Consider the following 72,089-nt stretch of genomic DNA (forward strand, 5'->3'; position numbering starts at 1 on the left):
GGCTAACAAATATTTGTGGTATACCTTGTAAAGGTTGTCCAGATGGAATTTCCATCATTTGTATACCACACTGACTGGTTTGTACATGGTGGTATGCTCTGGATAGGTTGGCTAACTCATACCTATGGTATAGTTTGACCAAGTGGGTTAGGTCAGGTTTGTAAAATACCCTGGACAGGATGGGAAGATGAGATTTAATAAATCCCATGTATTGGTTTACTAGTTTGTATTTGAGATACAACCTAAACATGTTGACTTGTTTGAAGTGTGACTTGGATAGGTTGGTTGATAGGATGTTGAGGTATATACTGGATGATTTGACAAGTAGGAACCTGAGGCATAGCCTGGATAGGTTGACAGGTTGGAACTTGAGTTAAGACCTGACTAGGTTGACTAGACACAGGAAGGGTAAGATTCTAAGGAGTGGCAACCATTCTTGGAAATGAAGCACCTGTAGGAAGAGGACTTGTGATAGGAAAAAAACCAACTTGTAACATATGATTAATAGGTAGGAACATTCCAACAACAGGTTTCCCCCCAACAAGAGGATAAGGAGTGAAAGGATACCACTGCCCCCCAGTGGGAGGGTATCCGGTATAAGATGAAGTGGGTCGTTGTGGGCGTCCCAATCCACCAAGAAACAATCCACATTACTGATCCAAAGTATTTTGGGGTGCAATAGGTGGGATATGTTGTGGGGTGTTTGATAAAGATAAACCATATAATATTCCAGATGATGAAGGTAAATGAGAAGTCCAAGGGCTAGTCGACACACCAGAAAAGGTTCCTGACAACAATTGCTATCTAGGTGGCACTGATGGACCACCGTGTAGGTGAGTTTCCTTGTGAAGTGATGAAAATAGAGGTTTCCACAACTTCAGCTGATTCACTCATACTGACATATACAAATTTTGTGATTGTTGCTAATTCTTTCATGGTTAGTCTTCTCAAATGAGTGCGTGGATGAGTTTATCGAGGGGAATTCATGAGTGAATTGTATCAAGGAGTTGGACGTAAAGGAGCTTCTAGTTGAGTATCAGGGGTAATCGAAGGAAAATATTGATAGAGAGGAGTTCTTATAAATTGAACAAGATTTTGAGGTCGAGAAGGCTCTTCCTCCGTAATTTCCTCTATACTCAATAAACCATGTGGAAAGAGTTCTTCTTTAGCACCCAAAGTCAACGATTATGGATGAGACAAAGGAAGAGAAGTGTAAGAATAGTTTCTTGAAGTAATTATTTCAGTAACTTGTGGTTCCATAGTTTTAATCACCTCAGGTTGTAAGATTTACGAGTCTACAATTTTAGCTTCTAATGTCTCAAAAACTTTTGGTTGAGAAGTTTCAACTATTTCAAACTCACCAGTTTCCAAAGATGTAACTTCAGATTTGGTAGGAAGTGATTATTCTGGTTGATTAATTTAAGATGTAGTTCCAGATGGGGTAACTTCTGATGTACTAGGTTCTGTAGTTTGCATTTTCTTATGAATGCCATCCATATGTTTTCTTTGGAGGTAGGGGAGGCAATCTTTGCATTCTATGCAAATGACGAGGGTGTTCTTCCACGATTAATTACTTGATTTTGAAAAGTAAAAAAACAAGTAAATAAAAATGGGAAACTAGGCATAAAAAGGATTACCAAGCCACTTTGAACTGTAACATATGGTTAAGTACATGTAGGAAATATCCCTGAATGTTGTGTTTTGTCTATCATAGTTAACAAGGCAACCAACTCCGTTACATACGGTAGGTTTTCAACCTAGTGGGGACTTCCAAAATAGACTTGAAGGTATGCAGAAGCACAATCCCTAGCAGTACTGTCTAATGCATAACCATATGATGGGGGCATTCTGATATGCTCATTGTACGTGGACCACCGTCATAGATACCAAAAGGTACGTGAAAGAATGTTCCGATATACTCCAATGTACATGGAAAGCCAACCATCCTTCAAATGTCACTGACAAGTAATGAAAACTCCTACGTTTAGAGACACTAGAACATGTCTTCCAACCTAGATCACTAAATGTGTCTTTAATGTTTCAAATGCTCCTTAGGTTCATTGATAAATATTAATGTTGAGCTTGATTAAGGTTTCAATTTCAAGGATCAAAATAAATTCACATGAACTCCTAAAATGCAATTAGCATGAGAAAATAAACTCTTGTCCATTAATGAAGATCTAACTAATGAAGGGAAATAAGTTTCAAATAATAATGAAAAAAATAAGAACTTCCAAACAAGATCTTCAGATTTACTATTATGATAGAAAAATTCAAAGCCCTAATGCATGAGAAAATAATTTTTTCTTTCCTTTCCTTTCTATTTTCAAAGCAAATAAAAAATGAAAATATGACAAGATTATTGAATCAAAAGGAATTCAATCATATTAAAATTACAATATGAAAATCCTTTAACAAATCAATAACCAAGTCAAATGATTAAAACCCTAATTGACAAGAACAAACAAAAAGAAGCAAACTCTCATAAAAAAGGCAATCACAGTCAATTTCAAACAATTTTTTGAATTTATAGAGACCTTGCACAGACCAAAGACTCAAGAAGACACTACAAACAAAACATAATTCAAAGCAAGGCAGGGGAAATGCAATTTTTTTGTACTTACAATATCATCACAACTAGTATATGAAAACCAGTTGGAATCATCACACTTACTGAATTGGACAAATGTGCTGGGTGACTATGTCTCAAAAGAAAAAGTGCGATGGGACAAATTCGCTTAAGATACATAAGATAAACTCTAACCAAGCTCGAAATTAAGTTTTCCTAAGTCCAATAATAGTATATGTAACACCCTCCTCCCACATCCACCCAAGTAACCATGTCAACCAGGATAAACATGAGACGAGAGGCTACTATGATCAAATTCAACCTCCTAGGTAACCTTAAGGAATTGGAATCAACGAAACATCACACAAAATCATCCAACAACATCAACATAACCCTCGACAAGTCATCCACTAAGACAACCTGTCCCTGGGTCCCACTGCTATTCTGGACCTTTGAGGCCATAATTGCTCTCATGCTATGGGCAAGGGAGTGACCAGAGACCTAAAGTGACTTTGATAGGCCTACATGTGAGTGACTATGGACCAAAATCGTTAGTTCTGTAACAGAACCCCAAGATTTAAGCCACTTTTTAGGCCTACAGCCCAGGCCACTACCCATAATGGAATGAAAGATTGAAATCAATAAAAGTACATGCACACAATGATGCAAAATAATTAAGCTCAACAAGACCTTAACCAGACCCCTACTAGCCATGACAAGCATTTTGTCAAACATATCATCCACATGTAACCTACATGTGTAAACAACATAATTAAGTGTAGAGATCTCATACTTATATGAGAATCGATATGAACCATTTTTCCCTCATGCCATTTTGCTGAATTATCATCTATTAGGTCCTAGACACATTATCCATTCATGTACAAGTAAAAACATGCTGAGAACCATATATAGATGTTGTCACAAAATGTACATATAACCAACATAATAGGAACATAGATACAATAGACATATCGACCATCAAAATCCACATATACATCAATACATTTGCACATGGAAATAAAGGGAATTAATTTCTCATTAATGAATGCAATAAACCAATTGGAGATGGGACTACCACGTTCCACCTAACCATAGAATGGATGAGCCAAATCTCTCTTCATCCATTCACCCTATGCCATATTCCAATCATGAATGTGGGACTCAAACCAAAATAAATCAACTAGGGCATACTGAGGCTAAACCACCTCACCCTCATCAATAGAAACTAGGCTTTACCATAATCCATCTTGTATCACTAGGAAAACACAATGAACACATCGTAACAAACTTTACCGTGATCTCCACCTGATCACTAGGCCAAACAAGCATGGATGCCACTAGATTTCTCCACCTACACCGTGAGGAATTTTCCTGTATCTTAGTCTCTTGGATTTACCACTATCCTAACCCAGATCACTAGGCCCTAAATCGTGAACCACTCTCCAGGCTTTATAGTATATCCCAAACTTGAGATTACTAGGCCTAATGGAGAGCAAACCACCTCTAGGCTTTACTGTATATCCTGCCATTCATTGACAAGGATTCCTAAGCCATCCGAGGCAACAAAAAATCTGGCTTTACCGCAACTGATAGTCCACTTTAGGGGTTACTAGGCCATTTGTTCTACCATTTCGAATATCCACCTCACTCAGCTTTGAATCCATCCAACAATCTAGATCAACCAAAACATGAGAACCACATCGTAACCATGGCTATCCAAAAATGGAAAGGCTAGGATGAAAACACTATTACACCTGACAAAACCCATGCGATGATAGAAGAGAACCACATGCAATACCATGGATGCCAAATCTAGCAAGGAAAATACACATGCAAGTTGATAATTGCAGTGAAGCTTGTTGTAGTTTCTTGATCCTGCATTTCCTTGCTTGATCATTGCTTCCTCTTTCCTTCTTTTCCTTTCTTTCTCCAATGCCAAAGTGCTCCAAGAAACAAACTCTAAGTATCCAAGAGTATGAGAGAGAGAGAATAATGAGAGTGCTCCAAAACTGAACTGACAAAAGGTTACTAACTGATTCTCAGAAGCCTGTTTATGAATGAGGCCTCTATTTTCTTCATTTTCCATTATTTTCATTCATTTCCTCCTCACATGCAACCTATGACCTTTCACCTTCATTTTCTCCTAATTTCCATTATTTTCATAAATAATTGTGCCAAAAATTCCATTTTTCCTTTCCAAAGCCTTAGCTATTACCTTTGCCAATTTCCTTAGTCATAAACAACCAAATGAACACCCCCTAGGATGTCTTACCCAACATTTAGCTTGGAATAAGAATCCAATTCATTTATGGTTATTGTTTTTAACTTTTATTACATGGAATTTTCACCAGGGCTGTTCCTAAACCCTCCCCCTTTGGGGACATTGTTCTTAGTGTTCAATCAATCATATACCTCAGCAACCGCTGAAATAAGACATATTGCTCGTGGAGCTTTATAACACAACTCGATGCAGTATTTACAATGAAAGATCTGCTCAAGAGAAGAACATCATGACAACATGACAACATACAACATAGTGGAGCTTCATATCATAGCTCATTATGGTATTTACAATGATCATCCTGCTGAGTGCCAATCGACATGATGTCATAACATCATGATATCATAAGAAAATGATAGCATAATAACATGATAACATAACGATAATGACATGACACCCGTACTGCATAGTGGAGCTTTATAACATAGCTTGTTATGGTATTTACATCCATTCACATGGGTACATATAGCAACATCACCATAAATATAGATACCCAAACATATGCCAAATCATATACCAAAACATATATCAAACATATACTAGTCATCATATCTAAGCACATATAAAAACATCATATAGAATATATCAAACCATCATCAAGCATATATTGAACCAACATAAGAAAATACCAAACCACCATAAGAAAATACCAAACGACCATAAGCAAATATCAAACCACCATGCCAAGGTGCTTGCCTCAACCATAAAACAAGGAAGGATACATGGCCTGCATCTGATCCGCCATCTCCCATGTAGCTTCATCGGGCCCAAAGTGCTTCCATTGCACTTTAACTTTCTCGATTGCTTGGTTCTGGAGCATGAGCACCTTTTTTTGCAATAAACATCGAGGCTTCGGTTGGAATTCTCCATCTGGTTCCACCTACAATGAAAATCAATCAATTACATGATCAACATCCTTAACATAATTCTTAATCAAAGATACATGGAAAACATCATGGACTTTCACTTTCGGAGGTAGTGCAAGTCAATAGGCTATTGGCCCAATCCTCTCAATGATACTAAAGGGTCCACAAAACCGAGGTGCCAGCTTGGCACACGATCCAATCCAAAAGGATCTCTTCTTCGGTTTGATGCGCAAGTACACCTAATTCCCAATGTGGAACTCCTTGAACAACCTATTCCTGCCTGCATAACTCTTCTGCCTATCCTGTGCTGCCTTGAGATTCTTCTTGATCACCTGCATCTAATGTTTCATGTCTGCCAACATATATGGTCCAATCAATACTTTGCTAACCAGATCATTCCAACTGATGGGAGTGTTACAACTATGAACATATAATGCCTCAAAAGGACTCATCCTCAGTGACTCCTGATAATTGTTGTTGTATGCGAACTCTACCAAAGGAAGATACTCTTCCCACTTCCTCTACTGATGCATAACATATATCCTCAAAATATCCTCTAATATATTGTTGACCCTCTCTGTCTATCCATATGCCTACGGATGATAAGCTGTGCTGAAGGCCAACTCTGTGCCCAAACCTGCAAATAATTCCTTCCAAAACTTGGAAGTGAACTTCAAATCCCTATCTGACACAATATTCGTTGCACACCATGTAGTCTAACCACATTTATGAGGAACACCTATGCCACATCACTAGCTGAGTATGTAGAATTCACCAAAATGAAGTGTGCAACCTTTGTCAACCTGTCCACAATGACCATGATGGAATCATGATGCTTCACTATCCTTAGCAATCCTGTGATAAAATCCATGGAAATGACCTCCCATTTCCACTCGAGAATCACAATCGGCTGTAGCAGTCCACCTGGATGTTTACACTTTTCTTTCACTTGCTGACAATCAAAACATCTAGCCACAAAATCTGCTACATCCCTCTTCAAATTCTGGAAATAGTAATATTTCTTCACCACTGTTAGTGTCTTGTTATAACCTAGGTGAATTGAATATGGTTTTGCATGAAACTCCCTCAATATCGCCTTCTTGAGGTCACTGCTATCTGCTACATATATCCTGTCTCAGAATCTGACAAATCCATCTACTATAAGATGATAGTCCATGCCCTGTGCACCTTCACCTATACCTGTTCCTATACCTGTACCCATACTACCTTCACCACAAAGCCTTCAGGTTGCTGCATGTAGATCTCTTCTTCTAGATCCGTGTGAAGAAATGTTGTCTTCACATCCATCTGTTCCACCTCAAAACCAAAAGCAGTAGCAATAAATAAAAGTAATATAATAAAATCTACCTTGGCAACAAGAGAAAAAATATCACCAAAATCAATTCCCAGCACTTGGGAATAACCTTTTGCTACCAACTGAGCTTCGTATTTCTCCATCTTGCCTTATACATTCATCTTCTTCTTAAACACCCATTTTCTTTCAATGGGTTTCCTTCCAGCCAACAACTCCACCAGATCCCAAGCCTCATTTTTGTCCAAAGATGCCATTTCATCAACCATGGCCTATTTCCAGATTTTTCCATCCTCTGAATCTACTACCTCCCTAATAGTTCTGGGATCATCATTAATAATAAATAAAGAAAAATTTTAATAGAAAGCAGATGGACTATACTTTTCTGGCTGCCTTCTTTCTCGAACCAATATTCTCACAACTAGAGTTTGTGGTTCTTCGTCTTCTAATTCCTCTTCTACTATAGAGTTTGATTCTTCATCCTTTAGCTTAAACTCTATCTTCTTAGGTTCCTTTGGTAGGAATCCATTCTTAATAATATCTTTCACCCCTCTAAACAACACATCTCGGTTGTACACAACCTTCCTTGTTTTTGGGTTCCAAATCTTATAACCTTTTAAACCATCCTTATACCCAATAAAGATGCACCTTTCAGATTTACTGTCCAACTTGGTTCTTTTCTCCTTTGGAACATGTACATATGCATCATAGCCAAATACCCTCAGATGTGTAAGATAGGGTTTCTTACCTGTCCATACCTCATGTGGAGACTTATCCTCCAATGCTGATGAAGGTGATCTATTAACCAGGTAACATACAGTCTCCACCACCTCTGCCTAGTATTCATGTCCTAACCCAACACCACTGAGCATGCTTCTTTCCTTTTCCATTAGTGTCTTATTCATTCTTTCTACAACTCCATTTTTCTGAGGTTTTTATGGAGCATACTTCTGTGGTTATATACCAAACTTCTTATAGAACTCTTCAAATTCCTTCTTGCAGAACTCTCCACCATTATTTGTCCTCAACACCTTTATCTTCTTCTTTGTTTGGTTTTCCACGAGAGCCTTAAATTCTTTTAAACCTTGAAAAAACTTCATATTTATTCCTAAGGAAATATATCAATGTATTCCTTGAGAAGTCATCTATAAATGATACATAGTACATAGACTTACCCAGTGATGGAACTGACACAGGTCCAAACATATCACTATGCACAAGCTCTAATATTTGTTTCACCCTCTTAGCACCAGAGAGGAAACTCACCTGATTCTTCTTCCCATATACATAATGTTTAAAAAAATAGAAATCCAGAGAGAAATTAGACATATACCATACCATTATCATGAAGTATTCAAAGGCCCTTCTCTCCAATATGTCTAAGCCTTTGATGCCATAACATGGTCTTTTCTCTAGAGACCACAAGGTTTTTTTCTCCACTTTCAGGAACCACAAAACTATTGCACCCATCAATAATAATGCTACCCATAAGCTTGTATGGAGTTCTGATCCGAACTCCCTACATCAATATTAGTGCTCCCCAAACCATCTTGCAAGTATCTTTCTCGAACACTATTTTTACACCTGCATCATCCATCTTTCTTGCAAAATTTAGATTTTTGGCCAATGCAGGAATATGCAGAACACCTGGAAGTGTTCTAATCCTTCCACCTTGAAACTTTAGCTTGAATTTTCCATGTCCGATGATTCTAGCCTTCCTATTATCCCTTAAGAAGACATCACCAGCATCATATTTCTCGTACTCGTATAACCACTCCCTATGGGAAGTGAAGTGAAAGGATGCGCCTAAGTCAATCAACCATGCCTCATGATATACATGTGTACTTTAAGAAGAAGCCAAGTACACATCCCCACCTTCATCTGAGGTGGTTTTTGCCTCTGCAGAAGGAGAATCATCAAATCCCTTTCCTTTCTCAGGGGCTTTATCTGCAGTCCTTTTTGAAGTGTCCTTCCTTTTTGCATTTCCAACACCCCTTTACAAGTTTTCCTGGATATTTAGATCTCCCTCTAGATTTAAATATCCCACTCGAGGAATTATTTTTATTTTTGTTTTGTTACCATCCTTGTACACAGAAGGCATCAACATTTTGGACCTCCATATTTTTCTGTATCATCTCCTCCAAGAACAAGGATGAGACTATTTCATCAAACTGCAAGGTATTTGTATTGTTACCTATTGCAATAACTAGATTATCCCACAAATCTGGTAGAGAACAAGACAAACTGATGCACTTATCTTCATTTGAAATTTTAATATCAACAAATAAAAACCATCTTATCACAGTATTAAAGCCATTCATATGCTCTTTCACCAAGTCTCCATCCTTCATCCTCAGGCTATACAATTTTTTTCGTAGGAAAAGTTTATTCACCAAAGACTTATGATGGTACAAAGTCCCTAACTTTTCCCACAAAGACTTCACTAAAACTTCTCGTGATACATTCAACAATATTGAATCTGAGAGACACTACCGTATTGTGCTCTTTTCTTTCTGATCCAACTTCTTCTAGTATTCATTGCAAATTACTATTGGTTTAGTACCCAGATCTACAATGATCCACTGATTCCTATCCACCAACAAATCCTCCATGTTGAGTTTCCATAACTCAAAACTCTGACCATTAAATTTATCAATCTCTATCTTTCCACTGCTCACCATCTTCTTTCACTACAAGAATCAATCCCATAGATCTCCCAATGAATAGGGTCTACCACAGGCCTGAGCAAAAAAACCCTCAGTAGCAAAGGCATCTCCTTGAAGCCGAAACAACTTTGATACCACTTGTTGGGAATCATTATTGTTGTTAGACCAAAATCCCCAGGTGTTATTCAACAATCGCATCGCCAGAGATAAGGATACATGAGAGGTGTTTATTCCATGTCACGAAACACATGGAGAGCATTAGTTTATCCAATGTCCAACAATATGTTCCTTAGAGGTAGTGCGGTACCACATGTAAAGCCTCCTAGCATAATGTTATCGAATTAAGTTGAGCTTGTCTAGTTAGGCCTTAAAGACAATATTGGTTATAATGTCGATTCTTACTATTAGCTTATCAATCCAACTCTTCTTATGAGAACTCTTCAATTTGAGACTAATGTTGTAATGGTTGTACAATTATGAATACATCCCTAGTTAAGAGGGAGTCTTGGAAATGTAACTAGTTTCGATCTTCATAATTGTTATTGTACTCATTTGAATATGTATATCTTATGTAACAAACAAAAGAAGAAATAAAAGTTATTATTTTTAAGGTATGCATTTCATGTTTCTTATTGATTGTCTTCTAGGTTAAAACATGTTCTTCATGTTTCTAGGGTTTGTTAGATCATAGGATTTATTTTCATGAGTTAAGAGAGCCAACCTCATGATTATAAGACCCTTTCGGGAAAGATGTATCTTGTAAAAGAATTTATTTTGAGTCTAGAAGGTCTTGGAAACCTTTAAATAAAAAGCAGGCCCAAGAAATGATAAGTCAACCTAAAATAAGGAACTTGAACTCCTAATATGTGTATAAATAGAAGTGACATCAACCTCATTTGAACACCAATTCGATCTCTTTCATCATCAAGTTTGATGTGAAGCTAGAAACATCAAGGAACCAAATGAGAAGCTATAGAAAGAAAGAAAAAGTCAAGGAAAAGAAAAAATATATGTTTTGGGATATTTTCCTCTCATATTTGTGAAGAGACTAGGGTTTTTGCAGTTTCTATAGAGCCGAATTTGCAGGTCGAAGTTGGAGTCGAAGTTGAAGCTGGATGCTGGTTGGAGTAGAGTTGATCTTTGTTGTTTTCACTTATCTATGACCTAATTGGAAGGGATTATTGGAGGGTTGACTTAGTTCTTGGAGGAGGAGTTGCTCTAGGGTTTTGGTCTTGGTTTTCTCATTTGAAGCAGATTCTATACGAAGAGAAGAGAATTTCCAGGTTTCCCCCTTGGAGAGGTTTTTCCTTGGCTTGGAGCCTAATTTCTCATCCCATTTTCTTTACTGTTTCTATTCTTAATAATTGTTTGGTGAGAATATCTAAAAAAGAAACATAAGAAGATGAATAAAGCTCACAAGCAATTATTAAGGTTAACGAATATATGAATTAATAGTTTCCATATTGCATTTTCCAGCAATATAATGTTATGCAATGAAATTAATAATAATAAATGGTTGATACTATTATTAAACTACATTTTAGCTATATTTTTATATTATTGCAACGTTTTTATTATTATCTAGATTGACTCATTATAGTAATTCTAGGAGATTGCACCATTTTAGAGTGTCCAATCTATAAAATTATTAAATGGCATAACACCAATTTTTGTGATAGTTATAATTTACAACAATTTCAATTATTTTATAGTAACTTATTTTGTTTTTGTTGAGATTTAAGGTAGTACACCATAATATCATATCATCTTCATTGAAGCATATGTTCCCCCATTTAAAGCATGACATTGATATCTTATGTATAAGAAGAGGTTAAATAACATGGAAGAAAATAGGATTCCTAAAATTTCTTGTAACTCTAGACAAAACCAACATCAACTCAAGTGGGGATGGAATATGGAAGAGAAAACTTGGCTAGAGCATTGGGAGATAAAGAAGGAGATCATTTTGCAGAATGCAGATATTAATATTAAAGATATTATTACATTAAAAATATAATTATTATGAAATAGTGAAGTGATAAAGAGTTAAATGGTAAAAGGAAACTAAGATATTATATTAAAGAGGTGATCAACTAAAATCTTTAAAACTAGAAGCATCTATATTTTTTTTTTCAAGTAGTGTAAAGAAGAAAATAAACATTTTTAAGAAATAACAAACTCTCATTATCTCCATAATGAAACTAGGCATAATTGGTAAATTCCAAAAATACCATGGGAGGAAAGTGTCTATCACCTTTTTAAAATTGAGAGAGTTGTATATTGATGCAGGAGCATCCCACTTCCAAGTAAAAGTGTATTTTTGACTAGGATAGGGGTTTTTCATTTACCAAGGGAGTTGGTTCCCTAAATGTGTGAAATTAGGTGATTTAATGTTTTTTCCTATGTTTCTTAGAATAATTGTATATAATTGATTAAAAGTGAGGATTGATGTAATCATTTCTTCTCTAAATGAGAGATCTTGAGAGTATTTGGGATAGTTAGAGAGATTAGGAGTTAGTTAGATCTTTTGAGAATTTATTGTATCTAGAAAACCTAGATTTGGGGATTTGGTGATAAGATTGTGGATCTGAACTAGAATTAGTTCAGAATCCCATTTTATAATTATGTAAAAAGATTCATGTAAATAATATTTAGACAGATAAAGGTGTGATAGAGAGGATTTGAGAGGAATTTGGGACCAATCAGGCCATAAGGCCGAGAGGGCCATTAGATGTAAATATGATAAGAGGAGGCCCTTTAGAATTGTATGTATGTATGCTTGTTTACAATAGCAATAATGGTTTGTCGAATGTATGAATTAGAGTCTTTGTCTATTTTTTGGAAGTACTGTTATAATGTGTAATTGTAACAGAAACCGAAGAGAGATTAAATTGGATGATTGCAGGATAGGAGAAAAAAACTATAGCCTAAGTATTGCAGGATGACATGGTTAAGCTCAAGAGAGAACGTGCATAGTGACTTGTGGAAAATTAACAGAGATAGTGAGGGATATTTTAAAGCTCAAAAGGGGAAGTGTTGAGAACATATGCTGAAATTAATATAGAAGAGGCCAAGACCCTTTTGAAATAGGGACAAACCATTTATTTCTACAGTCGAGACGATTAAGATTGTAATCATTGATCAACAATGTGATCAATGATCTAGAGGCAGATTGGAAAGGAGCATAGGCCTACTATAGAGAGAGATTGTAGAGGTAATAACTTGTGATAAAACTAGTTGTAGAATTCATCAGAGTGGTGTAATCGAAGCATGGAGAGGATCTAGATCATGCCTAGAATTGTATAAATTCCCATAACTAGAGGCAAAGAAAATGAGTTTGCATAAGTAAAAGGCTTATAAGAGCGACATAAGAGTGTCGAGAACATATACATAGTCAAATCTAAAGTACAGAGGAAAAGTTGAGCACAGAGGAGTGAAATACTTATTTTTTTTTTAAGTCCTGATGGAATTCCATCGCTTGATAGTGCCGAGAGGCAGAACTTGAGTTCTATTAAAGAAAAAATATTTACTTGATAGTGCTAGGCCAGAGGATTTAACTTGGAAGGACAAGAGGAGAACTTAATGGAAATAGGTGGGATGTCTGGGATCAGGATGACGTGCGAGCCCATCTAATATAAAGGAGGTTGGGATTGCGTGGAACTGTGGGTCCCACCCGAAGACTTTATACCCTGACGATTTTGTGAAGTTTATTTATGCATTGGGTCATGCTACAATGAACGAGCTCACATGGATTCAACATGACATACAATCTAAGTGGGTCACACTTGAATGTTTTTCTACCATGGTGGCCTTTATTAATCCCTTATTCCAGTGAGTTAGGTTTTTGAGAGTGGGCCAAAAGTGGTATTGTGTAGTTAGTGGGCCAGATTGGAGGGTTGGAGCTCAAAAAATTTATGAAATGGAAATCAAAGAGAAGGTCGACATTGGGACCCAAGCCTTTTGGTTGCATAGTCACGAGGCGGGGTTCTGTGATCAAGGCTAAAGGAGCTAAGACATAAGACAAGGCACAATGATTTGGAAAATAGTGTGGGTATATATATGTATATGTAACAATGTGTTAGAAAGAGGATCTTTGATGTAGGAGTATTGATATAAAATGGCCAACATGTATATAAAGGGACTTGCATTGATAGTTTATATAAGGGTATAACCCTTTCAACTCATCCCATTGTGATTTGTTTATAAAAGGGAATTATCATGTAAGATGATTGTAAACATGTTTGAAAGAAGCACCTATTTGAGATCAATTTGGACATTGATAGTGACTATGGGTGTTATTCCGGCCAAGAATTTTTCAAGTCTCAAATTTGGCCTACATCAAAATGGTATCAGAGTAGGAATTCTATGTACACCTCAAAATAGAGAGGTTGAAAGTGAGAGAATAGAGAAGCATAAGAAAAAAGGAAAAAAATCTGAGTAGATTAAGAGAAATATTGGCATAGGTGAAGCATGAATTTTTATGAATTTTTTTTGTAGGTAGTAGATCGAGGAGAGGTAGTAGCCATAAAGTAGAAGATTTTTAGGAAGAAATTGTGACAAAAACTAGAAGAGGAGGATATTTCTCAGATGAAGGAAGTGAGAAAAGGAAGATGCAACAACTTGACAACTTTTGAAAGCTGAGGCGTAGACGTGCTCAAAGAAATATGAAGAAGAGGTTCTACTATAGAGGACTAGAAGAGGACAACTTACAACGCATAGAAGTTGGGTAGAAGTGGTTGCAGGTAGTTCCATAGTGATTGTGGGTAGAATTTCCCAGATACAGGGACAAAGAGAGAGAGAAAAAGAGGACGCTTGTTGCAACTCACAAGTGGACAAGGGGTGTTTATAGAAGAAGAAGGAATGACTATCGATTTTGAGAAGAAAAGCCATAATTAGATAAAGAAGAATGCCAAAGTAGTTGGCATAATGAGGATGAGTAATGAAGAGTTTGAGAGGGAGATTATTGAGTTGAAAGCATAATTAAACCATTTGAAACAATTTCTACAAGAAAACTAAAGATATGGATGGTTAATTGACCTGTAATTAAAAACTTGAAGGTTTATTAAAAATTTTCAAGAAAGTTTATATCTTGTGGGAAATGGATCAAGTTGTAAAAGCACATAAAATTTAGTGTTTTTAAAACTCAGTTTATAGAAACCAAACAAATAAATATGAACCATACACAACACAAACAACAAATTGATAACAAAGTTCACCCCTCCTAGGCTATGTCTCCAGGTCCAACTTCCAATGTTGGGACTCTTCAATTATGTGCTAAAATATGTAATTACATTAATTTAAAGTGCTCAAAATGAAATAATACTACTGCTAATGGGTTTAGAATGCTCGAAAAACCATATCTAGACTCTTCTTGAGCTCACAAAGGTTAAAAAATGAGAGAAATATGCCTCGAACAAATTCTATTAACTCTTATGCAAATCTACAATTCTGGATAATCGTTCTATGTTTTCCGCCCTTCTTCCAACCTCTGAGTGATATTTATCTTGGCGTCGATGAGATTCTCACCATAATTGGGGCAATTTTTCACCTCCTTAATCACACCAATATCCCTTAAGCACTGGTCAAGGTTCTATGGAGGCCATATGGTTGGGTGTTGGACTAACCACTCGCCCCCTCCGCTTTGGTCCCTTTTTTCTTGGTTTATGGTCATATAATGGTATATGGGGCTAGGGGCCAGCATGGGCCAAGTGCCACCTAGTCCGCCCCCTCTACCATTAGTTCATGGTCATGCAACATAACTGAAACTAGGGGTCAGGCTTAACCACTGACCCCCATCTCTTACCCTCGTCGTGGTCACCTGTACACCATGAGGCAGGGGTAGGTGCCTAGTCTCTACCCCTTGCCTTTTGCTCCTCCGTAGGTCCTATGGACTGTATGTGACTCAGGGCTGGGGCCAAGCACCCCGCCCCCTTCGCCCAATGCAGAAAACACTAAACATTAAATATAGTCGAAGAGCATAATAGATTAATAACTAATGTGTGGTCCATCGGTAAAGCGTGAAGTTGTTATCTGGAAGATAAAGGGGTCGAACCTTGCCAAGAACCTTGGGATGCTTTGATTTTTTTTTGGCCAACCATGTCGCACCACGTGGCACCTTCTCATTAGGCCACATGGCAACTCATAATTGATCCACTTCACAACCAACACACCAATGAAAAACCACCAACTGTCTCAGAATGAACCTGCCACTTGTCAAGCCCAAGTTGTGTCATATAGTCTACTATGCCTGCCTAGTCAGATGCTAATGTCATCATACATTGTGCTCAGTCAGCAACCCAGTCAACCTTGCTACACACTTTTTAACTGTTTGGTCAAAACTTCAAAACATCATAACTTGAGCATATAATGTCAGTTTGAGGCAATTCAAGCGGTGTTGGTTTCAATGCAATGAGCATTATGGTCTGGCACTAGTTTTGATTGATTTAAAGAACTTTCAATTTTGAACAATTTTCTGATCCCCTTGATCATTACTCCTTGGTGGAATATTTTGGACCACCAAAAGGGTATTTTTAGTCAGCAAGTAGGTGAGGGTAAAAATCCCTCACCCTTCCAATCTCAATCCATTTGGCCTTACTTGGATTAGTTCCCTTGATCCCCACACGAAGGTACTCCACATTGTCTCTGTGTGTAGTCCTCATCCTCTTGTCAAGAATAATATCTTGTTGCATTGTTCTAAGTATTCAAGAGATAAATCTTCTAATGTTAGAATCTGAACTTTCTCTCCTTGATCTTAAATCAAAGGAGGCTCCTATAATCTTAAGTTTTCCACATTTACAACAACATAAACTTACATGTATGGGGGTAAATCTAACCAGAAGGAATCATTACCAATCTTTTTCAAGATTTTAAAGTGACCATATCTTATTGGTTTGAGATTTTTAACTTCTACTTAGAGCCTTTCCTTGCTTATATAAAGCTAAACTTGATCTCCCACCTGAAAGTTGTGGTCAACACAATGCTTATCATGTCTTGCCTTATACTTGGCTTGATTCTTTTCCTACTGTTATTATACCATTTGATGCACCAACTCAATCTATTCAATGAAGCATTTGGCCTTATCTATGTCACTGTGTCCATCCACTGGAACATCTTTACCAAATATAAAATCTAAGGGATATTTTGGTAAATATCTGAATCATGCTTCAAATGGAGATGTCTAAGTCGAAGAATGCTTAGCTTTGTTGTAGGCATGCTAGATGTAATGTAAGTGTTCATCCCAAAGCTTAGGATGCTTGCTGCAATAACCATAAAGGAGATGTACTATTATTCTGTTCACCACTTGTATCTGGCCATCAGTTTGTGGATGAAATGTTGTGCTCTTCTTCAACTTGGTGTCCATGAGTTCCCATAAACTTGACCAAAATTTCCCGAAAAATCAAGAATCTCGATAAAAAATAATAGAAGTGGATAACCCAAAATGTACCCATACATTTTGGAAGAACATATGTGAATTATGTTCAGTTGTAACTTGCTTCTTACAAGGCATAAAAACACACATTTTTCTGAAACGATCCACAACAACATAAAGATAATCATGACCTTTCCTAGACATAGGTAGTCCTCCTAAAAAATCCATAGAAATACTTTCCCAAGGATGAGAAGGAATAGGAAGTGGAGTATACAAACCCAACTTTATATTACTAGTCTTATTGGCAGCACACATAGAAAATCCTCTTACATATCTTAACACAATTTCATTCATATGAGGCCAATAACAATACCTCTGTAATTGTGCAACTATTTTGTCTACACCAAAGTGGCCAACAGTAAAAGAAGTATGAGCTTCCCTTATGATGTTGACTCTTTCACCCTTTGGAAGAGATAATTTTCCAAGGTGATACAACAATTTATCATGAACATGATAATCCAATTCTTCAACATGATTTCTTCACGCAAAGTTGCATAAACATATTTAAAGTCTTCATCTTCAACATACTGTACAACATCGATCTCATCCATGATAAAATTATGCTCAAGAATGATAGTTGCACTAACAATATGTCTTGATAACATATCAACATCTTTTTTGTATATACCTTTCTTATACCTAATTACCAAATGGAACTGTTGTAGAATTCCCATCACCTGAAATGTCTAGCTTGTTGTAGATTGGTTTTCAATTGTAAATATTACAAAGGTTGATGGTCAGTATGAATAATTGTTTTGTTACCCATAAAATAATGCTTCCATTCCTTCACAATTTATACCAAAGCATACAACTCTTTGTCATAAGTTGGATAGTTAATTACTGCATTGGTAAAGGTTTCAAAATGATAAAAAATAGGCTTACATTGCTGCATCAAAACTGCTCCCATGGAATAATCACTTGCATCGATTTGAATCTCAAATGGCTGCTTAATACTTGGAAGTTCAAGAACTAGGGTTGTACTGTTTTCTCTTTCAATGTATCGAAGGATTTCTGCTGCTTTCCTCCCCATTGAAAGACATGTTTCACACTTGTCAAATCATGTAGTGGAGCTGAAATAGACGAGGAGTTAGCAATAAAATTTCTCCAATATTGGGTTGCTCCCAAAAATCTCCTAACCTTTGTTACATTATTGGGTTTAGGCCAATTCACAATGACTTCAACATTTGAGGGATCAATATTCAACTCACCCCCTCCAAAAATATGACCCAAATAAAATAAAGAGGTTTTTCCAAATTCACACTTATACATCTTCAAATATAATTTCTCTTTCTTTAAGACATTTAAAACTTTCTTAACATGATTGACATTCTCTTCAATAGTCTTACTAAAAATCATAATATCATCTAAGTAGACTATGAAAAAATCACGAAGGAATGGTCTCAACACATCATTCATAATCCTCATGAATTTTGCAGGTGCATTGCAAAGCCCAAATGGCATAACTAACCATTCAAACAAACCTTATTTTGTCTTGAAAGTAGTCTTCCGAATATCACCTTTAGCAATCCTGATCTCACAATAACCACTTCTCAAGTCCAACTTAGTGAAATAAATAACATCCTTCAATTGATCTAACAAATCATCAATACGAGAAAGAGGATAGCAGTTCTTTATCATGATTTTGTTGAGAGCTCTAAATTCCAAAAACATGTGCCATGTACCATCCTTCTTTGGAACCAAGACAATAGGAGACCCATAAGGAGATGTACTTGGTCTAATGACCCCTTTGTCAAGAATCTCTTGAATTTACTTCATGATCTTTGCATTCTCCAAAACTAACATTTTGTACATGCCAATATTTAGAAGAGGCGCATCCTGTTGCAACTGAATCTCATGTTGGATTCCTCTTTTAAGAGGCAACCCTTCAGGTTCTTGAAACATATTCTCATATCTGTTAACATCTTCAACCAAATGATGCTTGAGTTTTACATCACATCCTTAGAAGGCTTTAGATTCAACAATATATTTGGGTTTGATAATCAACAATACAAAATTATTACTAGAATTTAAAATCCTTTTCATTTTACCAACACTTATAAGAGACAAATTCATCTTCATGTTATGTGTTGTAACAATACTAATTTCCATTTTTAAACAAATGATATTTTTTCTCATGACGATAGAATATGGTTTTTCAGTCATACACGTATGGACTCCCTAAAACAATTCCACATATTTCATGTGGTACAACATCATGCTCTACCTCATCAATAAAGGTTGTAGTGATGGAAAATTTAAGTTTACACTTTCTTGTCACTTGCAATTTTGCATTGTCACATATTCAACCCAAAGGATAAGGTTTAGGATGAGGTATAGTTTCCAAGTTTAGTTTCTTGACAATAGCTTTAGAAATAAGGTTAACTTGGGATCCACTATCAAACAAAGTATCAACTTTGGTATGTTTTGTAATGACCCTAATATGGAAAAGCTCAATTATTTATTTATAATTTTTAGGCTCAATAGGCTTAATAGAAGAATTAGTACTTGCAATAGAATCTTTACCTTTCATTCCCATGGCCGTGATTTTGGTCTCATCACCTAGATCAAATACTAGATCTTGTTGAGTTGTTGCAACAATATTTTGTTTCCCCTTTTTGTTAAACTTCATTGGTATCATTTTTGGATGTAATGTCCAACAATGGTATTCATCATGGCCTTCTTTTAAACAATGTTTGCATGCGAGTTTGTCTCCCCGTTTCTTGACTGTAGCATTGTTTTTTCCCTTACCTTTAAACTTCCCCTTTCCTTTGTCTCTAGATTTGAATGGGTTCTTGATAGTCTCTTGAGGAACATTCTTCCCTCTTGATTCTAAATGAGTTTTGTGAATACATACTTCATCTAGATTGGTGGGATTAAACACAAGAATTGTATGTCTCAGATAACTATGTAATCCACCTATGTATTTAGGGAGAGTGTATTGTGAAGACAAATCTACACCCAATGTTAAAGCTCTTCTTATAAATTCTTGTGTATAACTTTGAACACTCTGACCTTTAGCTTGTCTAAAATTTTTCCAATCCAAAATTTCCTTTTTCATGGAAGCTAATGGATAAAATTTCCTTCTTCATGCAACTAAAACATCATTCCAATAAGAGATAATTTTACCACTTTTATTCAATTCGTATTGAGTTCTAGCCTCCTACCAGATGAGAGTTGCACTTTCCAATTGGAGAGAAGCAAGATGGATCTTGGTCACATCATCCTTAATGCTTTAAATCCTACAATAAACTTCAATCTGATGAACCTAATTATCCAACTTTTCAACATTTCCTTCTCCGTTGTACATAGGAAATTCAAACTTGACATCAATCTTTAACAAAGGAGACTTAGCATGTCCTTTTGGATACCTTGGAGCATTATGTGAAGGAGATGAAGTATATGAGGATGAAGGTGAATATGGAGGTGAAGGAGGAGGTGGAGATATAGGCTTGCTCCCATCACCACCATTAACTTTTGGTTTATTTGAACTCTCTCCATGAAACCTTGTAGTCCTCTCTTCATATAAAAATTTCACCATTTTAGACATGTGATAAAGAGCCTTTTTGAAAGCTCTCTTATCCTTAGACATCATCTCATATCCTTCTTCACATGCCATGACTAGTGGAGTTTGAGGAGTTTGTGACCTCCTTGAACCAATTTGAGGATTTGGTTCTTTAAAAACTCCTTCTCTTTTCAACTTTAACCTTGTAAGCATCAAGAAACACTTGCAAACATAGTCAAACCTTCAAAACAACCATGCTTTTATACCAAACTAATCTGTAATTAAAAACTTGAAGGTTTATTAAATTTTTTCAAAAGCACATAAACTTTAGTGTTTTTAAAACTTAGTTTGCAGAAATAAAACAGAGAAATATGAACCATACATAACAACACAAACAACAAATTGATAACGAAGTTCACCCTTCCTGGGCTAAGTCTTTAGGTCCAACTTCCAATGTTGGGGCTCTTCAATTATGTGCTAAAATTTGTAATTACATCAGTTTACAATGCTCAAAATGAAAAAATAGTGCTGGAAATGGATTCAGAATGCTTAAAAAACCCTATATAGGCTCTTCTTGAGCTCAAAAAGGTTAAAAAATGAGCAATATATGCCTCCTTGAAAAAAATGTGTTAACTATTATGAAAATATGAAATTATGGCTAATCGTTCTACGTTTTCTGCCCTTCTGCCAACTGCTAAGCCACAATTTTACCTGGTGCCAGTGGGATTCCCATTGCAATTGGGGGATTTTGTTACCTCCTTAACCACATCAATATCCCTTAAGCACCGGTCAAGGTTTTATGGAGGCCATGTGGGCAGGCTCCGGGCTAACTGCCCACCCCCATCGCTTACCCTCGCCATGGTCACATACACACCATGAGACTGGGGTTGGGGCCTAGTCCCCACCCCTCACCTTCCACTCCTTTGCAGGTCTTGTGGACTGTATGTGACTGGGGGTTGGGGCCAAGCGCCATGCCCCCTTCCCTAATTGCACCAAACACTTAACTTTAAATATAACAAGAGAGCATAATAGGTTAATAAATAATGTGCGGTCCATCAATAGAGCATAAAGTTGTTATTTGGAAGGTTAAGGGGTTGAACCCTGTCAAGGCCCTTGGGCTGCTTTGCAAATTTTTTGGCCAACCACAGGGTGCCACGTGGTGCCTTCTCATTGGGCCATGTGGCATCTCATAGTTGGTCCACCTCATAATCAATGCACCAAAGAAACAACACTAACTTCCTCAGTATGACTGTGCCACTTATCAAGCTCAGTTTTGGTTGTATAGTCTACTGTGCCTGCCCAGTCAACTGTTGATGTCAACATATGGTCTACCCAGTTAGCATCCCAGTCAACCCTATTGCACATTTTTTAGCTATTTGGACAAAAATTTATAACATCATAACTTGAGCATATGATGCCTTTTTGAGGCGATTCAAGAGACATTGGATTCAGGACAACAAGCACTATGATATGTGGCTAGTTTCAAGTGATTTCAAGCACTTTTTTTGAGCATTTTTCTCATCCCCTGGATCATTAATGAAGAAGAAGAATAAGGTGATATGGACTTCATTATAGGTGAAATCGCAACATAGGATGTGTGCTAGGATGAATGAAGAATTAAAAAAAACTTTGTGTAAAGAGGCAGTTCACTATTGAGAACCAGGACAAGGATCGATCCTTGGATGAAGCAAAAATGATGAATATGATGAGAAGAAACCTTTTGAGGTTCAACATATGAATACAAAGACATTTATTGATGCGAAAGGGCCTATTGATTTTAAATATGATAATTGGTGTGTGAATGCCAGAAGTTTTGTAGGCGATGGAAAAAGCATTGACTTTGTTCAATACAAGGATGGGGAAAATCATTGAATACTATTATAAAGGGAGAAAATAAGTCAAAATTGTCTTGTAAAGACAATCCAGGTGGATATTACAAGAAATGGATAAGTGCATTCATGGAAGAAAAACATGAAATGGAAAGATTTTTATTTTTGGGTAAGAATCCTAAATTAGAAGGGTTTTTATTCCATGAAGAAATACCTGAAGCTGTTATAACGGAAGAAGCATATGAATATTTGGTACTGCATGAAGAAGAGATATCAAAGGAATCTATTCATATTTTTAAAACTAATGACGGGTTTATGTCTATAGTAAGTGAGAAATGAAAGGATAGACAAACTTAATAATCAATCATTTTAGAGGAGAAAATAGTAATGGAAATACATGCATATACAAAAAGTATAATGAATGAAAACTTCCAAGAAAATGAGGAAAAATGAGGAACGATATGCTGGTTTGGAGATACTTTAGTTGATGAATTAACACTAACTTTGGAAGAAGCTATGCAGGATTATAGAGGAGCAAGCATGGAACTTGCGAGAACAATGGAGGAAACCTTGTATGAAGGTATGAGTTGTTTATGGAATATATGTCAATTTAACAAGATGCAAAATATGAAGTTGTTGCAATGAGAAAAAAACCTGAAATTGCAGCTTAAGGATAGGCAATGATGGCCACATAATTTTGTTGAGCATAAGTATGAGGGGTTGGAAATGATAGTAAATCTAAAAATTCCTTATGAATACCAACAACAGCTAATGAGTAATATCAGTGACAACAAGGTTCAACAAAAATATAACAAAATTTTTCAAATTATATACCAACCAGAGGACCAATTGGACATAAAAGTCGAAGAAATGAGAAAATTGATGATGAGAGTGTCTCAACAAAGGCATGATGCTAAAATGGAGAGGATGGGAAACAAGATACATTGGTCTGAATGAGTATATATCAGAAAGGAAGGAGGATAAATATAACAACAAGTTTTGAAACCTGGAAGAACGAAGGAGACAACAACATAACAACACTAAATTGTAAAACAATCGACCAGACCAGTTGCAACACAAAGTTTGGGATCCAGGAAATTTTCAATTAAATATGGAAAAACATGGTTAGTAGACCATGAATCTTTTTCACCTTAGGAATCTGATGTAGGAGCATCCCACTTCCAAGTCAAAATCTATTTTCACTAGGATATGGTCTTCCATTTACCAAGGGAGTTGGTTCCCTAAATGTGTGAAATTAGTTGATTTAGTGTATTTTTCTATGTTTCTTAGAATAATTGTATATAATCAATTTAAAGTTAGGATTGATGTAATCACATCTTCTTTAAATGAGAGATCTCGATAGTATTTGGGAGAGTTAGAGAGATTAGGGGTTAGTTAGATCTTTTGAGAATTTAGTGGATCTAGAAAATATAGATTTAGGAATTTGGTGGGAAGATTGTGGATCTGAACTAGAATTAGTTCAGAATCCAATTTTATAATTATGTAACCAATTTCATGTAAATAGTAGCCAGATAAATAAGGGTGTGATAAAGAGGATTCAAGAGGAATTAGGGACCAATTAGGCCATAAGGCTGAGAGGGCCATTCAATGTAAATCTAGTTAGAAGAGGCCTTAATTTACATATGAGTTAAAAAATACTCTCCAAGTTGAATCATTTATTTTGTCCTTGAAATGAAGGTTGGGAGTGATTTTTTGTGAAGCGGGCCAACAATGCCTTGCTTCACTAAGATGCATTCCCGATTCATTTGTTGGCCAATCTGATTGATTCAAATTGTAGATTTTTTATTTGATGATTTTACACACTTTTGCATTGTTATATATTTACTTAGACATCATTACAAAACAAGAAATAAGAACTAGTCCTATTTGTTCCCATTCTCCTTGCCTATTTGTCTTCAAACCATAACTAGGCCACTTGACCTAATCTTAAACTTAAAACCCTAAAAAATATGCACAATATAGAAAAACCCTAAAATAAACCATGCAAAGCCTAGGTTCCATCTATTTATCTATTCCTTGGAAAAATTTAAACCTAATTACTACTAAAAAAAGGTCATCCAACCTTCACTTATAGCGTTTCAACTAAGAAACTACAATTTTTAACTATTAAAATTCAAGTTTGATTTTTCTTAGTCCATTACCTCGTTCCCAAACATTCCTGGTGTGCATTTATTTGAGGTACATAAGCCTTGCCTTTTACCCTTTGAAATCCATGAAATTTGGAGTATTTTTGAAAAACATAAACATGTATGCGAGACATTAAAAATATTTAATTGTATTAATGTTATTTACAAGTAAAAAATACTCTCCAAGTTGAATCATTGAATTTGGCCTCGAATTAAGGTTGGGCGTGAATTTTTGTTAAGCAGGCCAAAATTGCCTTGCTTCACTAAAATGCACGCCCAAGCTTCATTTATTGGCCAATCTGATTGATTCAAATTGTAGATTGTTTATTTAATGATTTTACTCACTTTTTAATTGTTATATATTTACTTAGACTTCATTTTGAAACAAGAAATAAGAACGAGTCCTATTTGTCTCCATTCTCCTTACCTATTTATCTTCAAACCTTTCCTAGGCCACTTGACCTAATGCTAAACTTAAAACTCTAAAAATTATGTATATTATAGAAAAATGCTAAGATAGACCGTACAAACCATAAATGGTATCTATTTATCTATCCCTTGGCAACATTTGAACCTAATTACTCCTAAAATAAGGTCATCCATCCTTTACTTGTAATGTTTCAAACTAGAAACTATAAGTTTCAACTATTAAAATTCAAGTTAGATTTTTTTTAGTCCATCACCTTGTTCACAAACATTTTTGGTGTGAATTTATTTGAGGCACATAAGCCCTGCCTTTTACCCTTTGAAATCCATGCAATTTAGAATATTTTTGAAAAAAAACAAACATATATGCGAAACATTAAAAATATTTAATTGTATTAAAGTTACTTATGTTGAAGAATGTAACTAGTGTTGGTCTTCATAATTATATTTGATGAAAAGAAAGAAAAATAACTTTTATTGTAAAACAAATTGACTTATTAAAGCATGGGTTTCATGCTTAGGTCGATGATTTTAGGTCAAATCCTCCATTGTAGGCTTCTAGGCTTTATCATGAGTCAATAGAGTCATTGTGATTTTTGTTAGACACTTCCTGGGCTTTTGTGTCATGTAAAAATAATTATGTTTGAGTCAAAAGAGTCATTTGTCACCTCCACACCATGTCGACCTTGTCCTCATGAAGTCGGCTTGGATTGGGTCTATTTGACCTAATTAAAAGGTTATATATAGAGGCAAATCAACGTATTTGAAGCACTCACTCAATAAGTTCGATCTACAAGAGAAAGAAGAAGAAAATAAGAGAAAAGTTTTAGGATAAGGAACAAAGAAGTTGGGAAGACTAAAATTGAGTTCTTATGCATCTCTCTCTCTCTCTCTCTCTCTCTCTCTCTTTCTCTTGCACGTGAGAATTTTATGGGTTAAAGCTAGGGCCAAAATATTTGAACTTACTGCAGGTCGAAAAATCTGAAGCTGGGGGCCAAAATTATGAATCCAAGGGCCAAAAATATGGATTGAAGCTACATATGAGAAACTGACACTTATATACTTTGGCAGGGATCATCTACAGGAAGGAAGGGATGACTTGGTGATTGGAGGATTTCTTTGTCTAGGTATAAATGGTCTTTTTCGTTGAAAAAATGTAGAAATAAAGGCTCAATTTGACCTTAGCCTTAGTCAAATTGAGTAAAACAAATTTACAGATAAGTAGGTCAACATGGAGGGAATTATCTAGTGTGACATGGATCTTGTCACTCAGTTAGCTCAGTAAATTCAAGTTATAGGGCTTGGATTTTAGTTATGCATGTGTGATTGCTAAATTTTAGTAATCCAGTTCAATTATTTTTAGTTGTATTCAGTTAATTGACCTCTAAATATTGTTAGAGTCAGTTGAAGGTCAGTTATGTAGTGGGACAATAGCCTAATTCAAAGATTTGTTAGTTAATTGATCAATCATCCTAAAATAGTTAGTGCATGCATCCAATTCAAGTTCATCTAAAATGGATATGGTAAGGCATTTTAGCATTAGTTGTAGACTAGTCTTGAGTGTACGTGTTGCATGAAATTAATGATCAATCCTTGGTAATTGTCTAATCAATTGGAGGAAAATTCCTAAAAAATAGGGGCTAATTTCCTCAGGAATTATGCAAGGAAATAGGGGGATTATCGAGAAATGAATTGGCTAACTGTTGGCCATAATTTTTCATTGAGAAGAGTGAACACTTATTCTTTTGCAGGTTGAGCTTAGAGCAGGAGCTAACAATTATAATAGATTTTCTATTAATATGATTAATGCAAACAGGCTTGACGGGTCTTTCGTAGCTGGGTTCCCTTAGAAATCATTGTGTATTTGTGGTTTTACTTATTGCATGTCTATGTATGTTGTTATCAATTTTGAATTTGACTCCACATATTAATAGAGTAGAATTGTGTCTCTTGATTTTAAATTAAATTTCTTGATCAATTGCAATTCTATCAAATTTATACATGGTATCAGAGCCTTGGAATTCACATTAGAACTAGTATTTCAAACTTGTATCTAAATAATTTCGAATTTGCAGCTTTCTTGCAACATTTTTTTCTTCAGGATTGGGAGGATGTCTTTCAGCGGTCCGAGATCAGAGTATGCCCTAGAGGGTAGGTCAAATTTCATAGCTTTGAAGGATTGAATGGAAGAAGTGATCGATGGCAATGGTGTGTTAAAATATGTTAAAGCTGACATTGCAAAACCTCCACAGTCAGATGCACAACAATAAGCCCAATGGAAGAAGGATGTTGCAAAGACGAAGAGAATTCTTCTGGAAGGTGTGCGAGACTGTGTAGTCTCAAATATAAATGGAAAAGAGACACCCTTTTTTTATGTGGAAGACACTATTGAGCTATTTGAAGATAGAAGTGCCATAGAAAATTGGTTGTGAAAGAAAAAATTCGAAACATTAATATGCAAATGAATGATACTATTCTGCAGTATCTCTCCAGATTTACACAAGTTCGAGATGAGCTTGGAGGGGTTGGTGTGAATGTTGCAGATGATGACCTGGTGAGCCTAGCTCTTCTAGTCCTTCCAAAATCCCTGCAAAACTATCAGGATTTTGTTAATGGAAAGGAAAAATTACCGAATTGGGAAAGGATGTGGTCAAATTTGGTATGAGAAGAGTTCATGAGAAATAACTAGGATGGAACATCATCCAAAGCTGAGGATGAAGAGATTTTTTCATTGGTTGGAAAGGGGAAGAAGGGAAAATGGAAGAAGATCCAGAGAAAATTTGAGTCTAGCCAAAATAATGGCAAGAAAAAATACATGAGAAAGATAAAATTCTTTCATTGCCACGAGTTCAGGTACTATGCAGCAAAATGTCTGCACAAGAAGTCTACCAAGAATCCTTCAGGAGGAGAAATAGGTGAACCACAGACTTCACAATTTGAATTAGACTTCACCCGGATAACATTGTTATAGGCAGTGTGTGGTGCCTTCATTCCGGTGCCTCATTCCATATGACAGGGTGCAAGGAATTTTTCAATAGCCTGGAGGAGCAGGATCTCCATATGCATATCAAAATGGGGGATGATGGGCGGTACAGTGCTACTGGAACTAATACTGTTACCTTTGAGAGGGAGAAAACCTCTCCTCTTCACCTCAAAGATGTGATGTTTGTACCTGGGATGAAAAAGAACGTGATCTTTGTAGTAGTATTGGAGGATCGTGGCTATGATGTGATTTTCAGTAAAGGTAGAACCTTTCTGATACATATATCTACTAGGAAAGTGAATCATATCAGCGTTTGAGTGAAGAAACTTTATAAACTTGAGGTGGGAGATTGCACTGCATTGAGAAGTAAGGATGAAAAAGTGCAGATTTGTGATATTGGAGAACTCTGCCACAAGATATTTGGTCATATACACCATGGTGCCTTAAAGACCATGAACCAAATTACCACCAGTCTCCCTAAATACCCCCTTGACCAAGAGGATGTTTACAAGGGTTGCACATTTGGGAAATATGTTAAATCCACATTCCATGATCGAGAGAGAAGAGTATATGCAATATTTGAGTGAGTCCACTTTGATGTTTGTGGACCCTTTTCTATAGCCTCCATAGCAAGAAATAAGTACTATGTTATTTTTATTGACAATTTCTCTGGAAAATGATGGATCTTCTTCATGTAGAAGAAGGATGAATTTTCTCATATTTTTTTGATTTCAAGGCATAAATTGAGGAGACTGGGAAGAAGGTGAAGGCTCTTAAGAGTGACAATGGAGGTTAATTTGTTTCGCATGCCTTCAAGGAATTCTATGTAAAAGAAGGTATTTGAAGAGAACTGATAACACCCCATAACCCACAACAATATGGGGTAGTTGAGAGGAAGAACATGAGTATAGTGGGAGGAACAAGGGCCATGTTACATGATCAAGGGCTACCATTGCATCTAAGGAAAAAATTATGAAATACCGTAGTATACTTGCAGAACCAAAGTCCTCATAGGATACCTGGTATGATCACACCGGAAGAAGCTTTCTCTTGGAGAAAGCTTGTTGTGTCTCATTTCATAATTCTTGGAGCTTCAGTTTACTTCCATGTCCCCAATGATTTGAGGAAGAAAATTAAGCCTACAACATAGTTTTGATTTTTTATAGGATACATTGAAACTACACACAATTACCAGGTGTATTTCCTTCACTAATGATGACAACTATAAGGAGAGATGTCAAGTTTGATGAGGACAAGGCTATGAGATGATCTTTGGAACAAGAGCTGAATATCCCACTAGAGCAGGAGCTTGTAGCTCCAAAGGAGGAGCCTCAATATGAGCTTCACGAGGTTGTGGAGTAGCCACATGTAGAGGAGAAGACAAGAGGCAAAGTGGAGGAAGCCACTCAAATAGAATCTTCTAGAGAGGGGAGAAAGAGAACCATAGCAGTTGATAGTTGTTGCATGATGCACGGGAGAATGTGGGAGCACCCAAATCACAATGCGGGAAGAGGAGGTCACTTGACATGTACACAAAGTACATGGCTCTCATGACAAAGCTCATTGAGATAAATCCTTCTTCATTTTAGGAAAGAGTTGCTAAACTAGTTTGGGATGATGCCATGGTGGAAGAATATGAATCCATCATGAAGAAAAATGTATGGGAGGTAGTGCTAAGACCATAAGATAAATTAGTGGTTGGTTCAAGATGGATCTACAAAGTGAAGCATGCAACAGATGGGAGCATCGAGAAGTACAAGGCCATATTTGTGGCCAAAGGATTTTCTTAGATAGAGGGGGTGGACTATGAGGAAAATTTTTCACCAGTCGTAGGATATTACTCAATTAGATCGATTCTAGCATTGGATGCATAGATGGGGTGGAAAATACACTAGATGGATGTGAAGAGCCCCTTTCTCAATGATTTTATTGAGGAGGAATTTTACATAGAACAACCAGAAGGATTTGAGACATGTGATCGAGATTCACATGTGTACAAACTCAAGATATCTTTGTATGGTCTCAAACATGAGCCCCAAGCATGGTACTCTAGGATCAACAATTATCTTGTTGGATTGGGCTTCACCAAAAGTGAAGCAAATGAGAACCTCTATGACATTGTGGTAGATGATAAGTTTCTTATTCTTTTTTTGTATGTTTATGATTTAATATTGACTAGTTATGAGCAGCTGATCCACTCTTACAAAGAGGATATTGAAAGGGAATTTGAGATGAAAGACATGAGCCTCATGCATTACTTCCTCAGGCTGGAAATATGGCAGGGTGAGGGTGAATAATTTGTGTCTCAAGGAAATTATGCTATTGACATACTTCAGAGATTTCACATGGGTAATTATAAGCCCATGGACACACCTCTAGCTACAAACTAGAGGAAGGAGTATGCTTATTTAGGTGAGGAATTTGATGCTACCATTTACAATCATCTTGTGGGTTCAGTGATATATCTTATGAACACACGAACTAACATCTGCTGTGTATTCAATGAGCTTAGCCAAGCTATGGTGAGGCCTACAAAATTATATTGGAATACAATGAAGCATGTGTTATTGTACCTTCGAGGCACTACCCAATATTGATTATGGTACAAACGTAGAGAGGGAGTGAAGATGCAAGGCTTCACCAGTGAAGATTGGGAAGGAAGTCCATATGACAAGAAAATTACATGAGGTATTGTCTTCAGCGTTGGGTCCAAAACTCTTTCCTAGTACAACAAGAAACAGAGGTCTATGGCACTCAACTCAGTAGAGGCAGAATACATGGCTACAAGTCAAGCAACATGTGAAGCAATAAAGATGAGGAAAATACTTGTGGGACTATTGAGTCAGGATATGGATCCGACTATGATATATTGTGATAATTAGAGTTGCTTTAAGCTCTATGAGATTCTGGTATTTCATGTTAGGTCCAAGCACATTGATATCCTGTATCATCATTTGTGGGACTTTGTGTAAAGGAGAATTATTTTGCTACAATACATTCCAATTGAGGAGAAAGATGTTGATATCTTGACAAAGGAATTGTCAAGAGGAAAATTAGAATTCCACAGGTGCAAGATAGGGGTGGTGGAAAATCCCTTTCTTACTAAGAGGGAGTGTCAAAAAAATGTAGCAAGAAAGGCTCAATTTGACTTTAGCCTTAGTTAAATCGAGTAAATCAAATTTCCACATCAGCAAGACATCTTAGAGGCAATTAACTAGTGTGACATGGATCTTGTCACTCAGTTAACTCAATAAATTTGATTTAGAGGGTTTGAAGTTCCATTATGAATATGTGATTGCTAAATTTTAGTAATCCAATTAAGTTATTTTCAGTGGTATTCAGTTAACTGACATTTAACTATTGTTAGAGTTAGTTGAAGGTCAGTTGTGTAGTGGGACAACAATCTAACTCAAAGATACATTAGTTAACTAATCGATCAACTAAAATAGCTAGTGCATGCAAAGAATTTGAGTTACTAAATTGAAGTGGATATGACAAGGTAGTGGAACATCAGTTGTATACTAGTCTTGAGTATACGTGTGTTGCATGGAATCAATGATCAATCCTCGAGAATTGTGCAATCAATTAGAGGAAAATTCCTAAAAATAGGGGATAATTTCCTCAAGAATTTCACAAGGAAATAGGGGGCTTGGTGAGTAAAGAATTGGCTAAGTGTCGGCCAAAGTTGTTCATTGAGAAGAGAGAAAAATTATTCTTTTGCATGCTAAGCTCAGAGTTGGAGCTAGCGATTGTAATATATTATCTATTCATCTAATTAATGTAAATAGGCTTGAGGGGTTTTTCCCAGTTGGGTTCCCCTAGAAATCCCTGTGTATTTGTGATTTTTCTTATTACATGTTGTTTTGAATTGTGAATTTGATTTTTCAAATCAATAGAGTAGAATTGTGTCTCTTGATTTTATATTAATTTTCTTGAGCAGTTCCAATTTGATCAAATTTCTACATGGATTGTCTCATGTTGATTTGAATCTACTAGTGCAAGAGTTGGTCTAGGTTTTCCCCTTGGAGGGGTTTTGCCCTGGTTGAGTGCCTACATCTTGTGTCTCTTGTTCTTGTGATATTCATAGACATTTAATTTGGAAATTTATTGATGAAATATAAAATAATAGATAAGTAAAAGAAGCCAACATATATCAAAATTAATTACCAAGAAAAGAGGAATCTAACCCTAATACCTACATGCATTGATTTCTCAACATGGTATTAGAGCTAATGTGAAAGGACTAGTTGAAGATCATTTTAAGCTAAGGTGGAAGAAGGGCTAGTTGAAGATCACTTTGTTGACAATCAATTGAAAGGAGGAAAATATTCTTTGAAGAAAAGGTTACTCCCTCAATGGAAAGTTATTTAAAGATGGGATTCAATGTCATGAAAAATGTAGGAAGATGGATTGGAAGGACCATATACAATCTATCTACTTGGTTTATGATGATGAAAATTCATGGATCATTGATAGTGGAGCCTCAAGACATATGATGGGAGAAAGTGGAAAACTTCATACTCTATGTAGAGAATCATCATCACATGCAGTGGAGCTAGGAGACAACAACAACTATGCAGTCAAGGGCCTTGGATCTACATCATTGAAGTTGGAGAGTGGATCAAAGCTACACCTCAAAAACATCCTCTATGTCCTAGGTTTGAAAATAATTTACCTTCTGTTAACATCGAAAAATTGTACACCTGCTAGTACAATCCAGAGACATTAAAAGTGTCCAACAAATGCATAGGTGGACATTTTTCTAGCTGAATACATTATGAAGATTAAAAAATAAAAAGTTATCCTAAGGCTCAAAGTTTATAAATGAAATCAATTAAGGCCGCACATATATTTATTCGATAAACACTTGCGCGCGACATATCCTCAAAAAGTCACACGATTGCAGGAAAGATGACTCAGTAGTCCGGGACCACTCTACACACTTGGCGCTGATTTTTTGACATGAGATTGGCCTAGTACAACTGAATTTGAGTCGCCTTGGAGACGTGAAGTCCTCGATGGAATCCTCTTGTTCTACTCATGTGTCTTTATCATACATGTACCAAGAGAGGGAATAGGGATTCAGAAAACTCTATATAAATAGGCCATGGGAGAGCCAAAACAGGAGACATTGTTATGCTGGCCAAATTGTTGTTTGAGAAAACCACCATTACATTGCTAAAACCAAGGAAGTGAAGATCACTAACATGTTGGCCAAATTTATTCTAAGAAACCCAACATCTTAGTGAGTGAAGAGGTATCCACCCTTTAGAGAGTCTTCACACTTCTTTGAGAGAGAGGAGAAACTTGCAAAGAGAATGAGGAAAAGAAACCCCCTTGCTGAGGATTTTCGAGCTCCCTAGCTCAAAGAATTCTCTTCAAGTGCCTAAGATTCTAATTGTATTCAAACTCTACCACCAACAATCAATACAGGGATATTTTTCCATATATTTTGTTCATGCACCTATTTGTTTAAGTTTATGTTTATGTATGCATTGTTTCCACTATTTACAATGTTGTGTTTATTTAAGTCCGTCCACTAACAACAACAATTTTTTATTGTGATCCTTTGCAAGTAACAATCCACTACTAAGGGGGTGTTTTTTGGTACACTTATGCTCCAAAAACACTACAACATGAATGGTGACCATTTTGTTCTCTTTTCATTAATCTAGATATTGTTTGCAGGACCTCCTCTCTGCAGAAACATCCTTCAAGGTGCTCCTCACCTCCCTGGATTGTTTATAGTCCCCCAAGATCTGTCCTATGCCCATGAAAGTGAAAATTTTCCAAATATTTCTCACCTGTACTATTTTTTCTCTGACAAATCCAGAGCGCGCGTCTATTTATGCAAAAACCATGGAACACTAGTCTGTTTCTACAAAACCCGCTCGACAAATAGAAAGAAAAGAAAAGTCTTGTATTTTTCAATTTTCTCAAATGATTGGCAGCCTTTAGTGAATTGCCTTCACCTCTGAATTCTATGTTTTTTGTTCAGTACCACTGATTTCTTGAATGAACCCTAATTCATCCAGCAATTATATTTTTTTTGTATTTTCCACAAATACCCACAAACTTAATTAGGGAGGAAAGTAAGCGGCCAAAATCCACATATATTTCAAACTATTTTGGCTTAATTTTCTGTAAATCACATTAGCTTAATTAGTGAAGCAAGTAGGTGGCCCACTATCCATGAATCTTACTACTAACCAAAGCATTTTTTGGGACTAGGAGAAAATGTTACTAGAGAAAGTGAGTAATCTATGCTTCCCTTGTGTCTCCTAGATGAACTTGGGATTGCATATGAAAACCTTCTTGAAAACATTTTGAATTTCCATCTCCCTTATTAAACTCCACATAATTTAATAGGAAAAAAACAAGTGGTCCATAATCCACAAACACATTTCTTTTTTCCATGAAAGGAACAACCAAAACTTAGTGTAATTAGAAGGATATTGAAAAGGATCATTGCATATCCACATCTTATCACACTTTTTATGCTCACTTGCATCACACACTAAGCCTTCATACACTTTGTACTCAAGGATCATCTAGTTTTTGGGTCTTTGGTTACTTAGTCTATTTTGGCTTACAAAGTCACTCCATAAGTGAATTAAGCCTCTTTAAAAACAACCATAAGTTGAAAAAATTAAATTTCCCCATAGGGGCCACCAAAAGATTTATATTTCAGGTTAGGACCATTTGGGGGTAGGAATCTCATAAGCCGCCATGGTCATGCTTCGCCATTGAAACATAGTTGTTGACTTTCTATAAGGGTGCTTAAAATCCTTCAATCATCCCACGTAAAAGAAAAATCGAGCATGGAAGAGAATCGATTCAGAGGGGGTTCGACTTAGGTCCAGTTCATGTAGTACTCTTTGGGGCTACCTAACCCATCTAGTGCTCAGTACTAGTAACTAATTACCATGAAGCTAAAGAATCAAATGCTCACATGGGATGAAGGTACTTAGTGACCAAATCTAGGGCATCATTTCCCTATAGTGGGTAGTGCAAGCAAAACTTGAACCTCATTACCATTACCTTGGTTGATTCCTCGGCTGCTGTAAGGCGTCGCCAGTTATTTTGGGACATTGCCCCAGGAGCCATCAGAGGTTATCTCGCAAGGCACATTTACTTTGAGAGTGGACAAGACAATTAGGTCTTCATAAGACTTTTTATCATACACAACAAACAAAAACCTTTTTCTTATTTGCTTGACCACTGATCTAGGTGGATATTGGTGGCCACCTGCCTATTCCACCTAGACCCTCTAGTCAATTTCATCTGTTTCCTTGTTCATTTCAACATTTACTATTTTTAGCATTTTTTTGGGTCTTAAATTTTTGGAGCAGTTTTGACCCCATAAACGATGTTTTTTTGGGGTCTGTGGTAGGCCCATAGCCGCAAGCCAGGGCCTACGGTGAAACCTATAGTACTTGGTGAGACATTTCCAAAAAGGTATCGTATGCGCCAAATGGAGATAATATGACCAATTTACAACCCTGGGAAGTTGGATGTGCAACTAACCCCAATGGGGCCCACAAACTCTTGGTGTTACATCTCCTGGGGTTAGGGTTTTCTCATGTTTTCCAATAATAAATAGGCCCTTGAGCCTCATGTTGGCATTATGGTTCAAGTGTTGTCCTTGATGGCAACTCACTCAGTGGATGGTACAGGTGCTCAAAGGTTAGTACAGGTGATGGCAACTCAATTAGAAGACAGATCTCAGTACAGCATGGCAAAAAAAGCTCATACACGCTCTTTCGTTAAGCCCAAGTCGCGTGTACACGCAAGTTAGATTCAGAAAAAGCGCGTGTATGTGGAAAGGTTCCTTTGGTTCATGGTGGTTAGACCTTGAAAGTTGTGCCTATGATTTCGGACCATTATGTCTCGACGGGCGTGTCGATCCCTAGTTTTAAAGTTGATGGTATTGTGTTACTATGGTTTTGGCTCTTGGTATTGAGAAAGGCCTAAGGCTATATAAGGAGAAGAAGATCATTAGGCAAAGATCATCTTTCGACAAGGCATGAATATCTAAGAGAGAAAGAGATCTGATATGCAGGTTCTGAGTTGGTTGATCTGAGCTAAGGAGAGATCTCATCGGTTGATGGTGAACTAGATCTAAGGAGAGATCGGGATCAAATGGTTTGAAATGCACTATCATGTTGATTATGCGTATTTCTAGATCTGCATATTGTCGCAATGTTACGTTCTGAGTCTAACTAATATCTGGTACAGCTGCAAGTTGAGAAAGTTTATTTTTAGATCTGTACGCAGGTTGGCTTCGGTAAAAGCGCGTGTATATGCGGTTTCTGCTCATTAAAGTAGCGTATATCTTTTGAAGCTTGATTTGGGTTTACAGTGGGATCTGACTGTTATTACAGAGTTCTGTAGTCTGCTCTGTGTTCTGGTAACTGGTGATTGACAGGGTTCAGTGGTTCAGAGTTGGTTGTTTTATGCTTCAATGATCTGTTGTGAAAATTGAATGAATTGTGGTCTTCAGATTGTAATGTTGTGCTTCAGGAATATCCAAGTCTGAAAAAATGTATGAAAAGTGATACCTGGAAGAAGTAAGATTGTAGGTCAGCACCTACATACTAGTATTTTAGCTAGTACAAAAGAAAAGGGGGTTGGAGCTCCCTTCCAAGGAAGTTTGGAGAATGAGAGAAGGTTGAAGCCTTCTGCAGGTTGTAGCCTGCGTACTGGTATAAGGCTGCACCAGTACAAAAGATTGTAAACTGAAGTTTCATATTAAGAAAGATAGAGACAACTTGCAGCAGGTGGTTTTCACCCACATTGGGTTTCCACCTTATATCTTGGTGTTCATGTGTGTGGCTTTTTATCTGTTCTGTTATACTGCACATGTTTACTGTTAATATGATGAATAATGTCCTGATGCACTTAATTAAAGAATAAGCCAACTAAATTGTGAGTTTTCTGCTTATACGCTGTTTTACTTCGTCACAGTAGCGTGTACACGCTGTTTCACTTAACTGAAGTAGCGTATATGTTTTGGGCATTTGAAAAGTTTGATTAATCTGATAATACTGATTCACCCCCCCTCTCAGTATTATTTCCAACACCTCATTGTAACATAGTTCAAAGGCAATTAGCCGCCACATCACTTCTCAGGGATTAGCAACCATTGCCCGAGCTATCTTATTTCCATTCTGTTTGTAAGCATAGTTCAATATTTTTCCATTAATGAAATGAAGTGTTTTTCTGCTTCATCTCTATGTTTATTATTATATCTCTAAGTTGTTGCATTTCTGTTTAACTTTAGATTAGTGGTATCAGAGCGGTCTGTTATTTATCTATTTTTCTTTGCATGTCCCCAACGAGGTCAGGGTATAAGGAGTTAAAGCTTGATCTGGTTGAACCATTTCAAGATCAGCCTAAAAAAACCCGACGACCTCCAATGGCGAAAGAAAGAAAGAGGAGGGGGCAGGAGATCCTTTCAAAATGTTGCTCGAGGAAGACATCGAGCGATAAAGGGATGCGATGATGGATAAATTTTCCCAGATCCTTCGACGTCTATGCACAGGTGATGCATCTTCATCCATCAACCACTCTGGAGGCACCACTCCTTTTAAGGTACAAGTTAACCTCGATATTTCCATATTTGAAGGCTTGATAGAGGCGGACACTGTAGATAAATGGTTAAATTTGTTGGAATTATATTTTTCAGTTCATGAATTTTCCAATTGGGAAAATATTACTTTTTCACTTCTCAAAGTCACCCCGCACGTCAAGGACTGGTGGGAAACGTAATGTGAAAAAAAGGATGAGAGTGAACCCTCATTGTTTTTAGATGCATCCACTTGTAATTATTTCTGAGACGCCATCAAGGAATAATATGACCCTTTTGGGAGCTATGAAGACAAATACACAAAGTGGACCACACTACGGTAGGGAAGGGACCAAGATGTGCGAGAGTTCACAAATATTTTCCATACCCTTCACATGAAGCTAGGTATCAAGGATATTGAGCGAAATTTGGTGCTCAAGTATCACGACTATCCACACAAGTATATCCAGGATGAGATGGAGTTCCTAGAAATTTCCTTGCTCGACATAGCGTATCGGTACACTATCAAGATTGCACAGAAGTTTAAACAGAAGAAGCAAGACTTTTGATCTGCAAATCCAAAGCAAGGAAAAGGTGCCCCTAAACGACAGAAGAAAGGACCAAGCCAAGGCGGGGATACCTAGGATAACTCGTTGAAGCCGCAAGTAGAGAACAACACCATAAAGACGAAGAAGGACATGGGAAAATGGTGCAAGTTACATAAGATCTCCAATCACAATACAAGTGAGTGTCAGGCCAAGAAGTCACTGGTGGTTGAGTTGAAGGCTTCTAAATCAGACGTAGGTTCCGACTCTAAATCAAAACTGGATAAGGGCACTGAAAAAGGGAAGAATATCATTGATGCAGAGCCCAGTGCCATCGTGGCCACCACTAAGATCCAGAAGATCTAGCTTGAAGATCCAAAGGAGGGGGAACACCTCTTACACTCACATATGTGGGTGAATGGTCCTCCACTATAGTTCATTGTCGATAGCGGGAGCCAAAAGAACCTCATTTCAGTAGAGGTCATGAAGCGGCTGGGCATAAAAACTACAACACATCCACAACCATACACCATCAGGTGGCTTCATAAAGGATGAGATCTTCGCGTCAGCCAACAATTCCACCTTCCTTACACACAAGCCCTTCATGGATGAGGTACTATGTGATGTTGCTCCTCTTGAAGTTTGTGATGTATCATTAGGACAACCATACTTGTGGAACCGACATGTTACATATGAGTCTAAATCTCGCTCTATGATTATTACTTTGGCTATTAAGTTGTATAGGATATTGGAGGTAGCCCTACCTACCGCCATATCTTTGATCATTGTAAATCAATGCAGTAAGATTGTTTCCTAGACTAGGAAATTTGTTTTCCTTATGATTCGCCCCCAGGGAAAGAATAAGGTTGTGGCCACATCTTCAAGGTAGGGCTCCTCTGCAAAGAAACAACATATGGGCAAGGTCATGGAGGAGTACATGGATATTTTTGCCTCACCTACAAGGGTACCTCTACACTGTCAGGTCAAGAACTCCATCGATCTGACCTCGGGTGCACCGCTGCCCAATGGACTGATCTATTGACACTCTATTATGGAGAATGATGAGATCAAGAGGAAAATTTAGGAACTATTGAAGAATGGGCACATCAAGCCAAGCTCATCACCTTGTGGGAGCCTGATTGTATTGGTATAGAAGAAGGATGGGACCTGGAGGCTTTGTATTGACTATCAGATGTTGAACAAGATCACTGTTCATAATAGGTACCCAATCCTACGGATTGATGACCTTCTAGAATAACTCAAAAATGCCAAATATTTTAGCAAGATTGAATTGAAGTCAGGTTATCACCAGGTGCCTATCGAACCCTTTGATGTGTGGAAGACTACCTTCAAATCCAAGGAGGGGCTTTTCGAATGGTTGGCCATGCCGTTTAGATTGATGAATGCCCTTGCAACATTCATGAGAATGATGGACAACATCTTGTGACCCTTCACTAATACATTCATGGTGGTGTATTCAGATGACATCTTGATCTTCATCTAGAGTTGGGAAGAGCACCTCCACCATATTCAACAGGTCCTTCAAACCCTACGACAACACAAGTTGTGTGCTAACTTTGAGAAATGCACCTTTGGCCTGACCCAAGTTCAATATATGGGATACATCATTGATGAGAAGGGTGTACATGTGGACCCATCCAATATACAAGTCATTTGGGATTGGCCGGCCCCAACCACTCTAATAAATCTCCACAAATTTTTTGGTCTTGCCAATTTCTATTGTAGGTTTGTGTTGGGATTCTCTCATATCACTTGGCCTTTAAGTCAAGTCACCAAGGGCAAAGTGAAAGAAAAGTTTTTTTGCTCATAAACCCAACAAAAAGCATTCTTCAAGTTGAATAATAACCTTTGTTTTGCACCAGTGCTTATATTACCATACCTACAACAACCAATTGAGTTTGAGACAGATGCCTTCGAGTATGCTATTGGTGCAGTTCTTACTCAGCATGGGCATCCAGTGGCTTACCATAGTGAGACACTTTCAGACACAGTCAAAAACTACCCGACTTACGATAAATAATTGTAGTCCATTGTGTAGGCCTACCGTTAATGGAAGCATTACATTCTGGGGAAGGAAACAGTCATCCACATAGACGACCGACCCCTACATTTCATACAGACACAAGAGAAGTTGAAAAATGATCGCCATCAGAAATGGTCCACCTATCTGCAATAATTCCATTTGAACATTACATATAATAAGGGAAATACAAATAACATCGTTGATTGCCTCAAATGACCACTGGTCATGGCGCTGGTCACTGTGCTCAACTCCTGTGGGCACGAGACATAGAGGTGGCTGCATCTTTACAAGAGTGATCAAGAATTCAGTAGCATATATTAGACACTCCTGGAAGGGAAGCGAGTTCCAAATTTTCACCTTTAGGATGCACTGTTATGCCACCTAGGACACATATGTGTTCCTTCAAGTGAGTGTGCCAAGATGATTTGGGAGGTGCACTACAGTCAGGTCGCTGGACATTTCAGAGTAGAGAAAATAGTGGTGGTATTGCAAAAGTATTTTTCTTGGTCGAAAATTCATCAGGATGTTGGGGATTACATTAGATCCTGCAATTCCTACGCCATTTCCAAATCAACCATCAAGAAGCAAAAACTGTATACTCCTCTACCTACTCCTATCTAGCTTTGGGATTTTGTCTCCATGGATTACATGTCAGCCATTCCTTCTATTAAGCATGGAAATGGTTGTGTTTTTGTCGTCGTCGAGAGATTCTCTAATATGGCCATCATGGTGGCCTGTAAGAAGAGTATCACAGCAGAGGCCACTGCTAATATATTCTTTGAGCGAGAGTGGGTACAATTTGTGATCCCACAATCCATTGTCTTAGATCGAGACAACAGATTCCTGAGTGCATTTTGGTCAAGTCTCTTGTCAATGCTGGATACAAAACTTACTAAGTCCATAGATTTCCATCCCCAAACTGATGGCCAAACAGAGGTTGTCAATAGGATGATTGTACACATTCTGTGCATGTACAACTCAAAGCATCCATGCACGTGGGATGAAAGTCTCCCCTATGTCCAACATAGCTACAATAGATCTCTCCATATCTCAAGAGGCCACAAACCCTTTCAGGTAGGGTTGGGATTTAATCCATTATGCCCCATTGATGTGGCCATACCATTTGTAGCCACTCAGGTAGATTCAGCTCACGTTCAATCCAAAGTTGAAAGGGTTAACAACTTCATTGAGCACATTCAACACATCCACCAATAGTTCCATGATATATTGGACAAAGTCAATGCTAAGTACATGCAGTGCTATGATCAACATTGAGTGCCACACAAGTTCTAGGTGGGCAACAAAGTTTGGCTACATTTGCAGAAGGAGCGCCTTGCTGGACCCCACCGCAAGCTTCACTCGCTCCAATATGGGCCATACACCATCTCCAAGACCGTCGGTGATAATGCCTTTGAGCTCAGCATCCCACCGTTCCTTGATCTGCACCCAGTGTTCACTATAGATCGCCTTCGGCCATACTTTCCACCATTGTTGGACACATATGACATTGCAGAACAACTCACACCAACAGAGCTCAACCCGGACTGCATGGAACATGCTACAACTGATCAAATCATGGACACACAGATCAATACAATCGCCATAGAGGATACAGTTATATTGAGTTGTCAAAGCAGACCAACTCCTTCACCAAGGACAGCGGTTCACTAGGGACCAGGTTCAACAAAAATTTCCTCACCTCATGGAGGCTCTACATGCAATAAGGACCATTTCTTCCTTGATCTAGGTGGATATTGGTGGCCACCCACCTATTCAACTTGGACCCTCACCATTGTTCTTTCAATTTTTTGTAGTTTCCTTAATTGTAGCACAATTTATTATTTTTGGCAGTTTTTCTTGTCCTGAACTTCCACAGCCATTTTGAGGCCCTAAACGACGTTTTTTGTCAAAACACCTCCTGTGATTTTTAAGGAAATCACATCAACAGTTGTATTCCTTGGAGAGATATTTCCAACGAGGTATCATACACACAAAGCAGAGATAATATGACCAAGTTATGACCCCGAGAAGTTTATTTCCTAACTAACCCCAAGGGGCCCATAAACTCTTGGTGTTACATCTCCTTGGGTTAGATTTTTGGTTGTTTAGGGTTTTCTATTATTTTTGAATAATAAAAAGGCCCTTGAGCCTCATTAGAATGGATTTTGGAGGCATGTAGCTGCCACATCTCTTCTCAGAGATAAGCTACCATCACCCGAGCTAGTCTTATTTCCATTCTGTTTGTAAGCATACTTCAGTATTTGAAATAAATGAAATGAAGTGTTATTTTTGTTGCATCTCTGTATTTATGGTTATATCTGTAATTTGTTGGATTCCTATTTAAATCAGGGTCAATGGTATCATAGCAGTCTGCTCTTTCTTTGTTTTTGTTTTCATGTTCCCAATGAGGTCATGATATAGGGAGTTAGGGATCGATTTCATTGAACCTTTGAAAGATCAACCTTGCAAACCCTAACATTTTCCCATGGGGGAAGAAAATAAAGATGAGGGAGTAGGAGATCCTATCAAAATATTGCTTGAGGAGGCCCTCGAGAAACAAAGGAACATGATGATGGATAACTTTGCCTAGATCCTTCAATGGTTGCCCACCGATTACGCATCCACATACGGAAACCACTCTGGAGGCTCCACACCTTTTAAGGTACAAGTAAACTTTGACATTCCCATATTTGAGGGCCAAATAGATCAGATGCCGTAGATAAATGGTTAAATCTGCTAGAAGGATATTTTTCTGTTCATGAATTTTCTAGCCTAGAGAAGATTAATTTTTCTCTTCTCAAAGCCACCCCCCACGTCAAGGATTGATGGGAAACCTACTATGAGCAGAAGGATGAAAGCACGACCTCACTATTTTTATGTGCTCCCACTTGGAATTCATTTCGAGATGCCATCAAGGAGCAGTACTACCCTTTCGGGAGCTATGAGGACAAATACATAAAGTGGACTATGCTGCAGCAAGGAAGGGACCAAGATGTGCCAAAGTTTACCAATGTTTTTCATACCCTTTTGTTGACAGTGTTGGACCCACAAACATGTTAAGGGGATCTCCCTGGTAAGAAGTCCCAATTAGACCTCAGACAATTTGGTGTAGGAGTCCCAACAGTGAGTCATAACGTAATGCCTTGACCATGATGTCGCACAGAGGAAAGTAAGATAACTCTGTCAGTAGCAAGGGTGTGACTGATGCAGTGAGTCAAGGAAGGTGTATGAGAGGTTCTAACACTTCGAAGGGGGAAGGAGGTGAAGGTGAGTTCCAAGTTGAAAGGGATCAGTCCCAACTCGGCTAGGAATGCACAACACAAAAGGACATGCATAGCTTCCGGTAGAGCAGTCCGCTCGGATGCAGAAGTCAGATCATACAAGGCAAGATAACACGTACAACACTCATGGATCAGTCCAAAACGAGTGCGATGGTTGTTACAACAAGGTTCATGTGAAAGGTCTGTCTAATGTCTGCCAGAGCAGTCGACACAAACGGTGATAACATTAACAACATATCAACACATTAACAACAAGATTCATATAATTGCATGTGAATCAGTTCATACATAAGTATGTAAGTTAAACAACATATATCATTAAGGCAACTAGAGCAGTCCAACTACAATAACAACATATGCATGAAAATGTGTTGGCTCTTATTATATAAAGAAGTGTAAGTCACAATCATATAATACATCCATGTAAACCTGCTAGCCCTAACAGTGGAACATTACAACCACATCCACCTGCTCCTCCAAAGAGATGTACTAGTTCTGTGTAGTGGAGAAGCCAAGGCATGTTACAATACTATCCAAGCCTTCTTCAAGATAGTCTTAGTAGAAGCTTGGCTGACCAAAAGCCTCTACAATGAGTTATGAGGGACTATTTATAGCAAAGGGTGGGGTGACCCTTGACATTCCCCTTTGTGATAGTTCAAATACCCTCATGACTCTTCACCTACTCTATGACTATTACATCCAACCATTGACTCTTGACTTACACTTGACATGACTGAACATTACAATGCACATGTACTCATGTGAGACCACATGGCTTGAGCAAGCCTTGAAAGACATCACTTACACTCGGTCCGCTATGATGAGACTGACTATTTGACATGCTTGTGATGGTGAAGGTGGTGAGCTGATGCTAAGCTTGGTCATCTGTGATGGTGTGCATGCACCTCATGGTGACATACTGCTGAATAAAACTCTTGGATCCATTGCAACCGGTGCATTGGTTCGGCCCCTTCATCCAACTCATCTGCTAACATGTGCATGGTCTTCTTGGGTACAGTTGAAGTGACAACACACTGAAGCATAGTTTCTGTGCTGATCTTCAAGTGTGTGTTGGTGGTCATGCGCATCAACTTGCCGAAGTACATGTTCAACCCAATTGGACTTGCTTCTTGTCCTCGCCTTGGTGAGTGTGTTGAATGGGTTGGATTGCATGTGTGTGCTCAACGACATGCATGCTATTGAACCCCTTGCATGCGATCAACAACACTGCTCACCATGTCTACTCTATGTCTGCTGCTGGGATGGATCCTTAACTTTTACAAGCGCAATTTCATCAGTGAGTGCATGTTTCTCCCACTGCTATTCCTATTCTTGTTGCAACTCATTCGTCTGTCTATGCAGCTTCATGTTCTTCCTGAGTTTCTACTTCAGCACATGAAACTCCTCTTTTGTTCCATCTTCAGCCTTCATGTGATCTTCATGTCATGTCTTCACTTCCTATCTGGAGTCTCCAAAGTTGCTTTCATCATTAATGGACATGCTTGAGCTTACAACCTTGTTCTGCCTCCATGTTGTCAACAACCCTCCTCTTGCATTTGTTGCATTTTGTCTACCATATTCAACTATTTTTCATGATGCTACTCGTTGTGATGCTGCTGCTATCATATCTTGATGTCATTGTCTACGAAAAACTTGATGTCTTTGTGGGTAGGCAAGTCCATGGACACTTGATCGACTGCATCCCCAAGTGTGCTCTGAACGGTGTCTTCGTCTCTACTCTCCTGGAAACCATTGTACCTATATTGTTGAGAGGAAGATGAACACCTAAGATACCTGGATACATGGCAACACTCATGACAAGAAATATGTTAGTCGAAAACCAAAATGAACATGAGAACTGACTTGCAACATACTTGGGTGCATGATCATGAAGGTTGCGCAATTTTGACTAGGAGGTCGAGCAACCGACTGCCAAGACTGCACAAGGCACCCAAGGTTGGCTCGACTCATCGATGGACAACTGAAAGAAACTAAGAGAGTAAATGCATGGTGACACTAAGTGATAGTAGAAGTTATTGATAGTGCATGCAAAGCATGAATGGAATATTCAACAAACAGATCAACATGCATGTGGGTGAGGCAGTTCACCGATTGGGCGAATGTCCATGCAAAACAGTTCCATGCATGCGACAACAGTGAGATAGAAATGAATATTGAAACAGAGCTAGGACAAGCTAGTATATATGTAAATGATAGCAAGCGTTCAAAGAAATCAATCAAACAATACTCCTACAAGCGAAAACACAAAAAGTGACAAAAATGTAGCAGAAGGCATGGGAAGCGGGCTTACCCCAAAACAACTGGGTTGAATGTGCCTACTACTCCTATATGTGATGTGGGATGTCAGAGCTACAAGGTTGATGTGAGGAATGAGCTTTACAACTTCCAGTTGATAAGTTTTTATAACATTGAGGTTATGACGTGCATTCCATGAATCTAGGGGAAGTGACACTTGGTGGGAGGTTTCAAAATTGCTTCTTGCATATAAACTCCAACTACTAAACATAGATCCCTGAAACAAGGGATTCCTTTCCATGCTGCCTTGGGAGAAGAAGCCCATGCATGCAATTCTCTCAGTCCCAGAGGGAACCAATCAACTCAGCTACACATGCAAGAGACTGCTCGACAGATGGAGAAAAATTTGCATTTTTGGCTGGAAGCTGGGATGGCTGCCCAAGAGATTTGCACAATTTCTGGGCAGAGCACCTGACTGCTACCTAGATTTTCCCAAATCCTGGATTGAACATCCTGCTGCTGGGAAAATTTGTGCAAATTCTACTGCGAGGGTTGGCTAGTAGGATTGTGCCATCCTGGAGCCCAGCAGGTTGTCAGAGAGGATTGCGCAATTCCTAGAGGGAAGGCTAGTTTCCATCCATAAATGCACAATTTTCAAGGGTAAAATGCTCAACCTGCAGCTGGACCAAGTTTGGGTGAGCAACCTATGAGGGGAATGGGTAAACTGTGATCGATAGGCTGCCTATGTGCAAGGAAAACACTTGAAGCTTGAGTACTTGACGAAGAAAGACAAAGTGCTGTGTAAGGTTGGTAGGGAGGCTCCAAAATAGGCAAAGGCAAAATTTTGGAGGGTGGTTGTAGTTGCTACAACACTTGGTGACACAATGGTAGAACTCTAGCTCTCTGAATGGACCTTGTTCGTGAAAATAAAGTCTAACACCTTCGAAAGTATTGTTCAGCTCTCAGCTCATATTGGCTTCACACTAGTTATATTGTAAGATGTAGCATCTGCCAGACTTTTGGTCAATTGTCGCACATTCCAAGCCAAGGCAACACAGTTGTTTCAACTGGGGTTGATGGGTATATAAGTGCACGAGTAGTATAGTCTTCAGAGTTAGTTTCATCTCTGGCGTTGCTCCACTACCAGCAGGCCTGGACAGTACCCCGGTGGAGTCACTTAGAAACAAAAGCATGGCTCTTCTGCCAGCGAGCCTAGTCACTACCCCGACAAAGTTACTTGCATCACCTCCCTACACAGGAAGCCTTTCTCTTCTTTTTCCTTATTCATTTTTTTTTTTTTGAGTTTTCACTTTTTTCATTTTCATTTTCACTGTGCATAGCACTTATTCATTTCATAGGCGGAAGAGTGATCCTGACTTATTGAGAGTAAAGGAGGTTGTTCCAGTAGAGAGATAGTTTATTGTACCTCTGACATGCCTGATAAGGTTTTCCCCCTCACCTTAATCTACTTGACTGAGCTGACAAGGGTTAACCCAAAAACAACCGATTAGAGAAGGTGACACTAGTTAGTGTGCAAGCATTGTGTTTTCACCAAGTTTCACTTCGAACAACATGTATTTTCCTTCGACGTATCATGGAATAAAAGTAACAAGCTCATCATATATAGGCAAGATGACAAATAAACAAGTAGTGATAGTTTTACAAGCCCTCATGTACTTTACCCAACTTGCTTCAAGAGTCATACATGGTTTCATGCAAGACTAACCTACAAACGAAACAAACAAACTAACAAACATCAAAGCAAAGCAAAAGCAGAAGCAGAAGTGAAAGCAAAGAAAATAAGCAAACAAGCAAGCAAAAAAACAAGCAAACAAATCATGTAAGCAAACAAGCATGCAAGAAAATGACTGAAAGCAAACACTACTCCTACTCCTACACTAACGGTCCATGGGCCTGATCACGTGAAGTGATACTCCTAATGCAACCACTGGCACATTGGTAGACCCATGTTGGTGAATGCTTGGTCCACGGGCAACCCAGTTGTGTGAACCAGCAAGCAAGAAAGATATAACAATGAAGACAACCACACTTCGTGTTTCAAAGTGCCCACGGAACATAAGTGAGTGCAAGTGCATGAAGGACAACCCGTGGACTTATCATGGTGCTATATGACACTACGTGCAACTTTGAAGCATAAGCACACTCTTGACTGTGAGATGCAAGCAAATGAAAGAAACAAAGATAACTTGCGTCACGCATGAGTGCTTGCAATGTAAGGATCCTCTAATGCATGAGCAATGGGATCGTGTAGTTCAAGTGGAGGAAGTAAAATCTGAGTGTTAGATTGATCTTGAGTGCATATAGATGAGTGATGAGGAGCCTTGAGTGTTTGAACAATTTCCTGATCAGAAGCGAAACCAACCTCAGGATAGTGAGGGCCTGACATAACCATCAACTCAGCTGAAGTGCCTCGACGGTCTGTGGGGTTTCGACTTTGTTGATAGACAAATCTTTGTAGACTAGTGGCTTAGACAAATTAACAAAGAGTGAATCAACATCGTGATTGGACGATGAGGTGAAGAGATCACGGCAACCAAGATCAGACAATTTAGAATGTTGGTCAGCATCCTCATGGTTTGATGAATCACATAGAGGGGTAGATGAGGAGGAAGGAGGTTCATCCTCTGCGTTTCTGGAAAAAGCAGATGAAAGATCAATTGGATTTCCAATGAATAATTGGTCCTCTCTATTGTTGGATGATGGGCTAACATACGGTGTGTCCTGTGAAAGATAAACAATGGGTGCATCCGTGGATGAAGACACACATGCAAAATCATTGATGGAGGTTCACCAACAATGTTAGGAAAGAATGGAGGGGGCTTGGACAGAAGGGAGTCATCCTTTGTCGAGTATTGATGCTCAAACTCCCATTCATACTCTTCATGAATGACAACGCATATTGGTTGTGCAACACCGACTCTTCTAGTGGGTTGTTCCTCGTTCATAACAAGTGAAGAGTCCGCAATGGACGAACACAAGACAAAATCATTCGAAGGAACACTCGGGTGCGAAGACAGAGGTTGTAGAAAAGAATGCATATGAGGACTCGAAGGAATCACAACCAAATCTGCATGAAAATTGAGTGAAGTGATGTTGGGAGGGTGTGAAGGATGAACAAGCGTGTGAGCATGATCCTCAACATCACTGGGTAGTGGTGGAGTTGTTGAATAAGAGGAAGGAAGACTGTCAGTTGAGACAATGTGCGCTTCCACATGAGATTGTGTAGCTCCATCAACGAAGAATGTTGAGTGAGGCTTGATCTCAAACTTTCTCTTGGGATGGGCATGTTTCTTAACGCACTCGAACCGGTCCCAAAGATAAGAAAATTTCATCTGGCTCCTCAGAGTTTGAAACTGCAAGTTACAGAGTTCGAACCGGTCCCAAAGATAAGAAAATTTCATCTAGCTGCCAAAAATCAATAACAGATTCATGTAGAGCCCTCCATTGCTATAAAGATTTCCAGTCAAGATGGTCTAGATCAAAATGATAGAATGTGTCTTCAATAAGATCACAGAAGTGCTCAAATGAGTGCACAGTGTTAGCTGGTAGGTTGAGAACCCAACGAAATGGAGATTCGCGAAGTGTATATGTAACCATCAAACTAGTCTGTTTGTTAGAAAACTCATCTTCCTCATGAATCATGGAAAGAAAGTTAAGTGCGTGCTCAAGCCAGGCCACTTCACCTTTACCATCATACATGTGAGTGGATAAGAGATCGAAAATCTTCCCCAAGATGGAGACACCTTCACGATTTGAAAAAAACCTTGGGGGAAGAAGAGTGCAAGACTCCATGAAAGATATGAAAAGGTTCAAAACTGGATTAGAGGACACAACTTGTCATCAGGACTTCCTTCTAGCACCAAAAATGTTGATGGTGCTGGACCCGCCAACATGTCAAGGGGATATCCCCAGTAAGAAGTTCCAATTATACCTCAGACTGTTTGGTGTAGGAGTCTTAGCAGTGGGTTGTAAGGTAATGCATTGATCGCGATGTCACACAAAGGCAAGTAAGATAACTTTGTCAGTAGCAGTGAGTCAAGGAAGTTGTATGAGAGGTTCTAACACTTCGAAGGGGGAAGGAGGTGAAGGTGAGTTCCAGTTTGAAAGGGATTAGTCCCAAATCGGCTAGGAACACACAACACAAAAGGACATTCACAGCTTCCAGTGGAGCAGTCCGCTCAGATGCAAAAGTCACATCACACAAGGCAAGATAACACGTACAACACTCACAGACCAGTCCAAAACAAGTGCAATGGTTGTTACAACAAGGTTCATGTGAAAGGTTTGTCTGATGTCTGCCAGAGTAGTCGACACAGATGGTGATAACATTAACAACATATCAACAAATTAACAACAAGATTCATATAATTGCATGTGAATTAGTTCATACACAAGTACATAAGTTAAACAACATATATCATTAAGGCAACCGGAGCATTCCAACTACAATAACAACATATGCATGAAAATGTGTTGGCTCTTATTATATAAAGAAGTTTAAGTCACAATCATACAATACATCCATGTAAACTTGCTAGCCCCAATAGTGGAATGTTACAGCCACATCTGCCTACTCCTCCAAAGTGATGTACTAGCTTCATGCAGCGGAGAAGCCAAGGTGCATTACAATATTGTCCATGCATTCTTCAAGATAGTCTTAGTAGAAGCTTGGTTGACCAGAAGCCTCTACAATGAGTTATGAGGGACTATTTATAGAAAAGGGTGGAGTGACCCTTGACATTCCCCTTTGTGGCAGTTCAACTACCCTCATGACTCTTCGCCTACTCTATGATTGTTACATCCAACCATTAACACTTGACTTACACTTGACATGACTCAAGATTACAATGCACATGTACTCATGTGAGACCACAAGGCTTGAGAAAGCCTTGCAAGACATCACTGGCACTCAGTTCGCTATGATGAGACCAATTTTTTGACATGCTTGTGATGGTGAAGGTGGTGAGCTGATGCCAAGCTTGGTCATCCGTGATGGTGTGCATGCACCTCATGGTGACCTCTTACTAAAGCAAACTCTTGCTTCCATTTTAGCTGGTACATTGGTTCAGCCCCTTCATCCAACTCGTCTGCTAACATGCGCATGGTCTTCTTGGGTACAATTGAACTGGAAACACACTGATGCATAGTGTCTATTCTAATATTCAAGTATGTGTCTGTGCTCATGTGCATCAACTTGCTGAAGTACATGTTCAGCCCCTGTTGGACTTGCTTCTTGTCTTTGCCTTGGTGAGTGTGTTGAATGGGTTGGATTGCATGTGTGCGCTCAATGACATGCATGCTGCTGAATCCCTTGCATGCGATCAACAACAATACTAATCATGTCTACTTGGCATCAGCTGCTAGGATGGATCCTTAACTTGTACGAGTGCAGTTTCATCCGTGAGTGCATTTTGCACCCACTGCTGTTCCTGTTCCTGTTGCAACTCATTCATCTGTCTGTGCAGCTTCATGTTCTTCCTGAGTTGTTGCTTCAGCACATGCAACTCCTCCTTTGTTCCATCTTCTTCCTTCACATGATCTTCATGTTGCACTATCACTTCATAGCCATAGTCTCTGAAGTTCCTTTCATCATCAATGGAACTGCTTGAACTGGAAACCTTGTTTGGCCTCTATGTTGTCAACAACCCTCCTCTTGCATTCATCACATTTGGTATGCTGTCTTTAGCTTCTGTTCATGATGCTACTCACTGTGATGCTACTGCTGTCATATCTTAATGCCCTTGCCTACGAACAACTTGATGTCTTTGTGGGTAGGCAAGTCCATGGACACTTGATTGACTGCATCCCCAAGTGTGCTCTGAACGGTGTCTTCGTCTCTGCTCTCTTGGAAACCATTGTACTTGTATTTCTGAGAGGCAGATGAACACCTGGGATACCTTAAGACATGGAAAAACTCATGGAAAGCAGTCCGTTAGTCGAAAACCAAAATGAACATAAGAACTGACTTGCAACATACCTGGGTGCATGCTCATGAAGGTTGCGCAATTTCGACCGGGAGGTCGGGAGACCTACTTCCAAGACTACACAAGGCCATAGAATCCTTCCAAATTTGTTCTTTTATAGCTTCTTCAAATGATGATGGTTTGAATTGAATCATAGTACTTGTAGTAGCAACATATCCCTGATACCTACATGGTTGTTTCCTTTTGTTGAGGGCCCCGAGGTCGGGTCAACAACAAGGGGGATACCAACCCGGTCCGGAACCTGGTTGGCGGCTCCTTGCCCGTTTGGAGTAGCGGGTCCGACTGGGGGTAATGGGACCAGTTTCCCAATGTGATGGGTGTGTGTGTGTGCGTAGAGTCTGATGGTATTAATCTAAGGAAGGGGGGAAGGATTCTTCTAATCTAGTCTTAATTCTAACTGCTAAATTAACTCTATGCTAATGTAATCTAATTAAGAAAAATACATCTAATCTACGCTAACCCGGGGTGTTTTTCTTTTGTTATGCGATCTAGAAAGATTTCTAACAACAGCCGGTAATAAAGATCATTCAACTGATATCAGAATATAAATCAATAAAGATAAACCATTCTGCATAAGAAGTTAGGCAGAGTAGTTGTGAACAGCATATCGCATAATCAGTTTTTTATATGTTAAACATAAATAAATGACCCCACCGTACAGAAGTGCCAAATGGTAATACAGACATTCATGCAATAAAATACAAAGAACTCAGCCACATATCACTTTAGGAATACTAGCAGAATCTAGCCAAGAGATAAAAGTACCATTTATGACTAAGTTCACTAATAAACTTCAAGTAACAATGATTTATTTCTACTTGTTCTAACATCTGCTAAGAGTACAGAAGTGCAACATCAGTAACAGATATTAAAATGCAAACATAAATAAATATCGATCCATCCATTCATCAAAAACCTCCTCTGAGGGTGCAGAAGTGCATGTTCTGAGGATAAGTTTTTTGACAGATTTCCGGACCCTTCTCCAAAAACCATGAGAAGGGTTAAATACTACTAACTAATCAATATTAATTACATGAAATTAGGGAATCGGCCTCAAATGACCGTCCTTTTACTAAAAGCAACTTTATTTCTAAACTTAAAATCTAATTTCTGACCGTTTCTGTATATTCTCTTTAGTGCTGTCAACAGTGTAATGCTTTCCTGGGAAGAGTCGGCTAGCCGCCTTCTTGTTTCGCTCGGGAGATAAAAGTGGAAATAGCAGGAGCTGGCACTTCCTTCCGGCATACCAGAAGATATTTTCGAAAACCTTTCTCTAGCTGGGTGTATTCACCGTGTGTATACTTAGCGTGTCCCAGTTTCTTCTCGAACTGATTTTGCTGTTGCCGTTTTCGGTTTCTGGTCGTGCGAATGACTGAGTGGGTTAAGAGTCGTGCTGCATGGGCAACTCCCTGTGTCGAAAATTTCTTCCGTTCTTTGTTCCAGGTTTCCCTGAAGCGTTCTCCTTCTCATGCGCTTCTTTCTCTGCTTCACTAAGTCTTAGCTTCAGGATCTTTTCTGAATACGCTGCTTTTGTGCGCCTTTGACTCTGAGTCCTGGATAGTCTAATTTCATCAGTGCCGGTTGGCTGATAGCCTGGAATCCGCGGTTCTGCTGCATGCGGCATCCATTTTGCGAAAGCATTCTCTCTTTGCTGATTGGCGCTTTCCTCTTTCCTTCAGATGTTTCCTGCATATAAACTTATATCAGTTGCGTGTCTTGCAGTTTACGCAAAGGAGAAGTGAAATGAAAAGACTTGACGTGAAAGCATTAATCTCTAATGAATACATAATTCTAACATCCATCATCACTTGACTCTTCGATAAATGTAACGCAATCATTCCTAGATACTTAAGCATGCGGTCATTAAATTCTTTCAAGGTGCGCGCTTAATGCATGGGTCTATCGTGTGGTAAGTCTTTTCAGATCGCAGGTCGCAGATCGCAGATTGCCTCCATCGCAGGTCGCAAATCGCAAATCGCAAATATCGCAAGTTCTCGTTTAATGGTTACGTCGTATAACGTAATGCTTGCGATTTGCGATATCGCATATCGGTGATCGCATTGCTCGAAGGTTTTTCTCTTAAGGGGCGCGTGTGAGGTATGCGATGCGACGAACTTCGCATCGCAATTTCGCAGTATTTGTTTTTTGCGCTCGAGTTATGCTTTGGCCTTTCCTTGCGATGCGATTTGAGCCTTAGGGAGAGAAATACAAAAGCTTTAGAAAAATATTTTTTTGGGATTTTCGTTCAGGGTCCCCTCTTCGCTTGACATTATTGCTAATGTCAAATGAAGAAAGGGGGGTTGTTGGTGACCACAACAATGGCGATTCACTGTGAAGAACCAGTTATCTCTGCTTGTTCTATTGCATTTTCACTTCCAAAACAGAAAAAGTTTTCTTATGTCTAAATTTTGTTATGGACAAATAGAGTATTTACCTTTTATCCTGTCAATGATGCTTCGTCACAACTTCTTATTTGATTCTGATTGTTTGTTTCCCCTGGGTTATTTTTTGTATTCATACCTAGTCATTACTCAGTCTCCTCAAAGACAAAATAAGGTCTTCTCTGCGTACTGGCTTTGTAAAGTATGCTCATTTGTCGTAGGTAGAGCCTCTGCTGCCCGCAAGCGTCCATAGCCTCGACAGGGTTACCATGTTATCCAGCAATGATCCTTTTTCCTGCTTGAGGTTATTTACAACATTCCAGAGAAAACTCCTTTTGACATTTTTTCTTTCTTTTTTGATTTTTTATTCTCTAAAGAACAATGTCTTGGTTTGGTGGCCAAATTATGACACAGTCATTCACTTGATTTATACTTTTTGCTGAACAAGCTGGCTCGTGATGAGACCCCTTGTCTTTCGATTGCACAATCTTGAGTCGTTGCCCTGTTTTGGTAGACAGTAGTGGCAAAGTCAGCAAGTTATAATATCTGTGATCATGATAAGCCGGCTCGTGATGAGACCTCTTATTCTTTGAGATATGGTGTTTTCTTGGATTGTCTCTCTGGATGCTGCGATTTTCCTTAGCAGGGAGGAAGTCATTGTTTTTTCCTTAAGAAAGCTCTGGACGACAATAATAGAGTTTTAAGAACAGCAGTTTTGCAGAGAATGCTTATTTTGCTATCGATGATACCTTTCATAGCATTGGCATAAAGCAATTTTTTGCCAAAAGTTACTCTCATCCCAGGTTTCTTTGTGAAGTTTGAAACTAACATCATATTCAGGTTAAAGTTAACTCTATTTGTCAATAATAAAAGTCATATTTTTCGAAAAGTTTTGCTATTTATACAAGTGAAATCAAAATCTGATACAGAAATGGTATGTTTCTTCATGAATACTATTTATGATCATTTACAACCAGCCCTATCTATGAAAAATGAAAACTAACATGAAAATTTAAAACTATCCTACAAAAACAGAAGGATGACCTTCTATGGGAAATACATTTTGAGGATTTGTCCGTTTACAGGCAAAGAATCTCTTCTGCCTGTCAAGTCCTGCAACACAAAATTCGACGGGCCTATGACTTCTACGATTTGAAAAGGACCAAGCCATAGCTTCTGGAATTTCGTATGTTTGCCCTTTTCTTCGTGAGCCTTATCCCACTTTAAAACTAGATCACCCATCTGGAAGTTTTTTCTGGTCTTTATGTTCGAGTCAAAAGAGGATTTTATCAACGCTTGGTGGTGAGCATGGGTTTTCTTGGCCTGTTCTCGTCGTTCTTCTAACTTGATTATCTCCATTTGCCTTAGTTGTAAGGGAGAAGTAGGTACTTCATCAATGTGTTGTACTAAGGACAAAGAGGGAATGAGTAAGTGAGTAGGAAGAACTGCTTCTCTCCCGTAAACCAAATTAAAGGGAGAAGTCCTGATAGAGGCTTTCTTGGTAATTCTGTCTGCCCATAAGGCGTTTACCAACGCTTTGTGCCAATTCTTTTGGTTTTGGTCAACTGTCTTTTTGATAATCCTGATTAGGTTCTTGTTTGTTGATTCAGCCAACCCATTACCTTGCGGATAGTAGTTGGTAGAATACTTCAGTTTGAACCCTCTTTTGAGTGCGAACTCAGTCATGGTATTTCCAGAAAAATATGAAGCATTGTCAAATATTAAGGCCGTCGGCAATCCAAACCTAGTATTGATAAACTGATCTATGAATTCAACAATGTTTTCAGAATTAGCTGTCTTGAGCGGAACTGCCTCTACCCATTTAGTAAAATAGTTGGTTGCAGTGAGGATATACCTATGCTATTTAGAGGAGTGAGGAACGATCTCACCTATTATGTCTAGGCCCCATTGGCTGAACGACTGTTCGATGTTAACCGGCTGCAGTGGCATGGATGACTTCTTTTGTTTTCCTGCATTAGTTTGGCAGACTTGGCATTTTCTCACGTGATTGTACGAGTCTTTGAACAACGTGGGCCAGTAGTATCCTGCACGTAAGATCTTGTGTGCGGTGGCTTCTCCAGCATAGTGTCCACCTGTTGGTCCATCGTGGAGTTCCTGCAAAACCTTTTCGGCTTCAGTTTTCTCAAGACATCTAAGAAGCACAGAATCATAGTTTCTTTTAAATAAGACATCATTTACGAGCTGGTATTGTTTAGCTTTTAACCTCAGGGCTCTCTTTTTTATGTGATCCAGGTGAAATGGAGCATATCCGTTCTTTAGGAAATAAATGATGTCGGCATAAAATGATTCTGCGTCGTTTAGGCTTACCTCATACGCGTGTACCTCTTCAGGTGACTCTTCGGGGATTTGCGATGCTCCAGCTAACATCTTGTAGAAGCCTTGGCCTCTTACGATGTGTGCCGGCTTGATTTCCAGGTCGTATTCTTGCAAGGCGGTGATCCAATTCGCTCTCTTTTCGCCCATGTCTTTCTGAATCAGGAGGTTTCTTACCGCCGGGAATGGTACTATGACCTTGGTATGGGCCTTTAGCAAGAAGGTTCTGAAATATTTGACTGCTTTAAAGACGGCATATGCCTATTTTTCTACGTCCGAATATTTCAGCTCAGCACCTTGTAAGTTTGAGCTAAAGAATGCGATTGGGGCTTCTGCCTTTTCTTTGTTTGCTTGGGTCAAGATCGCAGCATAAGAATGCTCTGAGGCAAATGTGTATAAGACAAATGGTTCTGAAAAATTTGGGGTTGCTAGGGATGGAGCGTCGATGATGGCTTGTTTGATTAAGTTAAACGCTTCGTGCTCGTCTAGACCCCATTTAAAGTTTGAATTCTTTTTTATCATTTTTTGTAAAGGAGAAATAATACGTGAAAAATCTGGGACAAATCTTTTCACAAAATTGATCTGTCCTAGGAAAGATTGCATGGTCTTTTTGTTATGGGGCATGGATATCTCGGAAATTTCTTTGATTCTGGCAGATTCGATGTGAATGCCCGATTTGGACACTATGAATCCTAGCAATTTTCCTTCACTCAACGCGAAAAAAGATTTCTTCGGGTTAAGCGAGATTCCATACCTTAAACATCTTTGAAAGATTTGCTTCAAATCTCTGAGATGGTCGCTTCGTTTTTTGGAGTACACAGTTATATCATCCAGGTAAATCACTACTGATTTATTGATTAACCCTTTGAACGCAATATCCATAGCTCTTTGAAAAGTAGCGTCGGCGTTGATCAGACCGAACGGCATCTTTCGATACGCGTAGGTACCCCATTTAGTTCAGAAGGTGGTTTTTAGCTGATCGTCTGGGTGTACCAGCACTTGATTATATCCTGAAAATCCATCCAGGAAAGACATCAATTCTGAGCCTGCTACAGCCTGTAATATTTGCTCCATAGGTGGGAGGGGAAAATTGTCCTTCTGACAGGCTTTGTTGAGATTCCGGAAGTCAATGCAGATTCTAATATCTCCGTTTTTCTTCCTAACATGTACCATATTGGATACCCATTTGGAATGTCTAACCGGGAAAATTATTCTGGCTCTCAACAACTTATTCAGCTCAGTTTTTATCTGATTTTCCAGGTTGGGGTGGATTTTTCTGAGCTTTTGTTGGACGGGTTTCTCGTTATCGATCATAGGGATAGTGTGCTGAATGATAGAAGTGTTATAAGTTTTCAGCTCATCGTAGTTCCAGGCAAAGACGTTTTTGTACTGTCGTAGAAGACGGATGTATGCTGATTTTTCTTCAGGAGCTAGGCCTTGGCCTAGATTGACGTTTTGGGGTTTCTCGTTGGTTCTTAAGTTCACTGATTCGTAGTTCAGAGTTGAACTGTAAAGTTTGGCATTAGTTGACCTTTTGAACCGACTTTTTAAGTCATACAAATCTTCTAATTTGACCACTGATTTGGGTATAGCGTTATTCGTGCTACTTTGTCGTATTTGGTGGTCATGATAGTCCTCGTCGATTATCTGGTTTGAGTAGGATCCTTCGGAGGTAAGGAAACTTACGATGTCTGGGTCGTCGTTGAATACTCTCCAGTTGGTGATGTTGTCAGGAATAGACGGTTTAAAAATTAATTCTATCGAAAACCTATCTGGGCAAAAGTCTTCGGAGGGAATGAGTTTGGAGGCTACGTTTGCTAGCAGGTCTGCGTTTGCATTGTGAAGTCTTGGGATTGATGAAATATTAAATGCTGTAAAATGTGCAGTGAGATCTTGCACTAAAGATTGGTAGTGCTTTAAATGACTAGACAGGCAATGTATGGTGTTACGTACCTGTTTGACGACGATCTCGGAATCTCCAAAGACTTGAAGATATTTGACGTTGGAGCCGATTGCTTTGTATAGGCCTTGCACCAAGGCTTCGTATTTCGCTGTGTTGTTCGTGCAATCGAACTCCAGTCTGCATGTGAGCATGGTCTTATTTTCGTCTGGGCTAATCAAGACGCATCCTGCTCCCGCTCCCTCGTTGGACTTAGAGCCATCAAAATATAATTTCAAAAATAAAGAAGTATTTACAGGGTTATCTAAGAAACTAACACATTTTGAATCATCAGTCTGGGAAAAGTTTTCTACTTGGGACACGACTGAATTTTCTAAATATGGTGATATGTGAGCATTGAAATTTCCAAGGAAAGAGTCTACCGAATAGTTGCCTATGATGCTGCTGTTGTATGCTATGGCTTCGTTCTCTCCCTCTAGGTCCGTCACTATGTACTTTTGGTGCAGTTCTCGTTCAACCTTTATTTGATTTGGCTTCCCATTGAAGGGTAACCACATGTGCGACCAGTCAGTCGAAAAATATCCGTGGAGCTTCTCGGACCAATCCCTGCTAAGAATTAGACCATAAAATTCAGGGATGTCAGCAACTAGAATATCGATGACCTGGCACACCTTGGGGTTGGATGATAGTCTTATATTCACTTGATTTAGTTCGCCTATCACTTCGACTTGTGATCGATCAAGTTGAACTATGCGTACTGCGGATTTTTGCGGTTGAACATTAAGTTTGGCACATATTGACTTGGGTAGAATATTGGTTGAAGCACCAGAATCAACCACGCAGTTATGCACGTTTCTGTTAAAGATCTCGTAAGTGAGGAGGAAAGGGGGAGTGTGAGATCTAGACCTCCCTCCAATCAAGGCGATGTCATTTGGATCGATTTTATTGATCGCGTTGATTGGGGGTCTTCCTACATTATGAGAAGGTATAGTTGTAGGTAGAGGCGCAGTAGGTACGGCGTGTAACTCTTTCATCATGATCTTCTGTTGGTGTTTCAATTTGCTCAGCTCGTACAGGGTGATATTAGCCCTAGTCTTCTTCATGTCGTCGATGATGTTATACTCCATTTCATCCGACACTATTAGTGTCTTTGATGGAGGCGATTGCTCTGATTGGACTGGGCTAAATGAGGTCGCTTTAGGGGTTGTCTTCTTTGTTGCGACCTTTTCTCTTGCTGGAGGGCTTGCGCCCTTCTGTTTTGGGGTAGTCTGGGGAGGATCAAGTTGATTTCTGCTTCTTGTACTAACCGGAAGTGCTTCTTGATCTTCCTCTTGTGGGAGGATGAAATCCCACATTCCTTGCAGTTCCACCACTTCTTCATCGTTGGTATGCGTTTCAGCGGTGTTCTCTTCTTCTTCTTCTTCAGATTCCACGTTAGAGACCACGCTAGGTGGCTTCGTCTCCATAGGAGGATTTCTCTTAAAACTCCTAAAAGGCTTTCTTGGGGACGATTCTGCTACTTGTTTCCTGATATCAATCATCTCATTTGACATGGCCTTTAATACCTTTTGTAATCCTTCCATGTCGAAAGGATCCTTCGTTTGCTTCTTCTTGGTTTCTTCTTTGAAAGAGATTTTCTTAGATTTACGCTCTTCGATTGTAGATCTCTTTTCTAGGGCTACTACGCATCTTTCAACTGCTAATGCCTCAGCCAAATTTTCGACTAAGGTTGTCTTGCTTGCCCTATCTACGAAGATGGCCAAGTTTGAAGGTAAGGCGGTGATGTACCATTCGCATCTTACTTCCTCGCTGGGTTGGGAAGCAGCGGGGATTTTATTGAGGATCTTGTTGAACTGTAAGTTAAAATCTTTAATGGGTTCCCGAGCCTCAGCTTTAAGATTGGAAAAATCATTGATCAGTGTCGCTGTCGATCTATCATCGCCGAATTTAGTGAGAAATTGATTTTGAAAAATATCCCAGCTGGTGATAGATCCGGAGGGTAACGAGAAGTACCATGACCCGGCCGTCCCTTGCATCGTATAGGGGAAGAGTCGGACCACGGCGTCTTCGTTGGTAACTCCGTTGAGATTAACAGAAAGCATGAAATTATTGATATGTTCTTCAGCTAGCATTCCAGTTTCTGGATTGAACTTTGGTAACCACTTCTCGGGATGGGCAGGTATTGGACTTAGGGGTGGAGGCATTAGAACTGCCCCAGGGTTGTTCCATGGAGATTGTGCCATCGCTGAGTTGCTGGTTAGTAAAAGTATAGAAGATGATCTTTGAGGTTGAGAAGATAGAGATGTTATGATCTTTGACGATTGTGGAGGAAGAGTTGCGGAAGATGGATGAGTGATTTGAGGTGGAGATGTGGGTGGTCGACTTCGCGGAGAGGGAGTTGAAATGGATGAGGTGGATGAAAGAGTCTCTCTGTCAGACTCTTGAAATGTTTTCCTTGCTCTTTTCCTAGTGGGGAGAGGGATTTCAGTTGGCTGAATGCCAAACTTTTCACTCTTCAATCGGGTCAGGGGATGAGCAGGGTTGTATTGCGAAGTCAAGCTGCTTTTAGATTTATCAGATTTCTGATTAAAAATAGAGAATCCCTGGAGCTTACGGATCAAGGTTTGAACTTCAGGGGGATCGACAATAAGTTGTTCTGATGTATCGGGATGTATAGCAGCGGTGGATGTCCGAGCGACTTCCAGTTCCGAGTTTAGTCGTATTGGGGAAGTCGGGGAAGTTGGTGAGGGTGATTTGATCTTAGAATGGTATTTGGGTTTTGAATTATGTGCCATTCATAGCTGTGGCCCAACACTTCTAGCACCAGAAATGTTGAGGGCCCCGAGGTCGAGTCAACAACAAGGGGGATACCCACCCGGTCCGGAACCTGGTTGGCGGCTCCTTGCCCGTTTGGAGTAGCGGGTCCGACTGGGGGTAATGGGACCAGTTTCCCAATGTGATGGGTGTGTGTGTGTGCGTAGAGTCTGATGGTATTAATCTAAGGAAGGGGGGAAGGATTCTTCTAATCTAGTCTTAATTCTAACTGCTAAATTAACTCTATGCTAATGTAATCTAATGAAGAAAAATACATCTAATCTACGCTAACCCGGGGTGTTTTTCTTTTGTTATGCGATCTAGAAAGATTTCTAACAGCAGCCGGTAATAAAGATCATTCAACTGATATCAGAATATAAATCAATAAAGATAAACCATTCTGCATAAGAAGTTAGGCAGAGTAGTTGTGAACAACATATCGCATAATCAGTTTTTTATATGTTAAACATAAATAAATGACCCCACCGTACAGAAGTGCCAAATGGTAATACAGACATTCATGCAATAACATACAAAGAACTCAGCCACATATCACTTTAGGAATACTAGCAGAATCTAGCCAAGAGATAAAAGTACCATTTATGACTAAGTTCACTAATAAACTTCAAGTAACAATGATTTATTTCTACTTGTTCTAACATCTGCTAAGAGTACAGAAGTGCAACATCAGTAACAGATATTAAAATGCAAACATAAATAAATCTCGATCCATCCATTCATCAAAAACCTCCTCTGAGGGTGCAGAAGTGCATGTTCTGAGGATAAGTTTTTTGACAGATTTCCGGACCCTTCTCCAAAAACCATGAGAAGGGTTAAATACTACTAACTAATCAATATTAATTACATGAAATTAGGGAATCGGCCTCAAATGACCGTCCTTTTACTAAAAGCAACTTTATTTCTAAACTTAAAATCTAATTTCTGACCGTTTCTGTATATTCTCTTTAGTGCTGTCAACAGTGTAATGCTTTCCTGGGAAGAGTCGGCTAGTCGCCTTCTTGTTTCGCTCGGGAGATAAAAGTGGAAATAGCAGGAGCTGGCACTTCCTTCCGACAGACCAGAAGATATTTTCGAAAACCTTTCTCTAGCTGGGTGTATTCGCCGTGTGTATACTTAGCGTGTCCCAGTTTCTTCTCGAACTGATTTTGCTGTTGCCGTTTTCGGTTTCTGGTCGTGCGAATGACTGAGTGGGTTAAGAGTCGTGCTGCATGGGCAACTCCCTATGTCGAAAATTTCTTCCGTTCTTTGTTCCAGGTTTCCCTGAAGTGTTCTCCTTCTCATGCGCTTCTTTCTCTGCTTCACTAATTCTTAGCTTTAGGATCTTTTCTGAATACGCTGCTTTTGTGCGCCTTTGACTCTGAGTCCTGGATAGTCTAATTTCATCAGTGCCGGTTGGCTGATAGCCTGGAATCCACGGTTCTGCTGCATGCGGCATCCATTTTGCAAAAGCATTCTCTCTTTGCTGATTGGCGCTTTCCTCTTTCCTTCAGATGTTTCCTGCATATAAACTTATATCAGTTGCGTGTCTTGCAGTTTACGCAAAGGAGAAGTGAAATGAAAAGACTTGACGTGAAAGCATTAATCTCTAATGAATACATAATTCTGACATCCATCATCACTTGACTCTTCGATAAATGTAACGCAATCATTCCTAGATACTTAAGCATGCGGTCATTAAATTCTTTCAAGGCGCGCGCTTAATGCATGGGTCTATCGTGTGGTAAGTCTTTTCAGATCGTAGGTCGCAGATCGCAGATCGCCTCCATCGCAGGTCGCAAATCGCAAATCGCAAATATCGCAAGTTCTCGTTTAATGGTTACGTCGTATAACGTAATGCTTGCGATTTGCGATATCGCATATCGGCGATCGCATTGCTCGAAGGTTTTTCTCTTAAGGGGTGCGTGTGAGGTATGCGATGCGACGAACTTCGCATCGCAATTTCGCAGTATTTGTTTTTTGCGCTCGAGTTATGCTTTGGCCTTTCCTTGCGATGCGATTTGAGCCTTAGGGAGAGAAATACAAAAGCTTTAGAAAAATATTTTTTTGGGATTTTCGTTCAGGGTCCCCTCTTCGCTTGACATTATTGCTAATGTCAAATGAAGAAAGGGGGGTTGTTGGTGACCACAACACCTTTCTATGAATGATCTGTGAATGGGGACATTTTTTTTCAGTATCCTATAAAGTATCGCGGAGCCAAAGTGGTCTCTTCTTAGAGGGAGGATCACTTGGAGGCATATCTAACAGATCCATAGGTTCTAGAGGATCATCAATCATATTGGACTTAGGCATGAACAAACCATCTAGAATATCCCAGTCATCATTCTCTTCCTTGGGAGGAGGAGGTGGAGGAAGATCTCTTGCTTTTCCAAGAACTGTGTCTTCATCAAATGTTACGTCCCTACTAATCTTTACCTTACTCTAACTAGGAATATAGATTATATATGCTTTATAATTTTCACAATAACTCATAAGCGTACCTTTTCTACTAGTAGCTTCCAATTTTTTCCTTTTGTCTTTCGACACATGAAAATATACGGGGCATCCAAATACATGAAGATGGCCGATATAAGGCTTAATACCTATGAATATTTTTTCAGGAGTCTTGTTTTCTAATGCTTGATGAGGCACCCTATTTTTCACATATACAATAGTAGATGTCGCTTCAGCCCAAAGGAACTTTGGCACCTTTTGATCATGGAGCATAGCATATTCAACTTCTAATATAGACATGTTCTTCCTTTCCACTAGACCATTCTGTTCAAGAGTGTATGGCACAATTTTTTATTTCTTGATTCCATCTTTCTTGCAAGAATTTATGAGTTCTTTTGACATGTATTTGCCTCCATTGCCTGACCTAAATACTTTGATTGTATTTCCTGATTGATTTTTGATCAAGGCTTTGAATTCCTTGAATGTTTTGAAGGCTTCATCCTTGTGCTTAAGATAGTATATCCATGTCTTTCTTGAGAAGTCATCAATAAAGGTGATGTAGTAGAGATTACCACCAATAGAATGTATAGGATAGTATATCCATGTCTTTCTTGAGAAGTCATCAATAAAGGTGATGTAGTAGAGATTACCACCAATAGAATGTATAGGCATTGAACCACATATATCAGAATGAATAAGATGGAGGATGTCATTTTTCTTCTTCTTACTAGAGGGAAATGGTCCCCTTATTTCTTTCCACTTGCACACCTGAAAAAACTCCATCATGATGAGATTGAACATTGAGAATACCAGAGACCAATTTCTTCAATTTTGGAAGTGCATCATGTGAAGATGAGCCAGTCTGTGGTGCCATAATTCACTCAAATAATTAGTATTATGAACCAATGCTATAAGAGGTCTTTGAGTGATTCTATAGAGTCCTTCAAATATCGATCCTAATGTGAATGAATATTTCATAGGTGAATCAACAAGCCATGCCAATATTTTACCTTTGATTAAGGAAACCTTCAGTCCTTTATCTTCCAATGTGGATATAAATACCAGGTTTTCACTAAACCTAGTACATACATAAAATCATGTAGTAGAACTGATTCTCTAGAATTAAACTGAAATTTGATGGACCCAAAGCCTTTCATGGGATGAGTAGAGTTATATCTAAGAATGGACTTTAACTTAGTCTTCCTCTTTACCATATTAGAGAGGACTTCCTTGTAACCAGAGAAATGATGAGTGGCCCTATTATCAACCAACCAACTATCCCATGAATCTGGTAGAGAAGAACTAGTAAGAGAAGAAATAAGAATGTATTCAAATTTATTTACAACATTACTTTCATACCTTGGAGCCTTTGACTTCTTTTGAGAAGGATGATGTTCTTCATGGTCACTTGAGGAGTCCCTTCTTCTTCTTTCGAATATTCTATCATAGTTCTTCCTTTGATAATCTTTTCTTATTTTGTCATTATAGTTGCTTCTATTGTTGTAGTGATGTCTTTTGTTCCTTTTGGGACAATCACGAGAAAAATGACCTTTCTTATCACAAGAGAAGCATTCAACCTGAGATAATGATTTGTCATTTCTTCCTTTTGTGTTTTGAGAAGGAGGCTTTCATGATGGACCTCCTTTTGTCTTCTTCTTTCTATCATGAGTGGTATATGTAGCGAGCTCTCCTTCTTCATGATTTTGAATCCTTCCTCTTGCTATCATCCTAGATTCTTCTTGTGTGAGCTTCCCAACGATTTCGTCAAATGTTGGAAGGACATTGTTGTTGCTGATTGTAGTAAAGAAGGTTTCCAAAATGGGAGGGATACCTCTAAGAGTCACAACTACTAACTCCTTGTCCGACACATTTTATCCAACTCTTTGCAATAAATCTCTATGGCGAGAGATCCGAATAATGTAGGATTACCTAGTTTATCCTTTGTTCATATTAGTTTCCTTGAGTTGATATTTTAAGGTGATGATCTCATTCAAATTGTTAATTTCATACATGCTTGTTATCTTGTCATACATATCTTTAGACTTTCTTAAATTCCCAACATATGCAAGTAAATGATCTTCTAAACCATTAGAGAGAATTTGCTTTGCTTTGGACTTGCCTTTCTTGTACCTGTTCTTAAGAGAAGCAGAAGAATATTTTGGAGGCTTAGGAATCCTTCCTTGAATGTATTCTAGCACATCATTGTTGTCAGCTATAATTTCCAATCTGATTTTCCATGCAGAAAAGTTTGATGCATCACCCAACTTTTCATGCTCCTTGAAGGTAGAAGATGACATCTTGACCTTGACCCAACAATTTGTTATCTGAAAGAGAGGGCTTCAATGATTGTCTTATTTTGGGCTTGTCCTTTACCTCAACTCTGATTCCATGTTAAATTTTCTTATTGTTCTATGTTGTATCAGTTACTTTAGCCCAATATATATTTTCATTAAAAATGCATCAATTATTAGCAGTATAATCAATCATAAATGTAACTAAAGAAAGAACAATATATGCAGTGAAAAAGAAGAAGAAAACACAACGATAAGAGACAACAGATTTGTCCAAGACCAAGGAAAAACCCCGCTAGGGGGAAACCCTTTCAAATATTCTTCTTTAGTAGATCGACATAAAAATATTTCAGTAGAGAGTACAATGACCCCAATACATGTAATAGAAGTAGATAATAACAAATCAGATCTACAAATTTGTGTAATAGTAGATAGAAATCCAGATCTACCAGATCACTGAAGTTAACTGAAGCCAAGATGTTAAACCCTAGATCAAAACTTGGGTCACCCTCATCAACACTCTCTGCGTGCAACCGAAACTCCATGGTCACTCTCTCAGATATTTTATGTGATCAACTGTGACTACATAGTCGCTCTTAGGAGGCCTTCATGTGTGTGACTATGACATAATATAACTGAAACCCAGATTCACTCCCTTATTGTAGCTATTCAAGATGATAGAGTTGCTCCCTTATTATAGTTGTGCGAGTGACCAAGATGTCTTGGTTGCTCCTAGGACTATTTTGTGCGAGCGACTGGGGACCGAAACCTTCCGATCTACTTTTGAACCTGGAGTTGCTTTCACTAAACTGTCTCCAAGTGACCAGAGAGCCAAATTCACTCCCTTTTCTACTTTGTGACTGTGATAAGGGACAAAAATGTCTTGATCTGTGCTAGCGACTGAGATCCAAAAAACCTAAACTGAGAGTGAACCTTTTTTTGGGATAGGGCCCCCAGGGTTATTTTTGGGGTTAGTTTAACCTATTTTTTTTAAAGTTTGTTAAAGTATGTGTTGTAGCGGCTACAACCACCCTCCAAAATTTTGGCTTACGCCAATTTCAGAGCCTCCCTTGAAGATTTTCACTTGATGATTACACACACTCGGGTTCACTCCGTGAGCTCGTCTGAGTCTTTACATCTGCCTTGCTGGTTCATTGCATTCAATTCTATGCATGTTGATGTCTAAGTCATGCTTGTGACCATGTTCTGGTTATGCTCAAAGTCTTCGCTTAGTATGTGCTTGTTGTGTTCACTATGAAAAAAATCTGTCGCACTCACACACAGAGTCACATTCACTATTGAGCAAGCGTCAACTCAATTAATGAATGATTAATCACAAGTGTCGCACTTGTCGCTTCCATCATCATTCAGTCATGTTGAACATGTGTGTCTGGATGGTTTGGTCATTTCATCATCAAGTCATGCGAGTGTGTGTTCGTATGATCACCTATGCATCTTTAGATTATTCACACACTTAACCATTTTTGTTGAAGTCCCGATGACCTGACTCCCCTCTGACAGCCAGACCATCACCCTACCATCGACTTGATCGACTATCAACTAGAACAAAGCAGAAGCACCAAGCTAGTCTTTTCAAGTTGCAGTGCCCACAAGAAATTTAATTAACTCTCATACTGGCCACTTGAAGAGTCAGACCCGAAAGTCACCCGGGACTAACTCCCCTCAAAAATTTCACAGAGGCCACTAACCTCACCCACTCAACTGACTGAGGAAATTGCTTAGACAGGCCAAACAGACATCAAATTCTCGTCCCTGTCTCCCTTAGAAAATTGTGCAGTTTTCCTAGTCAGTCATCCCGACAGTCGACCAACTGTTCATCTCAGAAATTGCATAGTGTTCATGAGTAAGCCTTCTACTACCCATCAGTCATCTCAACTTAGAAATTGTGCAGAGATGATCAGCAGGCTGACCTCCTGGCCTCAATATAGTTTTCCTTTCCAGCAGCCCCTAGTAGCAGACCACCAGTTCCCTCTGGAAATTGCGTAATTTCTGTTTCCAGTCTCTCGGGAAGCCAACTGGCAGTTCCCTCTATGAATTTGTAGTTTTGGCTACCAGTGACCCCAATAGCCAACTGGAAATTCCCTCTAGGAATTGCATAGTTTTGGCTACCAGCCTCTCAGGCAGTTCCCCAGAAAAACTGTGCAAACCTTGCCTATTGACCCTTCATGCAACCCATTCCATTCCTCTAGAAAATTTCACAAATCTGGTTGTCCAACCCTGCTTCCCATTCGTTATGAAAAATTCACAGAGCATGCCTACCTTGCCTTCTAGTAGCCTGAACTATTCCTCCCAAAATTTGTGCAATTTTGCCTCCCAGCAAAGCCAAACCTTGAAAACAGTGACTATCGACTCAGATTGTTTGTCTCCATCTCTCAGTGACTCTTGCATAATTTTAATCAGTAGTTTTCCAAAGCATCACCCTGCATCACAACCTTTCTGCCTCTCCTGGTCACCTGCATCCGAAGTGATCATGTGTAATGGTAGACTAGGAGGTTTTGGATTTGATGTCATCTCGTCATGAGTGACTGCAAGTACAAGTATACCAAAAAACATGAAAAGATGATGAATTGGATGAACAAAGGGAGCACATGCAGAAGGATAGGTTCACCAATGGATGAATGAAAAAAGCATGCGAAGCAGACAAACGTGACAAACATGAACCTTCCTGAATAGATGAGCCTGTCAAGCCTTCTAGCATGCAAGCAAGGAACAACATGCTAAAGCTTCATCAAGTGAACCAAGGACCATCAAAGACTTCATGCACTTTGCCATGAGGAGGTGAAGCTATGATACACCATGAAGACATCCATCACCCAACAACACCATAGGTTGCCATGCACTCTAGCAGCAGCACAAATGTACTAGCATTGTCATGTCAAGTCATGTCGAGTCATGTCATGAGTCATTTCACCCACATCCTCACTATGGGCTTGTTTTCAATCAATGTGATGTAACGTGGAAGTCCAAGAGACCCACTTGTTGAAAAAATATTCATGTAAGTCGAAGAGTCATGGAAGTTAAACGGTCATGAGGGTAGTTGAACAACCACAAGGTTCAGTTTCACCCTTGGCTATAAATACCCCCTCATTTGTACATGTAAAGGAATTTTCACCTCAGCTCCTCCCCCATAGCCAAGAGAGTCTGTAACATTTTCTTTGAGGAGTAAGTAGTGGCTCCAATGCCTCACTGACAGGGTTAGTGATGTATGGTGTAACAATGTGTCTTGGAACTTTCTCTTAATTCAGAAGACTGTTAACAGACCAACATGTTTTTCCACAGTGTTGTATTTGTTGTAAGACTGATCTTTAACACTAGTAATGCATGTTGATTTAACCTATGTTATACATATGAACTGATTCATTTCTTGTAATGCATAGTCTATTAATGGAAATATGTTGTATATACTGTTAACGTTGTCCCGTCTGTGTAAACTTCTTTGCCAGACATTAGACAGACCTTTCACATGAACCTTGTTGTAACAACTATTGCACTCATTCGGACTGTTCCATGAGTGTTGTACGTGTTATATTACTTTATATGTTTTGATTTCCACATCCAAGTGGACTGCTCTACCGAAAGTTGTGTATGTCCTTTTGTGTTGTGTGTTCCTAACAGAGTTGGGACTGATCCCTTTTAACCTGGAACTCACCTTCACCTTCTTCTCCTCACAGTGAAAGAATCATTGACACAAGTACACTTACACTCACTAGGCAAGTGAACCTCACTTCTCGAAGACAAAGCAAACCACTCTCCTGTGATGACAAGAAAGAGTTGAGGCAAATCCTTAAGATAATGGCAACTGAACCATCATACCGGATGGGACTCCCACACCAAACAGTGTGAGGTCTAGTTGGGACTTCATACTGGGGTGATCCCATGAATGTTTACAGGTCCAACATCGTCAACATTTCCGGCGCTAGAAGGAGGGAAACTAGTTGTGCATAGCTAAAATTCCCCTCACACTCACTCATCAATCATCTGGTCAAGGCAGTAACTCGCACTCCCTCTCACGCGATTTTGTAGTTGGTTAATCGTCACCTACCATAATTGAACATGAGATTTCATATGAACACCTTTGCTCCATCCATCCCATCACTCGCTAGTTCGCAAAAGCAGTTTGATTGATCCTAGGCACACAACATCTCCCACACACATCTAGGAAGTCAAAAGCCACTCCCACCAGAGTTGTTGTGTCATCAGTGGAAGAATCAGTCCTTTCCACAATTGAAGGTTTGGCAGAAGCTATTAAAGATAGAGAGGAACCTTCGGTCTTCCGGCAAGGTGGACAAGACACTCTTGTGATATTGGGATCAGACTCTGGTACAAGAGCCAAAGGGGAAGGAAGCTGAGGAGGTGGAGGTGGAGACGAACCAACAGACTCAGAGCTGGAACCATCAGACTTTGAAAGAGAGGAAGAGGATAGAGAAGAAGAAGAGAGGGCTGACCAAAATCTTGAATGGATGACTCAAGGACCATTGGTTCTCCCAGATGTTCTACACAAGATGCCGAAGCGAATGGAGAGAATGAACATCAAATTCAACCTTGACAACATGGTGAAGGCAAAAGATCATTTGGACAACTTCTACATGCAGCTGCAGACCCATGAGGTATGACATGATGACGTAGCTTGTAGATTTTTCCCATGTACCTTGGACGGTCACGCAACTGCTTGGTATCATAGCCTTCTACCAAACTCCATACAGAACTGGGGCGCATTCAAATGCATGTTATTTGAAAATTTTGCTGATGACAAGACCCCAACTATGTTACTGAAAGAATTGGGTAGCCTAAAGATGGAGGGGAAAGAAAAGGTAACAGATTTCAACCATAGGTTTACACGCATATTGAAAAAATTTTTAGTAGACACCAAACCTCATGACTCCATCACTGTTGATTACTACACGTTCGCACTGCCAACTAGAATTGCACAGTTCGTCAAGTGAGCTGTGAAACCAACACTCTTGGAAAATTGCGAAGAGGCTATTGTTGTCGAAAAAGGCCTGTGCGTGATTGGACTCATAAAGGATGATGAACCAACAAAGGACTCCAAATTCGCGAGCAAGAAGTCCCAAGCAATAGCGAGCAAGGTAGAGACAAGGAAGCAAATGATATTGAAACCCTCACTTGCCTCATCAAGAACTTAACAACTAAAGTGTTTGAGCTTAAACAATGGAAAATAGACACATTTTCAAGGAGCTATCTGCCTAGATAGAGACATGGAAGCAACTCGTCAAGCAACAATTGGTTTGCTCAAGAAAATGCATAGAACTCTATGTTCAATGTCGATCAGTGCACAGATCCCATGTTATGTTCGTTCCACGAAGAAAATCACCCCTAGAACTTCTGTTCAGACTGGAAGCGAGTTGCAAACTCGGTATACAGTCATACACTTGATGTAGAGAGTGATCTGTAGAATACGCTGGATGACAGAGATTATGAGGAAGGTATTGCGCCTGTTGAAGCATCAAGTTCTGGGCATGTGGTGAATGCATATCAGTTCACAAGCAGTGCTGAAGACAAACACCGAGAAGCATCCCCCAAGACAAAATGACCGTTACAATATTAGGAGTAAAGGGACTCTCACTACACTTGGGTAAATGCAAGAGAATATCATATTTTTGATAAGGAAGGCTGATCCACCGGCTGCCCCAAAGCCGAAAACACAAAACAAGTTTAGGAAGACAGCGGAAGGCAAGAGTACTTCAATGAGCAACAAAATTCAAAACACTTCGTTAGACAACACAAATATCTATTCTACCCCAGACAACTCGGTAAGTCTACCACCCTCTAGACTACAACATTGTTGATGACATGAATAAAACTTGAGCAAACATCAGTTGGTTTGAGTTGGCTAAGACCTAGAGTCAACGAGATATCCTCCCGCGCACACTAGGACAGACAACAATAGACAATGCAACCTCTACTAGCAAGGGAGAAAGCACACCTCCCAGATCACTTTCCATTGTGCTCAATACACTTCAAATGGAAGAAGCACACAGAGGTTTCCCCCCATTCCTGTTATATTTTCAAAATTTCAATTGCAATGTTCACAACTATTTGGTTGATTCTGGCGCGACATCCAATGTCATGCTGCTCTCCATTGCAAAAAAGATCAATGCATGATGGAGCGAAACATCTGCGCGAAACATCCAACTTGATTGATCATCAGTACCAGCCATTAGTAA

Source organism: Pinus tabuliformis, chromosome 4_2, assembly GCF_031772625.1.
Source record: "Pinus tabuliformis cultivar Carrire ecotype Pingquan chromosome 4_2, CPIR1, whole genome shotgun sequence".
NCBI classification, from domain to species: Eukaryota; Viridiplantae; Streptophyta; class Pinopsida; order Pinales; family Pinaceae; genus Pinus; species Pinus tabuliformis.